This window comes from Erigeron canadensis, chromosome 8, assembly GCF_010389155.1.
Source record: "Erigeron canadensis isolate Cc75 chromosome 8, C_canadensis_v1, whole genome shotgun sequence".
Lineage (NCBI taxonomy): Eukaryota > Viridiplantae > Streptophyta > Magnoliopsida > Asterales > Asteraceae > Erigeron > Erigeron canadensis.
Genome location: NC_057768.1, coordinates 15,942,144 through 16,014,232, shown reverse-complemented (window position 1 = coordinate 16,014,232; position 72,089 = coordinate 15,942,144). Strand labels below are relative to the sequence as shown.

Genomic DNA, 72,089 nt, shown 5'->3' with positions numbered 1-72,089 from the left:
GCTTTCAATAGAGCTCCTAATTATTCTACTAAGAAATCACCATTCGAAATTTGTTATGGAGTCAATCCTTTAACTCCCATTGATCTGATTCCATTTTCGATTGAACGTAAGGCAAGTATTGAAGCTAAGGCCAGAACGAAAGAAATTAAGAAAATTCATGAACAGGTGAAGGCTAAAATTGAAAAGACTAATGAAGAATACAAGGCAAGAGCAAACAAGTCCAGACAACAGCCCAGTTTTGCTCCAGGTGATCTTGTTTGGGTGCATCTGAGAAAAGAAAGATTTCCATCAAGACGGAAAAACAAGTTGATGCCAAGAGTTGAAGGACCTTTCAAAATTTTGGAGAAATTTGGTGGAAACGCTTATAAAGTTGAGTTACCTAGAGATATGGCAGTTTCAAGTACATTTAATGTGGGTGATCTGATGACGTACCTGGAGGATGAGCACCTCGAGGACTTGAGGACAAGTCCTTTTTTAGAGGAGGAGATTGATGCGGAAATGGCAAGGCTCAATGAACTGGTAGGCACCAGTGAACTTGAAAATAGAAATGAACTGAAGGAAAGTGAACTGGTGATGCCATCTGAACAAGCCATGTTGATTCTACCAGCAGTGGCTCATTTTAGACAAGTCTTCACTGAACCAGTCCAGTCGCCAGTGATAACACTTCTCTAGTGGAAGGGAGTTCCAGTGACAATAAGCCGTGACGCGCCAGTAAAGTCCACTGAAGCACTTTAGTGGTACTGAAGCGCTCCAGATTTATATTCCAGTTTCCAAATAATAGAATGGTTCTGAAGTCACGTGTCTGGTGGACCCAATAAGAGAAGGTGGATGACAGCTGTGATAAAGACAAAAAGAGGAACGTGTGACAACGTTATTTCTAACGGTTTGTGGGCCCGACTGCAAAAGGAATATTTCTATAAGCTTTATGTGTGCTCTTTCTATTGGTCCATTTTGTTAGTGGTTGTCCCCACCATGTGCCAGCCTTTTATTTATTTTATTTCCTTATTATTCTTATTATAATTTCGATGATTCCTAGGCAGGTAGTTATCTATCTATAAATAGGGTCTCATTTTCCTTGTAAGAACTCAAGTTATGTTGAATTGAATGAAATTAATAGAGCAACCTCTATTTCTTACAAAATCTTCATTTACCTTTATGGATCTTTGATCTTGGTGATTTTGAGTGGCCCCTTTATCTATATTTGTGGTGACTTGTTCTTTATCAGATATAGTGCTGAGGTCTTAAACCTTTGACTCCTTTATCTGTGTTTGTGGTGGCTAGACCTTTATCAAACATAGTGGTGAGTTGGAGTGTTTCCTTTATCCTTGATTTCGGTGGCTTAGCCTTTACGAGTCTTGGTGGTGGATTCTTTATCTATCATTTTTACTTTTATTGTATTGTTTATTGTTTGTTTTCATATAAAATTAGAAAATACGAAAAATACTCACTTTAAATTCCGTTGTGCTTAGTTTTTCGCGTGATTTACATATCACTTCGATTCCTTTATTTGTGTTTGTGGTGGCTAGACCTTTATCAAACATAGTGGTGGGTTGGAGTGTTTCTTTTATCCTTAGTTCCGGTGGCTTGGCCTTTACGAATCTTGGTGGTGGATTCTTTTATCTATCCTTGTATTTTATTGTCTTGTTTTTGTTGGGTTTGTTTCATAAAGTCAAAAAATACCGAAAATAGTAATTTGAGTTGTTGTAAAATTCCGCTGTGCTTGGTTATTGCGTGCTTTATGCATCAAATTTGGTATCAGAGACAGGTTTGAAAAAGGTTTCTTAATCTTTTTATCCTGTTGGTGTTTGTTTCTTTGTTGAATATCTTTTTAGATAAAGTTGTTTCAAAATTTTATAGATCTGATTGTCCTTTGAATATTAATGTTTAGATTATTTTAAATCTGAATGTATTTGTTCTTGAAAATCTGATTTCCAATCTCAGATCCGATTTTTCTTGTTTAGATCTATTTTTGATTATCTTTTCATTTAGATAATAGAAATAGGTTATAATGGAAATCTTCTTTTAGAGAATATTCGAAGAGATAGGCTGCTTAAATCTCTTGAAAAACAAATGGGTGAAATCTTAGATGTGTTAAAAAATCATGTGAGAGAAACAAAAAAAGAAAAATGCTCATAAGAAAATCACTGATTGCAATCCAACTTTCATGGAGATTAAATCTGTCCTTGGTTCTTTTAAAAGGATAAAAGTTGAAATCGATGTTGAGCAAGAGCCTATTTTTGATGAAGAAGAAATGATTGATGATACTAATGACTTTTTGCTCTTCAAGAGAACTGATCATTCACTTGAAATAAATGAAGTTCAACAAGAAGATGATCTTTTTCAGCCATGTGTTTATGATGACGATGGTGAAGAAGTAATAGAAGCCGACCTTGATGATTTTCTTGATGATTCGGAATGCTAATCGTCCTCATGAAGCTGTTGTTGATGAATCATGGCAAGAAAATATTTTCCAGCTTTGTTTTTGTTATGCTACTGGTGAAGAAAAGTCTATAGAAGCTGCAACTGAAGCTCCAACTGAAGAGCCATCTGACAACTCAATTGAAGAGCCATCTGACGACTCAACTGAAGAGCCATTTGAAGATACAACTGACGATCCAACTGAAGATACAACCAACGAGTCAACTGAAGTTTCATCTGAAGTTCCAACTGAAGTTCCAACTGAAGTGTCAACTGAAGATCCATCAGATGAAGTTCAAAAAGCAATGTCTATATGCCTAATGAAGAACTTTGTGCCTACTAAGTCATTACCAGTTACAACTCAATGGCTTAAGGAAGGGATAGGGGTAACAACTACTAACCGAACACTTGTATTTATTCTCAAATTTGATTATTATGGTCTGGATTTTTGTGTTATTCCTATGCATGCTCCTATTTCGGTACTTGATGATAATTGTCATGATGTTCACTTAAACACTAGTTCATTGCGTGTTCGAAAGAGGCAAGTCACTCTTATCGTTTATGGTCTGATGAAATGATTAAGGCTGAAGTGACTTCATTATTTGTTCCTGTTGATATGTATAAGTATGATAAGGCCATCGGGTGGGCTGAAATGTCGAGTTTGTTTAAAACTTTAAGGGTTGATTTTCTGGGTAATCATCAACAATTCATATTGAAGTCTAGAGTAGAACCGACAAATATCGTTTTGGAAGGTGTGAAGAAAGATGCTTATGTGATAATTCATTTTGAGAATGTTGAAAATTCCTACTTGGAGGCTGATTTGTTTGCTGATTTTAAAACCACTCAGCAACACTTTTCATTCGATCTTGAAGCCAGTGGGAAGGTTAAATGTAAAATAAAGTCTAAGGTCGAAAATGAATTATTTGTTAGTCTAGTTAAGTATAGAAAGGGTTTAGAACATGATACTATTGTTTATTCTCATTTTATGAGAAGGTTTGCTGAAATGTTAGACCCATTAAGGCATCTGGAATATGATTTGTTAGCTGATCCTAAAGTCAATCATCAGCACTTTTTATTTAATCTTAAAGCTAATCGGAAAGTTGAGTACGAGGTGAAAATGAAGTTATATGTGTCTGGTCTTATAAGAACTAATGAGCAGCAAGTCAAGAATGAGTATAGACTTCATTGTAAGATGAAATATAATCTGATCGATATGTGTGTTGAAACACATTTGAGCTCTTGAGTTAAAAGAACGTGATTTGTATGTGTGGTTAGAGAAGTGTAATATCATGATAAACGAGCTCATCGTTACAACAAGTATTGAAGAGAATAATCTGGTCTTTGTTGATTTTTCCAAGTTTGATCGAGCTTCGTATCCGTTAGTTCTTGAGTCCATAATGGATCTCGAACTTTCTCACTCTCTATCAACAATCTTAGAAGTTGATGTGCTGGAATTTCTTTTATTTAAGAAATCTGAAAAATCAAGCTTTGTTACCGGGTTAGGATTATCAGAAATTTATGACCTGAAGATGTTCAGAAATAAAAACTCAAAGCCTTACTTTAAGGACTTGAGGGCAAGTCCCAAAAAAGAGGGAGAGATTGATGCGGAAATGACCTCGGTCCATTTTCACATAAGAGGTTGGTTTGTATATTTGCTAATCGAAGTTCAGCAAGCAACCAATCACCCTTGGTTATCCTTTATTAGCAGTATACTTGATACAAGAATGCCCAAGTCATCTGAACCGAAAAGAATTTCTGAGCTGAAAGAAAATTCTGAACTAAAAGAAATTTCTGAGCTGAAAGAAGTTTCTGAGCTGAAAAGATTGATGCATTCCCATTCTTATGCTCCGAGTTCTATATTTGCATGCATAAAACCAATCCATGAGTCATGAAAATGATTTTAAAACGTTGCCCATTGCCGCTCATTGATTACGGGAGTAATAATGAATAAAGGTGATTGTGAACGATGATTATTATTTGCATTGCGTGAATAATATGTATAAAGGTACAATCATTTCACAAGTATTCAATAGTGAGTTGAATATTGGGTTTAGACCCATTCCTTAAGCAATCATGTGCATCATGTTGACAATGCATGAATCTTGAGAAGTGTCTATTTGTCCTTCGACTTGAGATGCATCGGCGTGTCCCGGAGTACGTACTCTCATGCTTTGATTCAGTAACGAACTTGGAACTTAACCGACAGTAGTATGGGCAGTTTTGGGTGTGAGGTGAAATATGGAAGGGACGTATGTTGTCAAAAGAAGGATTTGTTCGACATAGTGTTGGAAAGATATCACGTGGCACTCGATAAAAGGAATTGATTAAGTGTTTCTAAGTAATTGCTTATGAATGTGTTTGCTTATGAATGTGTTTCTAAGTAATTGTATTTTGGATTGTTTCACTTCTTTTCATTAAGATCGAGCAATATGTCGAGTTATATGACTCGAAGTGATATCGGATACATATAGGGAGGATTAAATATTGTACCAAAGCATTAAAAGAGTTTAATGTACAACATCTAGAAATTGATGTTGGTTCCCGTCACAGAATTATATTTATACATATTTGGGGGCATCGTCGTGTTGCTAGACGAACGTTTGCTGTCAGTATACTTGATATATGTTGGGAAGATCCTCATATTGGAAATATCCTCAAGTGGGAGTGTTGAAATTATGAGAATATTCTAATATATTTATACGGCCTCATATCTATGAAACATTAGGGTCACACGCGAAAAATGGGGAGGACTTAGTTGAACTTCATATTAATATCAAAGATCCATTGTAAAAGCCAATAACTAGAAGTTTCTAAAAATAGTTTTTAGAAAGTTTCAAAAATAGATTTGGAAATATTGAGCGGGTCGAAATCAGATCTGGCACCTAAGCACCATGTGGCCCATTTCACCATGGGCCAAACAAGATTGATCCATGGGGACCCATATGACCGGTCTAGGATGAGGAAACCTATAAGGGTTTTTTCCTCATAAATAGAAGGCTTTTCTAAAGTTTATAAGATGATTTCTTTCTCCCTCATGAAACTAGGTTCGAAAATCCTATCCCTTTAGGCTTTTCATTTTTGGGTATAACATGAATTTATAACAACCCAAAAACATATAAGTACAAGTAATGTGACTGATTGTCACATTAGTTCACATGTATGACATGCCATACATGTGTTATTCAAGCCAAAAAGCACAACCAATACTCAACTATTTACATAAGATGTAAAAGAATCACTACGTAACCAGGAAAAAATAGCATGAGGTCATCCGTTGTTAAGTATTTGGTTTATCACCACCACCGGTGTCTTCCAAGGTTCAACCAGCTTTATCACATGAGCAGCTCCTTTCAATTTCAATCCCATTAATTTTAATCTGATGGTGTCTACAATTACATTCTTGTGTTGTTGGAAAACATGCTGTTATTACGCTCCTTCCATACATAATACGAAGTGGCAGCCACAATTAATCGAGCAATCACACTTTCCGCTGCTTTCTTTGTAGATAATGGGACCAACCACATCATAATGTCATCCCACATCATAATGTCATCCCCTTTAGGCTTTTCGACTAAGCTTTTCTAGTTAACTTTTATATATGGTGGGTTTTGTTATAACGTGGGGTTATAGTTAGCACTTGAGTAAGTGCCGAAGATCCCTTCGTGCGTACGAGTCTTTAGAGGAGTTCATACACTTGGTCTAAAGTACGTGACAGAGCTCTCATCTCTGGGTTTCTACAAAGAGGTTAGGTTTCGTTCCTTGTTTATTTATTTAATTAGTTGGTTATATTGCAAGCATAATAGATCATAATTAGGGAATTAATTAGTTAACTATTTTATTAACTTATTCCACATATATAATTTGTTAGGTTTATTAAATATTGCATAAGTAAATTAAACTAGATTAATTTATTTGCTTAGTTATTTAAATCGTAACTAATCTGTATGTTATGTTTTATTAAAAGATTTTAATTAAAAACTTTTTGGAACAAATTAGGGTTTTGGATTTCGACCTCCCTTTCACAAGGGAAGTCGAATTTGACCTTCTCTATATAATTAGGGTTTCCAATTCTACAACCCTTTACAAGGGAAGTTGAGTTCGATTAGGATTAATTAAATTGAATTTTAATTAAACCTTATGTTTTGAATAAACAAATTTGAAGTCCTTTCAAATTATGAACATCCAATTCTGATACAAAAAGTTGTATAGCTAATAAAATCCTAACAGTGAGAAGATTGAAGAATGGCTTCCTGAGGTATATCCATAGTGGGGTGGACAAGAAAGAAAGAATAAAGGAAAATTTTTAAGGCGAAAGATAGTCCTGAAATTAATGCTTCGGCATTCAATTTAGAAATATCTTTTATTTGAAGTTTTAGTTGAAAACATTATTACCTTTTTGTTGTCGTTCTTGGAATAATATTAGATTATTAAGGATTCGAAATATTTCATTTTGAATTTACCAAGTTTATCTTTCCTTAATTGGTTGTTTGATTAATGTTTTGTTATATATATATATATAATCCCTATAAGTATAGTAATTATAGCTAGATATTGAATTCACAAAAGCATTTGTGAAATAACAACAAAACATTTGACACTTTTTTTTTTCTTAATGGGATTCCCCTGTAAATATTATACCATCACCAAAAAACATTACAAAACAAGTAGCATGACTGAGATACCATACTAGTTTGTATGCATGACATGCCATGCATATGTAGAGTAATAGAATAAAAAACAAGACTAGCTAACTTTAGGAAACCAACACACTAGTATTTACAAACATAAAGACTAATGTGACAAAAAAGAACTATAACAGCACTCGCGCCTATAATCTGATATGGACCACAATATCACGTGGTACTTTCCAAGATTTCAGTAAGCAATACACACTTTTCGCGTCTTTAAACTTCAATGTGACCAACTTAAGTCTAATCGTGAAAACAATAAGCTCCACAACATCTCTCCCTCACCCTATGATGGTGATCGTCCCCGTTCATTCCTTTTCTCCCTTAATCATTTAATTCTATCTGATTATGGTGGGTTTTAGTGATTATCGTATCTCTCTTTGGCGATATAATCACGATTACTTGCTGTTTTTTAGATTAGGGTTAACAATTTTAGGGTTTTTTTTCTCTTTTTTCAGATTGCCATTAAAACCCTAGTTTTCGATTAATTATCATCCTGATTGTTTACCTTGTTCATGATCGCGGCTGCCTTCGTGTAGTTTAGCTGGATCTCCACGAACTTATTAAACTTTTAAGGGTTTGTTAATTTGTTTTCTAGGGTTTCTCGTAGGGTTTTAGGGTTTTTTGCTGCTCGCTGATCGTTATTTATTTATTTTAATTGTTGTTTTGTCTTCTTGATTGTTGTATGGTGTTTTACGTGTATGGAGAGGGATAGTGTATTCAATTTAAAAGCTTTTGACGAACGTTTCAACAAGATACGACAGGATATAATGTCAGGAAAGATAAAGAAGAAGGGTGGAAGTCCTCAAAAGGATGGAAACCCTAAAAAGAGTGCGATGGCTTTTGTTTCTATTAAAGATAATAATGGATTTAGAGGACTTCCAGTCGATGATAAAACTGCTCGTGTAACAGCTAATGAGAATGCAGAAAGTCCATTGTCACCGGAAAAGGCTAGGAATTTATCTAGAGTGGACAAACCAAGTGAAATAAAAGATGAACAAGAGTATGATAAGTTTTGTTTTGTAAAAGTAAATCCAGTCACGACTGATGATGTTGATAAACAGAATTAGTTGAAGAAAGAGGAAGATAAAATGGAAAAGAATAGTGATGCATTTCCTGATCAGAAAGATAGAACTGAGGAGAAAGGTAAGCAGATGCAACATGAGGATGGCATGCATAGGAAAGATGGCTGTAATAAAGGAAATGATAATACAGTCCCATGTGCAAAACCGGTTTCATATGCATCAATGCTATAAGGACAAGCTGCCAAACCAGCTGCGACAAGGGCTATTAATTTGCACAAGCTTCTCCCCACAGCAAGTGTGGCTGAAGGCTCTTATGATCTGTGTATATCACACTCTTCGTCCCGTACAGGTAGTGTCTCCAACATTTTAGCGCGATAATGACAGCCCCTAACTCCAAATCGTGAGTCGTGTAATTCTTTTCATGAATCTTCAGTTGGCGGGAAGCATATGCAATAACCTTACCTCGCTGCATCAGTACACATCCTAAGCCTTTACTCGACGTGCAACATTTGACGATAAAGTCATCGGATCCATCTGGAAGACTTAAGACTGGTGCATTACATAACTTCTCCTTTAGTATTCTGAAAGTTTCTTCTTGTTTCTCACCCCAATCAAAACTCCTATCTTTGTGTGTCAACAATGTAAGAGGTTGTGCCATCTTTGAGAAGTTTTCGATGAAATGTCGATAGTAGCCTGCCAACCCTAGGAATTATCTGATCTCTGTCGGTGTTTCTGGCCTTCCCGATTCTCCACCGCTGCTATCTTGCTGGCATCAACTTTTATTCCATTCTTGTCAACTACATGACCTAAAAACTTCACTTCTTCCAACCAAAATTCACATTTTGAGAATTTTCCGTATAACTTCTTAGTTCTTAGTAGTTCTAATGCTTCTCGTACTTCATGCTCTTTCTTAGTTTTCAAGTAGATGAGGATATCGTCGATGAAGACAATGATGGAGTGATCTAGGTAGGCTTACATACGAGGTTCATGAGGTCCATGAAAACAGCAGGCGTGTTCGTTAGTCCAAATGGCATTACCAAAAATTCAAAGTGTCCATATCTCGTGCTAAATGCTGTTTTTGGTACATCTTCTTCGTGGACTCTTACCTGATGATAGCCTGAGCGGAGATCGATCTTAGAGAAGTACTTTGCGCCATGCAACTGATCAAACAATTCATCAATACGCGGCAAAGGATATCGATTTTTAATGGTTAAATTGTTCAGCTCGCGATAATCGATGCACATGCGAAAGGATCCATCCTTCTTCTTAACAAATAGTATTGGTGCGCCCCAAGGAGAAGAACATGGCCGATTGAATCCCTTGTCTTGTAACTCTTGTAACTGTATCACAAGTTCTTGCATTTCAGAAGGAGCTAAACGGTATGGTGCCTTTGCTATCGGTGTGGCATTAGGATTGAGATCGATTCGAAATTCAACTTTTCGAGACGAAGGCAAACCCTAAATGTCATCAGGAAATACATCGGGAAATTCGCGCACTATCAGAATGTCTACTAGTTTGACCACTTTAGTCGTCGTGCTCATAAGATTTCATTTGTTTGACTCAGATTGTTCACCTTGGATCTCTAGTAAGTATCCCCCACTTAAAGGGATTCTAAGGATTTTTGCGCGACAAACAATAACTGCATCTACGAGGGATAACCAATCCATCCCCACGATTACATCAAAACTACCCATATCAAATGGGACTAAGTCTATATAGAATGAATGAGTATCAAGTGTTAACACACATTTAGGCACAATTTGATTCAATATAGAGATTCCACCACTAGCTACTTCAATTTCATAATATGCACAAGTACAAATAGGTTTCACATTTAGAGAGCACACGAAGTTAGTTGTGATAAAGTTGTAGTCAGCACCCGAATCGAATAACACAGTAGCCATATAGTTGTTTAAGAGAAAAGTACCCGTGACCATGTTCGGATCATTAATGGCTTCCACAACATTCAAAGCAAAGACTCGGCCCCTGGCCTGCTGGGCTTGATTAACTTTTGGTGGATTAGGAGCTGCGATCTGGAGTAGATTCAGATTGACTGCGGCTGGGACGGGTCGTCTAGCAACTCTTGGGCAAACATTGCGGTAGTGTTCAGTACTGCCACACTCATAGCACGCTCCTCGATTGGCTGGAGGATTTCTGATGTTCAATGTTGCAACAATCAGTAGTGCCACTGGGATTCTGGCTACTCTGCAATCCTTAGCCAAGTGCCCAAACTTCTGACAGTTCTTATAAAATCGACATGGCACTGTTGCTGGATGATGATGATAGGTACAAGTAGCACATAGAGGAGATTGGCCGATATACGCCCTCTGTCCTGGCTCGACTGTAGCAAACACCTTGCCAGTCCTGAATCTCTTATCAGCTCTAAAGTCTCTCTTCTTACTTGCTTCCCTAAAGTCTCTCTTCTTCTCTCCAGACTTAGTCAGTGTTCCAGCCCTAACCAAGTCATCAGTCATAGCACTTGTCCTTCGAACAGCTTCTTCAATTGTATAAGGAGGAATGCCAGTCATAGTGTTACGAATCTGAGGAATGAGGCCATAGATGTATCTTTCAATCAGCTACGACTCAGAAGTCAACAAGTGGGGTACCAATCTAGCTAACTCTTAGAACTTACTTGTATACTCTGCATGTCCAGAGACCACCATTGTATTGTGCCAAAACTCTTGTTCAATCTTCTGCATTTCATTCAGTGGGCAAAAGCGGTTCTTCATCATCTTCTTAAACTGATCCCATGGTGTTTCCAAAGTAGCAATTCTCCCACGGGATCCTAGCAAAGTGTTCCACCAAGACAGTGCATCATCTGCTGCCTCGTAGATCTTCTTCAGGCTAGCGGAACAATCCTTTGACGACTTAACCTGGAGTATATGCTTGATATTTTGACAAATGTTCAACCCTAATCTCTCTTAGGGTTCGGTATATGCAGGAAACACCCGACATGGGCTTCAGCGAGTCAGCCTCGTAAATCCATGCCCAGCCCGTCACATTTACAAGGTCGTAATTGTGATTGGCCTCGTATTTGACCCTGCAAATACGGGGTTGTATCTCCACTATGAAATGCGATTTCGCATTTCATACTTGAGCAGATTTATACATTCAATACTTGAACTTAATCTAGTATTCTATGCATAATACAAAGTTCATTAATGACAATCACATTACAAAGACATATTACAATATAAGCCCAAACAATCTAGACTGCTATTGACATAAACGTGCACTTACAGACTCCCCCTTGGCAATAGCTTCTAGACGTTAAAATAAATGTCTTCGTCTTGTCTTTGTCACTAATCTACTTCTTCTGCTTCCTAGCATCAGCCTTCTTCTTCTTCTGAACTTCCTCTAAATCATCTGCAACCTTATAGAAATCACAATCTGAATGTAAACCAATCTTCAAGCACAAACTCACTGCATTCCTATATCGCAATGCTGGACCCTGAAAATTTTGTGGAAACCAAATATTAACATTGTTCAGCTTCAGTAGATCTTTCCTACATAAGTTCACTAGATGTAAAGGCTCATAAATCCTCAAAATCTTATACTGATGATTTTCATACATCACAGCTTCATATGTCTTACTACCAAAGTACCAACCCTCCATATTATCCAACAAGTCCTTTTTAAACTTCTTCAAAGGAACTTCTTTGGCAAACTTGGTCGGCTCATACTTCAAAGTAACAATAGGCTTCTTTGTCTTCGGATCTATCTTAGATTTATCCTTGACCATCTTGCCTTCCTGTGGATGATATTTTCTTTTTGATGCATCCTTGATCTTCAAATCATTTGCAATAGACCTAGCAACATAGTTTGCCACTTAATATCCACTAGGATTTATCATTTCTTGCCTAGCTAAACACCAGAAATCAACATCAGTAAGAGAGTTGATTGCTTTCGCGTTCATCTCCACATACTGCACTCCGTCTGTTCTCCTGATAACAAGTAATCTCAACTCATAATCCCAATGAAAACTCACGATTCTTGAGCATGCAATGGTGTCATAGGCTTCAACCTTTTCTCCTTGGATCTTATCTTTATATTTGATAGATCTATGCAATGCCACATACTAAGCCTTAGTATGCATCCACCAATTTGGTCTATTGTCAACATTTGGCTCTATATGTTGCACATTTCACAGCAACAGGTTCCTGAGTGACTGGAGCTTCTTGATCTTGGACTTGTTCAGACCTGTCCATACTATCTAACTTAGCTCTGAAGTCACCAATACTAAACCTTTTGCACTCAGCATCTTCATCTACAAGCCTTGAAGTTGTAATTGGTACATCAACTTCTGCAATGTCCATCCAACTTTCATCACCATAGATTATCTCACCATCTTCCCTCACAGTGTCGGTTGTCTTAGAAGACCCTACCATACCAGTTACAATCTCAGTCAAAGACTTGCCTTGGTCAGATATTCTCGATGCTTATTACCCTTACACTTTGCTGCATCCGGGTCTTGATTTGAATCATTATCTTTCTTCTTTGAAAGCTCATCACCCATAAAACCTAGATCTAGAAATAACTTCTTCTCAACTAGAAACTTCTCAATCAATCCATTCAAATCTGATTGCGTCACACAATCCAGCATGACATCAGCAATCTTAGTCATTTATTCAGCTACTCTAACTACACCTTTATTAGCTCTAGTAGCCGAACTCTTAGCCTTTGTAGCTTCACGGCGAACCATGTCAAAGTTGAATATGAGAGTATAAACAAAATCTTGATGTCTCTTCTTCTCATCATCAAGAGCTTTCTTTAACATCTCAACTTCCTTTTCCTTTTTCTTCATTTCTTTCTCATGGTTCTTCTCCTCTCTTTCCAACTCATTAAATAAACCGGTAACTCTAGCCTCTAACACTGTCATCTTCCCTTTCATGTCAGCCATACCAAAAACTGGTGGTAAGATAGGAACTTGATGTGTAGCCGCTTCAGCTCTTGGTTCTGGATTGGGCACTGAATCTCTCATTCTATGAGTTCTAGACGGCCTTTCAAGATTAACAGTCGTCTTTTGAGATCTTCTTAGTATCACTGGCTCTACATGTGATTCAATTGATCTCCTAGACCTCTGTTCAAGAATCTTGCTTGGTGCTTTTGAAGCCCTAATCGTCTCATCTACTCCACTAGCAACAGCTTTCTCTTTCACTTTCAACTTAATAAAAGTTTTCTTCTTTGGAGAAGGTACCTCTTCAACGTCTGGTACCTCAGATTCCCTAGAAGACTCTGTTCTCTTCCTTTTCAGACCAGAATCAGATACAACTTTCTTTGAAGCATTCTCAGAAGTACTAGCCGCATGATCAACAACATCTTCATGTGCTTCTGCTTCTTTTTCAAGAACCACATCATCTCTTTCAGTAGTCACCCTTTCTGTGCTCTGAACCTGTGGTTGTTCTATGTCGCGCATTGCCTCATCTGGCATCACCATTTTCAGAGGAACTGGATTAATAACCGGCTGATGTGGAACAATCTCAGTCCTAAATCTGGCAAACTCTTCTGTTGTAGGTGGATTGAAATTAATATATACTAGAGCTCCAAATAAGGGTACATCTTGAGCCCCAGGATCACCATTAAAGCAATTCTTGAGCTCATCATATGCCCTTTTTACGATAGATGTCACTTTCAGGACTGACTTAGTAGCAGACATATCAGGGATATGATGATTAATAATCATCACAACGAATCTAGAATAAACCATAAACCTATGCCCTTGACTGGCAGTCGTTTGCTTCCTTAATTCGTTGAAGAAATACTTAGAGAAGCTATACGGTTTGTTGTATACTAGACCAACCATCTGAGCTTAGGGATGGCAACGGATGAGAAAAAAAACCGTAACCCGCGGATACCCATCCGTCGTGAACGGGTAATTTTTTAAAAAAATACCGTGGATACATAACGGATATGAATATGTACCCGTTTGCGGGTCACGGATGGATAATGGATATATCATATTCGTCATGGATATCTGCGAACCCGTCATACCCATTAGTAAAACCCGCGGATATATTCATATAATAACCCGTCAAACCCGCATATTGTTTATTTATGATATATATTGGTAAACTTTCCAATTTTAAAAGTTTGTTTCGATTATTATGTTAAAGATAGTTTCCGAATTCTAATTCCAATTTATTGTACATAACATTTTTTTTGGGTAATGGGAAATTTTAATATCCCGGTGAGTATATTATATCGCAAAACCCAAACAATAAAGTACAAATGATTTGGCAGATTACCAAATCCAATCACTAGTATGACAGGCCATACGAGTGTTAAACAAGCAAAACGCAAATAAAAACAACTAGAGTTACAATATGACAAGTAACTACAAACTCAGCCAAGCCTAAGTAGCATCGAACAAAAGAAGAGCATTGCTAGGCAGATCCCACGCTTCCAGAATTCTAGTAACATTAGGAGATTTTGTACTTTAGCGAAGCGAGCCTCCATCTTACAGTCGATTTGATAACTTTGTGAATAGCCACCACAGGTCTCTTTGAGCGAGAAAAAAGACGAGCATTCCTTTCCTACCAAACATAATAGGCCGTAGCAGCCACCAGAAGTCTCCCAATTACACTCCTAACCGATCTTGACTTACATCTAACCATTAGCCAATCCATAATATCTTCAAGATTTTCAAAAACATTGGACATTCCGGCTAGGCCTTTTACGCCACTCCAAACCTGTTGAGAAAAATCACACTTAAAAAACAGATGGTTATGTGAATCAGGACCTCTCTGACATAGCGAGCAGGAAAGAAGACCCATATTCATGTTACCACCACCACCCCAGCGCATCATATGATCTTGAGTCTTTAACTTTCTCTGAAGGATAAGCCACATAAGGAACGAGTGGCGTGGTATGCATTGAGAGAACCAAACAATACTGTACCAAGGAACCTCCTGTTCCCGCTTTCGTATAGTATTCCATACTTCCCTAGTTAAAAATGGGATAATGGAAGCATTATTATCCTTCCAAATCAGCTTATCACTAGAGTTATTAAGTTGAAGATGAGAGAGGTCAATCAAAACAGGAAATAAATCGAACCAAGCGACTGGCCAAAGCCAATTACTACCATTCCATATGTTATCAAGTCGAGAGTATAAAGACAAACCAGCATCTCGTATATTTCTCGGCCTTATAAATGCAATGAGAGGACATTGGTCAGCCCATTTATCATACCATGCCAACGTAGATTGCCCATTACCAATATTAGACCAAATAAATGGGCGAACCAATTCTCTTAACCTTAGCAGCTTCCTCCAACCCCATGAACAATCAGGAGGAATCGGTACTTCCCAAATACTCCTATTCTTCAACCTATAAGAGTGAAGCCACCTTACCCAAAAAGACTCCCTATGTGTCAATAAACTCCACAGGTGGCTGGTTAAAAGCGCCTTATTCTGGGTAGATAAACGCTTTATTCTCAACCCACCTTCCTCTTTGGAAAGGCAAACTGTATTCCAAGAAACATTGGCCTTTCCCCTCTTCATAGGACCTTGACACCATAAAAATTCCCGCATTTTTTGCTCTAGCTCCTTAATAATTCTAACTGGTAGGCTAAACACCGACGCCCAGTAGATATGTAAGGACGAAAGAACAGATTTAACCAATTCAAGTCTACCAGCAAATGACAACAACTTGTTCCTCCAATCTGTAATTCTTCTCTCCATTTTCTCAACAAGAATTTTACAATCTCTATAAAGGAGCCTAGAAGAGACTAGAGGAACACCCAAATATCTGATGGGAAGTGAACCTTCCTCAAAAGGCAAGATATTCAGAATACTTTGCTTTACCTGATCGGAAATGTTGCAGAAGAACACAGTGCTCTTTGGCAAACTAGGAACCAAACCCGACATATCCTTAAAATCATTTAAAGCCTGCATAATAGCCTTAACTGAAGTAGAATCACCTCTAGCAAAAAGAAACAAATCATCAGCGAAACATAAATTAACAACTCTTTCCTTTTTGCACTTGTTGTGAAAGCGAAATCTGGAAGGACTCTCCACAGTTTTATGCAAAATAAGCGTTAGTACCTCCATTACCATAGTAAATAAATAAGGTGACATCGGATCCCCCTGCCTCAGGCCACGCATACCTTTAAAGTACCCATATGGGTATCCATTAATGCACAGCGAATATGAAACAGAGGATACACACTTCATAACCTAATTGATCATAATCGGGTGAAAACCAAACCCACATAATGTAGACCTCAGAAACTGCCAATCAACCGTATCATAAGCCTTTTGTATGTCAATTTTGAAGGCACATCTAGGAGGACCAGTGTTCCGATGATAATTCTACATTAACTCCTGAGTAAGACGAATATTATCTGAAATTCTTCTACCCGGGACAAAGGCCGACTGATTAAGGCTTATAATATCATGAAGTCCCTCTTTTATCCTGTTTGTTATTATTTTACTAATACACTTATAGATAGTATTACAACTGGAAATAGGTCGAAATTCATTGATAGCAGAAGGCGTAGGGACCTTAGGAACCATAGGAAGGAAAGTATGATTCATCTCCTGAAGTAACTGCGCCGTACAGAAGAAGTCATGAACAGCTAAACAAACATCCTTGCCAACAATATTCCAAGCATTCTTGAAGAAACCTGAGGAAAACCTGTTAGGACCCGGGGCTTTATTATCATCAATAGAAAACATCACGAGCTTAATTTCTTCATCAGTCACTCTTCTAATCATAGCTTCAGCTTTGGAAGAATCCAATTTTCGGAAGAATAAATCAGGAGATGGGCTAATCGTAGTGTTACCTGCAATACCCAAAAAATTCTGATAATGATGAACAAGAGCAAGAGGCGCATCACCACCTTCATGAGTAACACCAGCACCGTCCTTAATAACTTCAATACGACTTCTATGATTTTTACATTTGACCGAATTATGAAAGAATTTAGAGTTCTTATCACCGACACTCAGCCAATGTACTTTCGACTTTTGTTTAAGAAACTCTTCCTCATCCAGTGAAGCACTTCGAAAATCTTGTAACAATTTAGTTTCCTGTACACGAAGTTCACTATTATTCGGGTCCACATCTTAAACCTTTTAAACATCATCAAGCTGCTTCCTTAGTGAGTCCACCTTTACATGTAAATTCCCTTGCTGTTGCAACAGTTTGCGCATCGGTGACTTCAAAGCTCGGAGTTTTTTAACAACTTGGAACATGGGATGTCCTACCACAACATAGTTCGACCAAACAGCTTCCACATTCTCCTTAAAGCCCTGTTTTTTGGATAAAAAATTAGCAAATTTAAAGGGCTTTGGTCTATCACGAGTAATTGAAGGTAGCTTCAAGACAGATGGCGAATGATCCGAAACCCTATAAGGCTGAAACAAAGCACACGCAGCTGGATAAGCATCAGTAAAACCTATATTTCCCATCACCCTATCTATCTTCTTAAAGATCCCATTTCCATTCTTTGGTTTCTGATTCCATGTGTAATGAAGACCGGAGCTATTAATGTCAAAAACCTCAATAGCATCAACACATTCCTGGAAGTCACGCATACCAGTGTTATTACTGGAGGACCCCGCAAAATTGTCTTCAATATTCAGAGAAGAATTAAAATCTCCCATAATAACCCAAGGTTTACTATTAACAAACAATTTATGCCTACATAAGACATCCCATAAGATCCTTCTATTCTTATAGTAGTTGTCGGCTTAAACAAACGGGCAAAATAGCGATTTATTATCTACCTTAAAAGTAATCTGAACATGCATAAGCTGATCAGTTTGTGAGATAACCATAAGGTCAACCAATTCCTTATTCCAGCCAGTGAGAATACGAGTACCCTTCGAACATAGATTACCATTGGAGGTCCAATCCCACGTCCGACAAACCTTCTTGCACGCAGTAGTTAAACAAGTAACATCTACATGCGACTCCATAATTGCACATACATTTAGATGGTGCTCATTAACTATATATCGAACCTCTTTTTGTTTCAGGGGGCGGTTCAACCCCCTTATATTCCAAGAGGCGATACTACCCATTTGAAACCCCTAAACCGGGAGTGCTTGCCCCCTTAGAATTAATATTAGGATTAGGGATATGAGAAACGGAATGAGCAGCTTCTTCAAATACAGTTTCCACTTCATCCTCATCCAATTCCATGGCATCAAATCGTTCAGCTATTACTTTAGCTTTCTTACTTTTAGCATCCAATTCATTCTGGTTCACAATCGGTTCACTTTCCACCCCATGCTCATTCAGCACATAAAAAGAATTCTGGACATGAACTGATGTTGACGTACTAGCTGCATTCGACTTGTTTATCTCATTTCTAACAGGCCTATATTCAAAATGAGCCTTCTTTGTCACATGGCCATGCTTTGCCTTATTTTTCTTCTTCACCTGATGAAACCCATCTTTATCAATAGGAATTGCCTTGTCATTAGTAACCTTAACAGATATTGGGCAGTGTGTTTCACTATGACCAAAGACACAACAGGTAGGACAACGTGGTGGCTTCCATTCATATTCTACCGTGATCTTCTGCTTTGTATATCCGTCACCTTCCAATTCAGGAATAGCCACAACTAGCTCATCCTTAAAATCATAATCAGCAGAAATCTCAATCAAGGTACGTGCGTAATTAGCTCTCCCCCAAGATTCCAAACATATTGTAGTGGTATATGTATCTAGCATCTTAGGATTACCTAATTTAGAGGCTAAGAGACTAAGTCCATCTGCCGTGTATGCAGCAAGAGGAACATCATGCAGTTTTAACCACACTCCAATAGACTTAATCTCTTCTTTTTTAAGAGATAAGGACAGGTTCGATATATTTAGTAGCAAGGGAATACTTTGAATCATCCACGGCCCTTCCTCAAGCACCTTCTCCATTCCCTTTATTTCATTAAACTTAAAGAAAAAGAAGCCATTTGAATTCATCATTATCTTAGAAATGCCAAATTTATTCCAGTTATTACGAGCAAAGTGCTCAACAACCAGATAGGCTAATCTATTTCCCAAAAAATAACCCACCAGTGTGTTTTGGAAACGTGAATTGACCTCACGTACAGATTCTCTAGGGAGGACAATATCTGCCCCATCTTGTATTTCTTTTGCTTCCATCTTCCTAAAATTAACTTTTTTAACACTCATGGAACCTTGTAATTTAGAAGCATACGTACTAGGTTCTCTTTCACCACTTCCCTCCTCAGCTGCACTAAAAGATTTATTGACATTTTCCACATTATTAATTACCTCATCTACCACAGCAGAAGCATCAATTCCATCCTTTTTGGAATTCCATTCAGACTTCTCATATTTATCAGCAGAACCAGTAAGATAACCATATGCACGATAATCTTTACCCTCACTAACTCCAGTTTTAAGTGGAGCAGTGAATTCCTCAAACTTTGAATTCTGGCTCTCATCTTTTTTTTTATCATCAATAGTATTTTCAGCTACAGAGCTAACAGTAGTTTTTTTATTCACCTGTGAATCACTACGTGGAGAAGCAGAGAAACCCTATACATTAGTATCTTTTCCAACAGGACCATGTTTAATATCGGATGAACTCTTTCTAGGAATAGGGTTACGAACAGCACCCCGCACCGGCGCGGTAGCCTTGCCATCAATTTTCTTTATTTTACTCGCTAAATTACCGGTAGGAACAGTACCCTTAGGTGGATTCGATCCCTCCATAACTAAAAAACCATGCAAACAAATTAACCAGAAACCCTAGAAACCAGCAACCCACAAGAAAAAACGAAAGAACAACAAAACCCTAGCTCTAGAATAAACCCTAAGCTACGTTCGATCCCCTTATATGATTAGATACCCAGGTTAATTCAAAGAAACTAACACGTAGAATCCAAAAGAACCGAGGATGCTAACCAAAAAGAAAGATCAAAACGTAAACCTAGGGCGGCTGCAAAAACAGAAAAATAAAACCCTAACACGAACAAACAGCTAACCTAAATCAAGATTACGATCATATTCCATAGAATAAGATAATAATCACGATTAGATATGGCTGATTATAGACGAATTAGGGTTAGAAGAAGGAAGATGATCGCCATTCTAGGGAGAGAGATTAGGGCTTTCCATTGGCAAGTATTTTTGTACATAACATTATCTTTTTGTTAATGCCATATAAACAATTGTGCAATAATTTTTCTTTTTTTGGTATGAGTTTTTTTTACCATGATGGTTACTATTAGATTATAATGGAAAACCGTGGATCTACCCGCGATCTTGTATAACCACGGATTATGGATATGGATTAAATATCTAATCCGTTTGCGGATACCCGCGAATTGACGGATCAAAAAAAATCTACAAGGATGGTAATGGGAAAAAGAAACCCGCATCAGTTACCCGCGGGTGCCATCCCTATATGAGCTTGAGATTCTTGATTAAGCGTATCCCATCCGGTTCTTCTACTACACAAACTAACCAACAATACATCCCTTCCAAAGAATCCCTACTTCTTTAATGTTCCAACATTCAAATCATCAGCATAACCCATTTTTGTGAATCCTCAAACAATAACCTCTCTACTAAAAGTAGTAGGTCCATTCTCTCCTCCTTCTTGATCCACTGTACTTAACTTCAAGATATCAATAAGATCATGAGCTGAGAACTTAATGGTCTTGCCAGCAAGCACTGTTTCTATCACTTCCTGGGTAGCAGTCTTCTTGTGCCTTGCATTTTCCCAAAACTCTACTAGGTATGATTCATGAACCACAGGTGAATGAGTAAAAATGTGATTAATTCTTTATTGCTTCAAAAATGCAAAAATATCATGATAGTATGTGGTTCCATCTTGATTCTCGTCCAAATTGATCAAAAAGTTATGACCTGATACAAATTCTCTTGCCATTTATGTAATCAATAACAAATAACTAATTACCCAATATGACATAAAAATTCATATGCATAACATAAACAACTAAGATTATCTCTGTAATTTAGTCAAAAGCAAAAATTATCCGAGTAATTTACAATCATTAATTAACTTTAATTATCTCTGTAATTAAGTTAGAATACAATTAACCCATTTTCAAATCTTTATTACGATAAACTTTTGAAAGTCTGTTAAATTAACTTAAATTAATTTAATTTAACAGATTTTCAAAAAAAAAAACAACAACAGTGGATATCCATTAGATGGAAACCCCTAATGTATCACTCTCTGAAAAGGAGGCTAGTTCAGTTAAGGAAGATGAGGCTGCTAAGGAGACATCATCGTCTCCAATAGAGCAACGTAAGGGTAGTAAGGCTGACAACAAGGATGAATATGGATATCCATATTATTTCAATAACTCCTAGGAAATAGTATTATCTATAAATAGGGGTTGTATTTCTCATTGCAAGTTAGATCATGTTGTTGAATGAAATTAATAGAGAAGCCTCTATTTCTTATCCAAAATCTTCATTTACCTTTATAGATCTTTGATCTTGGTGGTTTGGAGTGATCCCTTTATCTATATTTGTGGTGGTTCGTCCTTTATCAAATATAGTGGTGAAATCTGAAATCTCCGATTCCTTTATCTGTGTTTGTGGTGGCTAGACCTTTATCAAACATAGTGGTGGGTTGGAGTGTTTCCTCTATCCTTGATTCCGGTAGCTTGGCCTTTACGAATCTTGGTGGTGGATTCTTTAATCTATCATTTTACTTATCGTCTTGTTGTTTTGTTTATTTCATAAAATCTAGAAAATACCAAAAATATCTAATTCCATTTTGTTTAATATCCGCTATGCTTGAGTTATTGCATGATTTACGCATCAGGATTCTCCCAGAAGCACTTACCTCGAAGCCTATGAGTATGGATCCACTTAACCCGTAAGGACTCTTTTAAAGTCAAGATATTCCAAATATGAGTCGTCATTAAAACAACATTACACAAATCCAATCGTCGAATACCCAGACCACCCTCCTGCTTAGGAAAACCACATCCCAAGTTATCTTTGCCTGCCCTTTCTTTAATACTCCTTGACTCCAAAGAAAACCATGAAGTATTTGTTCAATTTCAGAGGTAACTCTAGTAGGTAGGATGAAAACGGAAGACCAATACACATGCATAGAGGATAAAACTGATTGAACCAATTGCAATCGGCCCACAAAAGAAAGGAACTTGCTTTTCCAATTGTTAACCCTATTTTTAACCCTTTCCAACAGTTCCTTATAATCCCTGAACACCAAACGAGTAGAGACAAGTTGAACCCCCAAGTATTTAACAGGAAGATAACCCTCTTCAAAAGGTAAAATGTTCAAAATCGCAAGCTTGACATGATTAAGAACATTACAAAAATAAGCAGTACTCTTGGGAAGACTGAGAGTTAAACCTGAAACAGCTTTGAACTCCTCCAGAGCACCCCATACCACTTTAGCTGATTCAATATCACCACGCAAGAAAATAAATAAATTATCAGCAAAACAAATATTAGTAATTTTTAGCTCGTTGCAATGATGATGATACTGAAAGACTCTCGTCTCCTGGATCTGTCGCTGCAAAAGCAAAGGCAAAACTTCCATAACAAGAGTAAACAGATAAGGCGATAACGGATCTCCTTGTCTTAAACCTCGTTTTCCTTTGAAAAAACCATGAAGTACATCATTGATACAAACCGAGAAAGAAACCAAAATCACACATTCCATAATCCAAGCGATCATCCTAGAATGGAAACCAAAGTTCTTCAAATTAGTCTTCAAAAAATTCCAATCAACTGTGTCATAAGCTTTCTGAATATCCACCTTAAAAGCACACTGAGGAGCACCCTTATCCAAATGATAGTTGTGCATAAGTTCTTGTGTAAGAAGAATGTTATCAGTAATGTTTCGACCAGGCACAAAAGTTGATTGGTTGATGCTCAACAAAGTACCCAAAGAGTCCTTGATACGGCTAGCAATGATTTTAGTGATACATTTAAAATCAACATTGCACAACGATAATGGTGATCCGACCTTAGGCAGCAAGGAAATAATCGTATGATTAATTTCCTTTAATAGTTTGCCACTCGAAAAGAAAATTTTAACAGCAAGGATAAGATTATTATCGACAATGGACCAAGCACCTTTAAAAAATGCAGCCGAAAAACCATCCGGACCAAGAGCCTTATCATCGCCCATGGAAAATATTGCACTGTTGACTTCCTCATCAATAATGTCTCTAATCATGTGAAGCCGCTGTTCATGAGAGAGTTTCTTTGTAAATAAACCCTCCGTATTCAGTAAACTACAAGAACCTGCTTGTCCCGAAAAATTAATATAGTGATCAACAAAAATTTTGGGAACATCATTTCCATCAAATCTAATACCAGTTGCAAGAATGGAAGCCATTCGGATTTTCTTAGCTTATGCCGCATTCCGAAACTTCACTGTGTTTCAAATGGATGTGAAGACAGCTTTCTTGAATGGTGACCTCAAAGAAGAAGTTTACGTTGAACAACCAAAAGGTTTTGTTGATCCTAAAAGGCCAAACTATGTCTACAGGTTAGACAAGGCTCTCTACGGTCTTAAGCAAGCACCCCGCGCATGGTATGATTCCTTAACTACTTTCTTGATAAGAGGTGGCTTTACCAAAGGCACAATTGACCCTACCCTGTTCATTCGCAAACAAGGTAAGCATGTTCTTCTTGTCCAAATATATGTTGATGACATTATCTTTGGGTCAACCAGTCAAACATTTTGTCGAAACTTTTCATCTCTGATGGTTAATCATTTTGAAATGAGTATGATTGGGGAAATGAACTACTTTTTGAGTCTTCAAATCAAACAATTACCAAATGGTATTTTTATATCACAAGGTAAATACATAAATGATATGTTGAAAAAGTTTGATATGACTTCATGTTCTTCAATCTTTACCCCAATGGCTGCTCGAACAAACATAAATGCTGATAAATACAGGAAACCATTTGACCAAAAGAGATATCGAAGTATGATTGGTTCATTGTTGTATCTCACATCATCTTGCCCAGATATAATGTTTGCAACATGTATGTGTGCTAGGTATCAAGCTGCTCCAACTAATTTACATTTTCAAGGTGTGAAACGAATATTTCGTCATCTGAAGGGTACACCCAATTTAGGTCTCTGGTATCCAAGGGATACTGGATTCAATCTAACTGCCTATTCAGATGCAGATCATGCAGGTTGTAAGCTTGATCGCAAGAGCACTTCCAGTACTTTACAATTTTTAGGTGATAAAATTGTGAGTTGGTCTTCCAAGAAACAGAATTGTGTGTCACTATCAACAGTTGAAGCTGAATATGTGGCTGTGGCTAGTTGTTGTGCTCAAGTGTTATGGATGAAAATGCAACTAACTGATTATGGTCTGACATATGATCATATCCCTATCTATTGTGATTCTCAGAGTGCCATTGCTATTGTTGTCAACTCAGTAAACCACTCTCAATCAAAGCATATTGATGTTAGATATCATTTTCTCAAAGATCGTATTGAGAAAAGTGACATCGATCTCTACTTTGTGGGAACTGACTATTAACTTGCAGACTTGTTCACAAAACCATTGGACGAAAAGAGGTTTAACTTTCTTATCTCCAACCTTGGCATGTTAAATCTTGACCCTTAACTTATTTTGTTCTTAATACATTCTTGAAAAACAAAAATACAAAATTTGAAAAGACAAAATCAAATACAAAAATACAAAATTTTGAAAAATAACAAAAAGATTTTCTTTATTTGAAAAGACAAAATCATATACTATGTATGTAACCCGTGCTTCTTTGATTTATTTATATCACAGTGGATAATACATACTCTGTGTATAACCCGTGCTTCATAGTTTTATTTATTTCCAAAAGAGGCTTTCATGATTTCTTTTTAAGATCATGGGCAAGAATTATTTTTCCCCCCAAAAGAATTTGTTACTCTCTATTGTTAAACAAATTTTTTTTCAAAAAACTCTCAATTGTTGATATGAGAAGCAAAGGATTGAACGCCTTTGTGTACTCCCTAGTTGTCTCATCTTGAACAATTGATTGAGTTAAAAAAAAATTTTGCTTAAAATGTTTATTTGCATCCAACTTGTTGATGTAAGATGCAAAGGATCGAACGCCTTTGTATACTCCCTAGCAGTCTTACTATGAACATTGTTGTTGAAGCAAAACTTTGTGTTTCTTAAAATTTTGTTCACGTTAGACTCTCAAATTTTTTTGTATATATCACAACCAAGATTTTACTCTTTTTGATTTCACAAAAACCAACTTTTGCTTTACCTTTCTATGAAAAACATTTTGATATACCTTTGCATAGATTAAGGGGGAGTTTGTGATTTCAAAACTTTCAAAACTTCAAATGTGTTTTAAATCTTTTCATATACACGTTTGATGATTTTCAAATGACTTTTCATCAATTGAAGTTCGAGGATTAGTTTGCACTTGAGCGATTCGTTCACTCCATGAACTTCATCATCGCCGATAAGTTCTAACCCCGGAGTATTCAATTCTTTCATTAGATAGTAAGGGTATTTTGAGTGATGATGGTTTCGTGCAAATAGGATGGAGGGAGTAAAGTCAAAAGGCGAGAGGTTACGATGATATGTTGTGAGAAAAGGGTTAAAAGAAATGATACCCTTCCCTAAATTCTCAAATCGCCGGGTGAAACAAATTTCTATCGGATGTCATTTGTTGATATCTAGATAAAGACTTCATGAACCCAGTGAAGCGATGCACATCTTTACCTAACCACTCAAGTGTTTCTTAACAAATACTTGTTTCATTTCTCACGGAGATTTTCACATTTCTATTGACTCTTCATTTGGAAGATGTTGATATTGAAAAAGGGCGACATTCTGCTCCAGTCCCCGACTTCATTTGATCACGTTGTGTCTAGAGCTATCTTGATCATTAATTTGATTATTATTCATTTCTTTAAGACACATTCAAGTCATATCTTTGTGATATTATTGCTTATCTATGTGATATAGCCGGAACATTTGTAGTGATATCTTAATTGGTATTCCACGATGATCAAATGGAAATCCTACCAATGCTAACATCTTTTCCAACGTTGAACGTAGGTCTCATAATTACAGTTATGTGATTATTGAGTGAACGAGAAGTCTAACAGTGACCTCAGATTTTACCTAAAAGTCTTTAAGGATAATAGATTGTGGTTATCGAACGCTTTGGCTGTACTAACCATGATTTATATTCTTTGAAGCAATCTCGTGGTTGAAAAGCTGCAGACCGAACTATGTTAGAATATTGCTTTGTGCATGTCTCAATGATACATAGAAAATCCGAAAAATGTAACACATTTATATCGGTCATTTCATTAATCCTTTTGATTTTTGAACATGTTAACGGATCATTCTTATCCGGTTTTCATTTCTCATCTCACAAACACAAAAACCACCAACACCACTCTATAACGTTTGTATCAACAACTTCAACCTTACATTTTAGTTACCCTTAGGATTCTTTGGGTTAAGCTAATGGTTTGGGTTGATACGTTGATGGTTAATATTTCTCCATGTGAATCTCGTTTTAGTTTGTCATATTTCTTTTCTCAATCAATGTTTGCATAATGACATTGGTTCCCAACTTTGTCATTATGAGGGGGAGAAAAAGATTATGATTGATTGAGAAAGAAAATGTTGAGCTTGATTTGTGCAATTATGGAGTTAGTGTGAAAAAGGTTGTATTGATTGGGTGTATTGAAGATGAAGTTGAGAAAGAATAATTAGATTTCAGTCAATTGAGCTCAGATTTTCATAGTTCTTGACTTGAAAAAACTGAGATGATTACAAAGATAAGAATAAGACCAAAGATGAGAGGATATTATCTCAAGATGGAACAAATGTACAAAGATGCTCCAAAATGTTTATACTTATGGATTGAGGGGGAGCATGATTATTTCATAAGAGATTTATTCAAATTTCATTCAAATATTTACTCTCCAAAGTGTTCAAGTTAATGTGACAGAGATCAAAGCTACAAAAATTGAAATATTGATTGGAAGATTCAAGACAAAGATGTAAAGCTTCAAAAGAGTCTTCATCAACATATTTCATTCAAGATTTTCAAAGTCATACAATAACACTTGTTCTAGAAGCTCCAATGCATACATCAAGAGGGAGAGTATAAGTTCATGATACTTCATTCTAAGAAGATTTTTTTCGAATTTCACTCATGAATCGAAGATTGAAGAATCAAAGCCAAGTTTATACCTTCCGCATCTCAAAAGACAACTCTGATTCATGGTTCAACAATCTTCAAAAAATCAAGAAAGAACACACACTTATTCTCTGTTCAAAAAGAACATTGAGGATCTCTTCATGATTTAACTTCAAAAAGTCCAAGACCAAGATTGAATCAAGTTCTCCAAATACTTGTTTCAACAAACCAATTGTTTTCATCAACGGGCTCATCAAATCTATTCCTACAAGACAAGATTAACACGTACTTCATTCATTACAATATATCACTAAGGGGGAGAATGTTAGAAATCCAAAAATAGTGATAATTTGTAATTTAAGTTAGTGGACTTACTTGTTGTTAAGTCATAGTGAAATGATTTATAAGGTTGAGCGTGTAGATGTGATAATTAGGATAATTGTATAGTTAGACTATAAATACCCCTCAACACCTTAGAAATCATAAGCCTTTTACCCCATTCCATTTCATTCCTGTAATTTTTACACACACTTAATCCCAATCTTTCCTCTCTCTCTCTCTCTCTCTAGAAACACACACTAAAACACCAAGAACACACACACAAATCCACCGTTGAATCTGTGAATTCGGAGATGAAATCCTGTTAATTACATAACACATTTCACTTCATCTCAAGACATTACATAGCATTTCATAGCATATCATTACATCGCATGCATTGTTACATAACGTACATCATCATATATCATTTCATATCGTATATCATTACAACATTGCATATCATTTATCATCATAGATCGTACATCATTTCATATCATCTATCATCTCATGTCATATATCGTTGCAAAACACCTATTATCTCATATCATATTCCATTTCATCTATTAAGCATACATAGCATCTCATATCAGTACATATCATTGGGGTAGCATTTCAGGCTTTAATATGCATCTACATATCCCATATCACCTCCCGTATAATCCCAAATACACATAAGCAAACAAGATACCATTTGGGTAAGTTATTATATGAAAACTATGTTTTTGTTGAACCCTCAATGTGTCAAAGTAGTGTATCTTACCTCGTTGAAGAGCACAACAAATAATAACACAAGTTACCGAGCTTTGCAAGTATTCCCAACTACCTATAATCATTAGACAACATAATGAGCTAACAAGTACCCACTTACTTATGGTCATTACTCAAGTCTAAATACCTATAAACATGACTCATGACAATACTTGATGCATTGGAGGTTCGTTTAATACATAAGGGCTTACATAACTCGACGGAACTTGACATTCACTTACTAAATTAACCTTTCTGGAAACTTGACATCATCATCATTTTTTAAAAGTATTACCATTAGAAAGTAGACTCTCTCACGATTCCGTGGATAGCTTATTTGTTAAAATCAGAGTTATGGTTCAAAAGTTATGGCCATTTGAAAATTCTGTCGCTGTTGCGTCGCAACTAAAGGTCACTGTTTTCTAGTTGCGCAGCAGCTTAGTAGCTGCGGCGCAGCTAGCCCCGAATCTGCACAAACCTTATTGTTTAACCTCCAAAACTTAACCAAACACTCCCCAAACGACCCATAACCTTATAACGACTTTTGTACCTCAAAATTCACCATTTTAAGACCATAATGATGCAATGAAATTATTGATTAATCCTTAGTTGATTTGCATCACATAATTAAACGTTTTAGGTCAACGAATCAACGTTTAAGACATCAATTGATCATCTAATGACCTAATTCAGTTATGGATCTGATTATATGATTGAAATAACATAAAATCAATGTTATTATACCTGGGATACCTGGAGATTACAAAGAGAATTCAAAAACTTGATCAAAACACTCTCGAATCAACCAAACGAAGATGAAATCGAACAAGGAATTGATTATGGCAATGGTTAGCGCTCAAAGAGAAAAGGATATTATGAATGATTAGAAGCTAAAGACATGCTCTTTGACCATAATCTCGTTTTTGACTTTCACCCTATGTCAAAACTCGTCCCTAAGCTTCCAAACATCACATTATTAGCCCTAAACACCTATCTATATGAACCATATACAACTCAATAAACGCTTTGAACACCTCTAAAGGCATATAACTACATCTTAAACACATTACTACGTCAAGCAATAAGACATTCAAGTCTCACACGCATAACACATTAAGTACATATAAGCATTAAATCTAACATGGACGTAATGGACATGTTACGTTGACTTAACGACTCAAATTAACCGTTAAATAAAAAGTTTGGGATGTTACAACGTGTACTACAAATAAAGTTCATAACTTTATTGTTAATTGGGATGGGATTGGATAATAAAGAGACATCAAGCCCACGTGAGTTATGGACTAATGAAATAAAGAGGGCCGACCACTTGTGGACTTGTGGTGTTTGTGTCTTGACTTGGCCGAGAGAAAAGGCCCATATTGGGGCAGAAGTCAAAAGTGTCAAATATGTTAATTGTCATGGAAAAGTCGGCTAGAATGGAATATGTGGGACCCAAACAAACCATCCTTATATATAATCCATTGAATGCAAAGACATCGAAATCTATCTAACGTCGAATAAACTTAGTTTTAGGAGAATTTGGAGTAAAAGTGATCAGTTAGTAAGGATATATAATTCATTCAAAAGCTTGCACGTGAGAGGAGAGGTACATAATTAACTAGGTGAAACCCGTACGTTGCACCAGATTCAATGAACTGATTGATACCAGTGAACTGAGCGAGTCAAATGAACTGATGGGAATTTCTGAGATAAAAGAAAATTATAAGCTGATGACCATTTCTGAACTAAAGGGGTCATCTGAACTGAACCAGAATTCTGAGCAAGTGATGCCATCTGAATAAGCCATGCTTATTCTGCCAGCGATAACCCACTTCAGATAAGTGTTCACTGACCAGTCCAGCCACCAGTTGTAACACTTCTCCAATGGCAAGAAGCTCCAGATACAACCATCAGAAATCCATTAGTGAAGTTCTCCACTAAAGCCCACCAGTCCACTGAAGCTCTCCAGTGACCTGTTCCAGTCTCCAGATGGATGCTCAAGATGTACGTCTCTAGTGGAAGTCCAGATTTCAGTTTTTCCAGTTACTTTAATAAAATGTTCTGCCGCATGCTTGTGGGGTCCAATAAAGGAAGGATGACAGCTGTCCAAAGAAGATGACAACAAAGGAATGAGTGCCCACGTTATTTCTAACGGTTTGTGGGCCCTCTTGCAAAAGGAATCATTCTAGAAGCTTTATCTGTCCATTTCCCATTGGCTAATAAATTAGTGGTTGTCCTTTGCACATGACAACTTTTAGATTATTTTGATATTATGTCGATAACTCCTAGGAAATAGTTTATGTGGCTATAAATAGTGGTTGTATTTCTCATTGTAAAATCAGTTTTTTTTTTTGCATATTGAATTGAATGAAATTAATAGAGCAACCTCTATTTCTTAAAAATCTTCATTTACCTTTATGAATCTTTGATCTTGGTGATTTGGAGTGATCTCTTTATCTATATTTGTGGTGGTTCGTCCTTTATCAAATATAGTGGTAAGATCCAAAATCTTCGATTCCTTTATCTGTGTTTATGGTGGCTAGACCTTTATCAAACATAGTGGTGAGTTAGAGTGTTTCCTTTATCCTTGATTCCGGTAGCTTAGCCTTTATGAATCTTGGTGGTGGATTATTTATCTATCCTTTAATTTTTATTGTCTTTATTTTTGTTGTTTATTTCTTATAAATCCAGAAAATATCAAAATTATTTAATTCCGTTTTATTTAATTTCTGATGTGCTTAAAGTTCCTCACTTGATGGTTTAACCCACAAGTGTATAATACTACAAGTCAAGTATGTACTCGAATAGGACTAGTATTGCGTTAAGTATAAATGCAAGAATATAAATAAAGCAATAGAGAACTTAAGCAATATAAATGAATAAACAAGTAAAGTAATTGGTGAGACACAATGTAATTTTCAAGTTATTTTATTTATTGATGTTAAATAAAATACAAGGTTGTTGCGGAACTAAGATATTACAAAGTAAGTATCTAAACAACCTTATGAATTACAAGTGATCTAATACTTGCTAAATAACTCTTATGATCGAAATACTTAAAGTTGTGAAGTATGGCTTTTAAGATCGAGAGTATTTAGGCAAAGGCACCAAATTGCAAAAGCTGATTTGGACGAGGAAATGACTTGGGTATTTATAGGCAAAAAGAATAATATAATATTCTTTTTGCCGTACAAATATGGTTACATGCATTTAATGAAACAACTTTAATTCCTTAAATGCATTGGTTAAAGTACAAGAATAAAGTCACTTGATAGTGACTTATCATCTATTTAACCAACCACCTTTATACGCGTGTAAGACTTTTAACAAAGGACAATTGAGTTGTCCGGATAAAAGCGTGTAAAGGCATAAAGTCAAATCCTCGTAATCGGTGTTCAGACTTGTAAGGACTAGAACACTGAAGTGATCTCCCGTCATGAGATCTTATAAGTCTGCCAGTGAGCTCCGCTGTTTATCAGGCTTCTTTCTTCAGACTTCAGTCTTCGACTTCAGTGAGAATGTTCTTCAGTGGGATGATCTTGACTGGAGTGAAGTCCAGTGAACCAATCTGGTGGAATCCAGATTCCTGTACAAGTAAATGGTACACTAGCCTTCTCATAATTTCTGGACAAATCTTCAGAGGGCTCCAGTAGTCTCGTCTGGAGCGAGTCCAGTAAATCTGGACCTAACAAATTCCCCCTATTTGTTTAGAAATTATGCTTAGATTTTCAAGCTTCTATCTATACAAGTTTGTGCTTGAAAATTTCTTGAAATTTTGACTAAGTCTAAAGTTCATTTACTGGAGAACACTTTATAGATCATCAATGTTCCCAGTTTATACATTTTAATTTGCTAGACTTAATCTGATCATATACCTATGAAAAATAAAGCTTGCAACTTATATATATACAGACATCAACTGGTAGAAAGTTACAACTTTATAATAAAATAAATACAAGTACAGGTAAATGATAAAAGAGTTAGATCATTCTCTTATCAGCATGTCCCTCCGCTTCTTCAGTGGTCTTCCTCTTGGGTGATGGAGATGATGGTATAGCATCTGTCAGTCTAAAGCCTAGACCAACCTCCATCTGGGCTTTCCTAGCCCATTCCTTACTTATCCTCTTCATGAAGTATTTAGTATCTAGTGACACATCTTTACCTCTGAAAGAAAGACCAATTTCTTTAAGTTTAAACCAGCCAAAAGCTTTAACTGATGTATTCTTCCTTTCTTCAGTGAAATTTTCATCTCTGGAGAGTTTGACATGAAACTTGGAATAGTTTTCATGATTTTCTACAAGCATGATCTTAGCACTTCGAATTGTTCGTGAGTCAACTCTGTAAGACATTCAAAGGTCATACCTTTCCATGCTCTTAGCATTTTGAACCAATTCGTCAGTTTCCTTGGAAATTTTCTCTTGTTCAGCAGCTTTTCTTTGAAGTTCAGCTCTGCTAATTCTTTGAGTTGTTTCCAGAGGAATTAAGGTGCTTAAATCTGCATCCCTGGCTGCTTTGGATATTCTAGCAGATAGTTTGGGCAAGCCTTTTGCTTTCTTCCTGTATTCATTCTCCAGGACTGCAACATTCCTTGTTACTTGCATCTGAAGCTCTTGCAAAGCTTCGTTTCGTTTATTGATTAACTCTTCCACAGTCACTCCATAAGTTTCAGAGTCATATTTCTGCTCTTCAACAGAGTACTTGGATCGAACATGTACATCATCTAAAGCTTCAAGGCATTGATGAACTCTGGCATCATTCTTCATCAGTTTGTATATATTAACATTCACTTGCAATCTGCCAGCATTGTATGTGTCCAGAGTTCCCATCCTTGCCATTTGAATATGATGTTCAGCAAGATCACTAATCTGACTTCTTTTGAAGATGTCAATAATGATATTTTCTTGCTCCAGTCTCTTTGACTTTTCCTCATCAGCAGAAAGTGGAAAGTCATCAACAACTTCTTCTTCAACTTCACCTCCAGATACCACATGCCTTTTTCTTTTTATAAGTCTTAAATCTGTGGGCATATCTGGAAATGCTTCAAACTGTGGCTCACTAGCATCAGTACCAGCATCCTCTTCTTCTCCTTGAACAATGACTTCAGTATCAAGTTCCTCTTGAGTTTGTTGTGCACTGGCATTAGTACCAGTCACTTCCTGTTCTGATTGAGCATTGGGCTTTTTCTTCTCAAATATCTTTTTCCACACATCCACCTTTCTGTTCAGATCTTCCCCCTTGGAAGGTTCACCAGTCGAAGATCTGTGGACATTCCAAATCTGCTCAAGCATAAGACGATCATTTGACCCAAAGTTTCTCCCTACAATTGGGATTGTCATATTGACAATCTGGCTGAGCTTGGCCACTTCATCTTTGATCAAACCAACTTTAGTAGGTAAGTTCCTTGGTAGAGCATCTTCAACCAACTTCACCATTTGTGGTAACAAACCATCTTGAATACTTCTTAAAACTGATCCAGAGATTTCATCAGTGATATCTTTCAACATATCTGCCCTAAACTTGCGAACAACAGCATCACTGATGTTGCTTTCAACTGAACTCTGGTCAAGTGTTGGTCTATTTTCCACATTTTCAACCCTTGTGACCAAATTTTGAATTGCGTTTGTCAGATTTGCTAATGGTTGAACAAATTCTTCTTTAACTACAGTCTGAACAGATGTCACCAGATTTTCTTTCAACTCCTGGACTGTTACTTTGATATTTTCGGAATTTTTGTTAGTGGCCAGTACCAGTTCATCTAACTTCTCAAACACCATTATCTCATTCCCAGCAAATACATTCATTTCTAACTTCATATTGTTTGAAATTAAAGATTTAAAGTCAGAAACAACCTGAAAAGATGATTGAAGGGATCTCTCCAGGTCTGCCACCTTATCAAAAAGGCCTTGGACCTTGGTGGAAGAAGAAGTGGAGAGACCACCTGATGGATTAACAATTCTGGTGAGAAGAAACCGGCACCACCTTTGTAATATTTTCAGATGCATTAAGGGTTGCCAGATCTTCATCAGAGGTTTGAAATGGTGAAATGATAGGTTGAATGTATGAAGTGTTTGGTGAAGTAGATGGATGTGGAGGTGGTACAGGTGGTTGTTGTGATTGTGATGGAGTGGTTGTATTTGTTGTTTCTGGTGGAGGTGTAGTGTTCGTTGAATCTGGTGGTGGAGGTGGCATATCAGATAGAATAGAATGGGTGACCAAAGTAACAGTATGATCCACTTCATCTTCACCCAGAAAATTCATGTTTACATCAAAATCATTACCCTCATACATTGGGGAGTCCACCATATCCCAAACTGGGTTGGACCCAACTGTCTGGTCATCCACTTGTACACTTTCCACCATTCTGTTTAAATCAATCTGAGCCTCATGCTCCAGATTTTCTTCCCCATCATCTTCCCTTTCAATATTAACATTCTCTTCAACAATTAAAGACCCATCCTCATTCATAATATCCATTGACGAAGAAGTTGAGACTGGAATTACTAGAGGTAAGGCTCCAGTAACCCCAGTCTGTGCAAGAATTGTGTCAGAAGTATGGCTATCAAAAATTTGTTGTGCTGACACGGACTCTAGTGAGAGTTGGGCTGACTCTCTATTTTCTTCACCACTTCCTCCTACCAGAATTTCGGAAGTGGTTGCTTGTGGTTTTCCCAGATTTACATCTCCAGAATCCTCCTGTTGGGAGGATTCTGGATGGCTAGTTTGGGTACTATTAGATGAAACCAAAACACCATCTCTCCTAAGACGACGTGTTTTATTTCTTGGTCTGGTGGGGTTTGATGGAATATTAACATTGGGCTGAGGGTCAGGTGCCACTTGGGAGATTGGTGAGACCATTTCAACTTGGGAGTCATCAGTGGGTCCCTCATTATTTTGAGGCCCGCCTGCACCCCCTTCCAACCCATCTGGTGATGATGCATTGGTTTCTTGTACTCTAAACTGATAAATCATCACAGATGGAATATCAACTTCATTTGGAGTTGAAGTTAACTGAGTGAGGTCCCTTAAGTACTCACACATGGAAAAATGATTTGTACGTACGTCATATTCATTTCCAAGGGGCCTCTTAAAAATAATAGATAAAAAACAAATAAAAGGAATAAAGGCTTTTCTGCTTTTCACCTTTAATCTATCTACAAGATCATCGAAGAATATCTGTGCAAAATCCACTCTGGCACCATGCCATAAGCAGTAAGCAATCTGAAGCTGCGTTTGGTTTATCTGATCTAAGCCTCCAGAACTGCCACCCACGCATTCAACCAAGTGGGTGAAGAAGTATCTCCATGAGTCAGACAATCTGCTCATATACACAGTTCCTTTACGAAGCAACTGGCCATTCTCATCAACAATCTCAGTATGGGCCATCAATCTACATACTTCCCTTGTATTTATGCCTGAGGGAAATGTGACAGCCATCTCATTTTCATCGAGATAACCCAGTCTAAGAGTATCTCTGAGAGAATCAACAGTGATGGTGAACTTCTTGGTGCCTTGTTTGAGTGTATAGTGGATAGATTCATCTTTTTCCACATTTACGGCAGTGTACCAAAATTCACAGAGATAATCATGGTACATCTTGCCCGGATTTAGGGTTAGGGCACCATAGAGAGGACTACTGAGAAAGAAAGCATTCAGTCGTCCTATAATCCAAGTTGCTTGATGATTGCTTGTGAGTTTTGCCAACCAATTATTCATATTTATTCTGATAGCCTTGGGGTCAAGAGTGATGTGTCTGGGTTTCTTTACGGCGACAACCAGTGAGTACTCGGTGGCTAAGAGATTTTTAGGAGATGGTTTTGGAGCCATTTGTAGATATAAAGATGAAACTGAAAAATTAGAGTTTATGAAGATCTGATGAATTTATGATGAGAGATGATGATGATTGGAAATTGAATGAAGAAAGGAGTAAATGAAGGAATTTGAAGATTTGAGAGTAAATGATTTTCGAGATAAAAATGAAAAGTGAAAGTAAATATGGGTATTTATAGAGGAAAGAGAAAATAGAATTCAAAACGGTAAATTTGAAATATTTCAAAACAATTTTGATCGGTTTTGACATCCGCATTTAATGTTTCCCATCACACATAAATGTATAACGGTTGACAACCCACAAAATTACCAACTTGCACTTTTTGTCTTCCCAAGGTAACAAAACCATCATTTTAAGTTGAAAAAGTCATGCCACGTTAGATGAACAGTAACTCAAGTATTAAAATATTATGACTAACATCATTTCAATGCTTTTAACAAAGGACAATTGAGTTGTCCGGATAAAAACGTGTAAAGGCATAAAGTCAAATCCTTGTAATCAGTGTTCAGACTTGTAAGGTCTAGAACACTGAAGTGATCTCCCGTCATGAGATCTGGTAAGTCTGCCAGTAAGCTTCGCTGTTTGTCAGACTTCTTTCTTCAGACTTCAGTCTTCGACTTCAGTGAGAATGTTCTTCAGTGGGATGATCTTGACTGGAGTGAAGTCCAGTGAACCAATCTGGTGGAATCCAGATTCTTGTACAAGTAAATGGTTCACTGGCCTTTTCATAATTTCTGGACAAATCTTCAAAGGGCTTCAGTAGTCTCGTCTGGAACGAGTCCAGTAAATCTGGACCTAACATTTTGTTAATATTTCCTCATGATAGTTTGTAATTTTATTCTAGGGCTAATTGCACAAAAAGGTCCTGAAGTGGCACGTTTTAGTTATTATGAGGACTATACAATAATTTCGTATAACATAGGGTCTAATGGGTCAAACACCGTTTATTTGGGGGCTTAAAAATACCAGAGAATGGTTTTAGGCCACGTATGGCGGTTTTGTAATATGGACTTGCCATCTAGACTAATTATCATACCCGTTTTTTATTTTACACAGTAAAAAACACACACACTTAACATATCCAACCATTTTCCAGAAACCCACCACTTCTCTCTATACCTCTCTCTTTGATAGATATAATCATGTCATATAATTTTGAATGCTACAAAATACACAGAAATACCCACTGTCGGATATTATGATGGTGGTGATGGGTGACCAAATTTTTGTGGTGGTGGTTGTCATTCGATAGGGTGATGAAGGCAGTGATGGGTTTGACCGGATCGTTGTGACGGTGGTAATGGGGTTGACCGGATTTTGTAGTGGTGGTGGTGTTAGCGTGGCTGGATCTTGATGGAGGTGGTGATGTGTGACCGGATCGTTGTGGCTGTGGTGGTGATGGGGTGTCGGATGTTGGTGGTGGTGGTGGTGACTGGACACACACTTTTGAGTTTTGATTATCGGATCCATTGCCGGATCTCACACACACTTCTTTGTGTTGTTGATTCTTGTATATTTCTTGTAGTATTTTCTTCTTATTGTTTGAATCCATAACAATTGATTATGGGAACATGTGTTTTCTTGTACATTTTTTTTACCTTCTGTTCTTATTTATTTTATATTATTATCATATATATATATAACGAGATGAATGGAGTTTGCTAGATAAAGACAACTTTTGTAATCTGGGAATATGGGTTTGGATTTCAAAATTACATCCAGTCACTCATGTTCTAATATAGTATGTATGTATTTAATTTTTGTGAAAATAGGTTTGGGGATTTTGTGTTGGAGTTGATTTCTGTGTTTGATGGGTTTGGGTGCAATATGGTTTCTAGAGACAAGAAATGGTTTTATGATTGTTTAATTGAATTGAATATAGATCCACTTTTTGGTTAGTCTTTGTTTTTCTTTTTTTTTTTTTGTATGAATGAACATTTCCAATATTAATATCCGTCACATATATATATCTTGTCCATTTTTGTGAAGTGGCAGTCAAATGTCCACATGGTACAAAACGCCTTCAAAACACACACAAAACCACTGCCACGTAGATTGATTAAAACCAGATAGCGGTTTTGTTCCTTATGTTAATATGGTATTGTCACGATATAACCCACTATATGCGGAAAAAAACGTTGGAACCCAGAATAACAAAAACGTGCCACTTCAAGACCTTTTCGTGCAATTAGCCCTTTATTCTAATAAAATATGTAAAATGTAACTAATATTGTTATCCGATATAAGGATAAGTCAAATCTATGTTTACTTCTTAATCATCTTCGTAAAGAAATATGGTTATCTCAAGTTTTAAACCATCACCTAATACAATAATTTTTAAATTTTACTAATTGTTTATAGAAATATAAAATTATAAAACTTTATATTTTTTTTATATAAAAACATTAGTAGTATTAGTTTATATCTTAAAGTGATTGTAAATGCGATAATGCTCAATGAAATTCTTTTATTTATAAAAATAACCCATTTTAGGACGATACATATTAACTTGACATATTTTGCATCACTAATACATTTTCAACATCTTCATTTATCAACATTCGTCAATATATAATATCATGAAATGATAACATGTCAATAATTATATGTCTACTTACATATTATGCGAGTCAATAATCTATTAATAATAATATAAATGTACCCATGGGTTTTGTCAGAGGACTTATTGGGTGCATGTTTTAAAATCCAGGGGCTGGGGTGTAGTTTTATGTTATAAAATTTACAGTGCAGATGACCCCATAATAATAATACTATTTCATCCGCAACTAAGAAACGAGATCTGATCTCTCTCTCGCTCTGCCTGCCTCTTTCATTGAGATCGATTGATCGATCTACTTCCCATCATCATCATTATTCTTATTTATTCAATACTTCATTTTCCCAGCCAACATTAACAGATCTGTCTCTCCCCTTCCGTCTTTACACTGTCAGGTATTCTCATCCCCTCCATATCTATGTGCGTTCATATATCTGATACATAAACAATCACATTTTTTCATATTTCTCATACCTAATTCATTTTCTATATTTACATTATTTCATCAATATTATTATTACTATTAAAGTATATTACATATTTAGGTTTTCAGGTTGCCAGATCTGATATATATTAATGATATATGTACATATTCATTTTGGTTGATTTGAACTCAGATGTTGATCCATACACCTCAACTATGTTCCAATAAATATCAATTAATCCTATATTGATTGAATATATTTGTTTTATACCAATAATAATGCTGATGGATGAGCCAATGACCTCTTGGTTTAGTGTTTGTTGGAGGCTTTGTCACTCTGGGGTTATGGGGTTCAAATAAGATTGGCGTCTATATACTAATTTGGGAAAAACAAACTACTAACGACTAACATTTGCCGTCTAAAAAAATGCCTATGATTAACATGTAAAAGTTTGTTTCTCACTCTAGCATTGCCCTTCGTTTTTAATGGTTTCAGATTTAGACTATGTTACCGTCTAACCCGAGGCCAACATATGTGGTTTTCAGTTATCCTATATCTTCTATACTTTTGGGCCACATTTTAATTTAGTTATGTTCTTTATTGAATCTAATAACATCTGCAACAAACATATCTACATTTTCAAAAGTGGAATATGAGTTGAGATTGTTTGCAAAAAATTTAAATGCAATGTTTCTTATGAACTTGCTACAGATTAAAAGACAACTTGACGACTTGATAGGAAAGCTTTACAAATCTAAAAATGTATTTTAAAGGTTTCCCAACTTTTGTGTTTATTTAGCCATGTCGTGTTTTTGTAGTTAAATAGTTGTGTAGTCAGTAATTAGAAGGTAAAATACTTTTGACTTTGATCTAATCACTAAAGGTTTGGCCCTATGTTTCAGAAGGGATGGAGAAATCATGCTCTTTACTTGTTCACTTTGACAAAGGAACACCTGCACTTGCCAACGAGATTAAGGAGGCGCTCGAAGGGAATGATGATGCTGCAAAGATTGATGCCATGAAAAAAGCGGTTATGCTTTTGTTGAATGGGGAAACGTTGCCACAACTTTTTATCACCATTGTTCGCTATGTTCTTCCATCAGAGGATCATACTGTTCAAAAACTGCTGCTTCTGTACCTAGAAATTATCGACAAAACAGATTCCAAAGGGAAGATCTTACCTGAAATGATCTTAATCTGCCAAAATTTGCGAAACAATCTTCAGCATCCCAATGAGTACATTCGTGGGGTGACTTTAAGGTTTCTTTGCCGTCTTAATGAGACGGAGATTATTGAGCCCTTGATACCATCTATACTGTCAAATCTGGAGCACCGACATCCATACATCAGGAGGAATGCAATACTTGCTGTGATGGCCATCTACAAGCTTCCACAAGGAGAACAACTTCTGATTGATGCTCCAGAGATGATCGAGAAGGTCCTCTCGACAGAGGCAGACCAATCTGCCAAAAGAAATGCATTTCTCATGCTTTTCGCATGTGCACAGGAACGTGCAGTTAATTATCTTTTGACCCATGTTGATAGGGTGGGAGAATGGGGAGAATTGCTGCAGATGGTTGTTTTGGAGTTGATTCGCAAAGTTTGCAGAACAAACACAGGAGAGAAAGGGAAATACATGAAGATCATTATATCCCTATTGAATGTTCCTTCTGCTGCGGTTATTTATGAATGTGCTGGTACCCTCGTGTCATTGTCCTCGGCTCCCACGGCAATTAGAGCTGCAGCCAATACTTATTGCCAGCTCCTCCTCTCCCAGAGTGACAACAATGTGAAGCTTATTGTTCTTGATCGCTTGAATGAACTCAAGGCTTCTCACAGGGAAATCATGGTTGATATGATAATGGATGTGCTCAGGGCACTCTCAAGCCCGAATCATGATATTAGGAGGAAAACACTTGATATTGTTCTTGATTTGATCACTCCTCGAAACATCAATGAAGTTGTTCTTACATTGAAAAAGGAAGTGGTAAAAACTCAAAGTGGGGAACTAGAAAAAGATGGGGAGTACCGCCAAATGCTCATCCAAGCCATTCATTCTTGTGCTATCAAGTTCCCTGAAGTGGCAAGCACAGTCGTGCATCTATTGATGGATTTCTTGGGTGATAGTAATGTTGCATCAGCCATGGATGTAGCAGTTTTTGTGAGAGAAATTATTGAAACAAATCCGAAGTTGAGGGTTTCAATCATAACAAGGCTATTGGACACCTTTTACCAAATACGGTCTGCACGAGTTTGCTCTTGTGCTCTCTGGATCATTAGTGAGTATTGCCTTGCACTCTCGGAAGTTGAGAGTGGAATTGCAACCATAAAACAATGCCTTGGAGACTTGCCATTTTATATGGCTTCAGAAGAGGGGGATGGTATTGAATCTTCAAAGAAGTCTCAGCAAGTAAACTCAATAACTGTTTCATCTAAGAGGCCAGCTATCCTCGCTGATGGCACTTATGCAACTCAAAGTGCAGCTTCTGAAACTGCTTTTTCCCCTCCTACGGTGGTCCAGGGGACATTAACTTCAGGAAATTCAGGAAATTTGAGATCTCTTCTTCTAACCGGTGATTTCTTCCTTGGGGCAGTTGTAGCTTGCACAATGACAAAACTTGTTTTGCGTTTGGTAGAGGTTCAGTCATTGAAAAGTGAAGTTAATAAAGCATCAACTCAAGTGTTACTTATTATTGTCTCGATGTTACAACTTGGGCAGTCTTCATTTCTTCCACACCCGATTGACAATGACTCTTATGATAGAATTGTTCTCTGCATAAGACTGCTATGTAATCCTAGTGAAGAGATTAAGAAAATATGGCTGCAGTCTTGCCGTGAAAGTTTTGTGCAAATGCTTGCTGATAAACAGCTCCGGGAAACAGAAGAACTGAAGGCCAAGGCTCAGGTCTCACATGCACAACCTGACGATCTCATTGACTTCTACCATCTGAAGAGTAGGAGGGTAAGATCATCTGTGCTATTCATGTTTTTCTTTTTGCCATCTGTTGGCTGTGTTTTTTCTTATTGGATACATTCATTATATGTAATCCAAGTGCTTTGATTGATGTAGAATTTGATACTATGTATGGAATAAGTTTTTTTAGTGTCACTTGATCAGTTTGAGTGTCTTCGCTCTGATAATAGGCCATATGAAATTTGATAGATGAGGAGTTTCATATAGTTTCCACGGTTATTAAGATCTACACTGGTGGCTGGAAAGGACGATATGGGGTGTATTACTTTTCTACAGTTAGCATTTTCATTTCAGGAATAGCATCTTTATGGGGTGTACAGTTAACCACCTTTAGCAACGCAACAGCCCCACAGGACCTTAATACTTTTATTCCCAAATATTATAGCCATGCCATCTCGTAGTTTTTCCTTATCTTTCTTTACTTGAGAATGTCATAATAATGCAGACCCTCTACCTGATATCACGTACATTGGTATCTGGTTGTGGTTTGCATATTTCTAGCTGTCACTCATCAACTCTAGGTCAGAAAAGTTAAGAAGATAATAGGTGTTGCATGTTAATAACATTAAGATATGTAGGACTCTAGTAGTGTAAATTTATTTCGTTAATAAAAATGTAAGTTATAAAAATACAGTAAGGCTAATAGGATAAATGTTTCTTTTCTAGTTATTAGGTGATAGTACTTCTATGAATGATCTCGATTTATTGCATGTTAATCAGGTTTACAACATGTTCTCTTTTTACCCGAGATTCTCATATTATTAGTCAAATGGTTGATGTTATCTTTCAGGGCATGAGCCAGCTGGAGTTGGAGGACGAGGTTCAAGATGATCTAAAGCGTGCTACCGGAGAATTTGTTAAAGAGGGAGATGCTGCCAATAAACTGAACCGTATTCTTCAACTGACTGGATTTAGTGACCCAGTGTATGCTGAAGCATATGTTACTGTTAATCACTATGATATTGTGCTTGATGTAACTGTTATCAACCGAACCAAAGAAACACTCCAGAATCTGTGCTTGGAATTGGCAACAATGGGTGACCTTAAACTTGTAGAGCGTCCTCAGAACTACACTCTTGCTCCTGAATCAAGCAAGCAGATTAAAGCAAACATTAAGGTGTCCTCGACTGAGACTGGAGTTATATTTGGAAACATTGTTTATGAAACTTCAAATGTGTTCGAGCGTACTGTTATTGTCCTCAATGACATCCATATTGATATTATGGATTACATATCTCCAGCTGTCTGTAGTGATGCAGCTTTTCGAACCATGTGGGCCGAGTTTGAGTGGGAAAACAAGGTATTACTTTTTATTTTTATGGTTTTTCTGGTAATTTTATTAGAGGCAAAAAATGGCAGTTTGGGTAATGGGTCAAAATAGGATTGACTCAGACACGTCAAAACGGGTTGGGTTGATGCCCGTCATACTACACTAGTGAAGCACTTTTACAGGCATACACTATATTCATGTTTAGGTTTTAGGTAAAATAAAACAAGTATTAAAGTAAAACAAATAAAACAATAGGTTTCTCTTTACTGAAAATCACCATGCATCATGAAAATCATCGTGTATCAATTGTTTCGTGAATCTTCGTGCATCAATCTAACCATGATTTAAGGGTCAAGATCTTGTCCTATTTGTCTGCATGTTTAATTATTGGTTAATCTGGTTTATATTATACAATTTATTATTGTTTTACTATCTATTTATAGGTAAACTAAAGCCTGTGTTAAAATCATTTGCTAAATCTTGTTAGAAAGAGTTTTTTTCTTACTGCTCGTCTTTTATTATATACTCAATACCAGGTTGCTGTAAATACTGTAATTCAAGATGAGAAGGAATTCCTTGATCACATTATCAAATCAACTAACATGAAGTGCCTCACTGCACCGTAAGTCACTCATCTTTACCATTACTTATGGATTTTTTTTTTTAAGTAGCAAGTAGATTGTAAGACATCTGGTTAATGGTATTTTTGTTAATTTGAATTTTATTGTGTGCATTTTCGTATTCATTGGACAATGAAAAACTTGGATTTATAATGAGTATAATATATCATGCCACATGTAGTTGTGGTAAATTTTTTTGAATGTTTTCAAATAAACAACTTGGCTATCATTGATAAGAGAAGCTTCAAGATTATTTTTTTCACATTCTGCTGTTTCTGATGCCATGAGCATAATTACATTACGCCTAAACAATACTTTTGACACATACTTCAATATGTGCACCTTGTGCACACTTATTTTCAAAGTATTAAACGTCTACTTGTTAGTTGCATTACTGTGGTTGAGTATTCGTGTATCAGGTCTGCTCTCGAAGGTGATTGTGGCTTCTTGGCTGCCAACTTATATGCTAAGAGTGTTTTTGGAGAGGATGCTTTGGTAAATTTGAGTATTGAGAAGCAAGGAGATGGTAAGCTGAGTGGGTATATTCGTATAAGGAGCAAAACTCAGGGGATTGCATTAAGCTTGGGGGATAAAATCACTCTTAAGCAGAAGGGAGGAGCCTGATTTTGATTCTCACCAGCCTTACACATCAATTTGGTAAATTCTAAACACCTAATAGTTAAATCAAATTGTCAAGATGCAAATTTGACCGTGTAGCTCTAACGAGTTGTATTAAAAGAAATGAACTGGGTTGAGCAGGTCGAAAATCTTTGAATCTTTTTTCAAATGCAGAAACCCCCTAAGTGGAGTATTTTTTTACAAAAGGTTAGATCAATAAAAATGTTTTTTTTTTTTTTTTTTTTTGGTGGGGGGAGGTTAACCGTGGTTAATGAAGTTCAGTCGACATGGTAAAGCAACAAGTGGACTATATAAATGCGAGCATAAATAGTGCAACAAACATAAATCAAGAGGTGACAAAACACCTCAAGCCTATCTAGACGTTACCTTATGACCAAAACGACTAGAATTTACAATGGTATGCATTTTGTAACCAACATCAACACATTAATACTGCATTATTAGAGTTCAAAAGAAGAGTTTGCATGTTTGCCCAACCTGACCAGTATGACCCTTGCTAAATTATCAATTTTTTTTTATCTTGTTTTGTAGGTTTGTATACTGAGAACAGCATTGTACTTGGATGTCATATAGAAGATTATTACACAAAAATAATGGCATATTTTTGGATTTGGACTTCGTTTAGAAGAGACGATTACTACTTAATGTGCTTCGAATCGTTGCAGTTGTAGTTCTTCCCGCTTAATGGCTACACAGTTTTTTCCCCTTTTTTATTCGGTCATGGTATTAATTACTATTTTTTGTTTGATGCAAGAAGTTTGTATTTTCATATCATTAGATGTTTGTGCACTATTTTACATATGCTCTGCCATTTCTATATCAAACGGGATCACTCATTCACTTGTTTATAACGGGTTGTCCAACTTCACAAAACTTATTGTATTCATTTGGTCACCTGACGCTTTCCCTGTTATATATTAATTAAAAAGAATAAATTATTTATAAAAATATATTAATTTAGCTATTTTTTTTTCACAAAATACTTAAAGTTTTCTTAATAAAAAGCGAGTCATAATGAGATTTACAAAATTAAATGAGATTTTAAAATACCTCAATCAGATAGTAAGATTTGCAGCCATAATTTGAAAAATTGTAATAAAAACATAAATTGAGAATTATAACGAGAATTTGATAATCTCAAGTTCTCAACGAGAAAGTGAGAATCTATGAGGTTAAACTTTTATTATAATTTTGTGAAAATCCAAAATTGTAGAGTTCATTGTAATTTTCCACTTTTATTGTATTTATGGGATGTGTGATGAAGTATCAAAAGTGGAATTTTGAAAGTTACTCATGACAGAAGTCTTTTAACTCTGGTATAATCCTATTCATTTGAAAATAGAAATTTTTGTGACAAGAAACTAATCTAGGTCATTGGATTAGATCTAATTTAGGGTCAGGATCATTTTACAAAAAACAACACGGAGGGGCAAAAATGTCATTTTGAACAGACTATATAAAACGAAAAAAAACACCCGTCTCTTCCTTCACTCCCTTTTTCCTCCGGCGACCAAAACCCTAACTCCGCCAGAAACCACCTCCGGACGTCCTATTTGACAAACTCCACGCTGTAATCGCCGTCGATAATCAACGTCAAACACTCTCCACGCCGTTATCTTCATCTTCCTTCGATCTATTTTGTACGATTCGTGTTGTTGATCGGCGCCCGGAAATTCAACTTCTATTAACCTTGCCGCCGTCAATAAAAATAGTAACTGATTCCGGATTGTTAATCGATGGAAGAAGACGACGTGATAAGCGATGAGGAACTCGAACAAATAGTATATGGTAAGTGAATCTGAAACACAAGCTGTTTGTATCTGTTTATACTGTTTATCGTTGATCAATCCAAATCACTAGGTGTTTATGTCGCTTAATGACAGTTAGATTTCATGGAATTGTGATAACTTTTAGGTTTGATTCAAACTGTTTGATACTAAATATGCTTAGAGTGTGAAACACAAGGTGTTTGTATGTTTTAATGGATTCAATGAAAGACGGATTGTATCAAATCACAAATTAATCGTATTTTTTTGCTTAATGACAGTTAGATTTAGCGGAACTGTGATTATTCGTAGTTTTAAATAAAACTGATTGTTTGTAGAGTGTGAAACACAAGATGCTTGTATAGTTTAATGCTTTCGATGATAGAAGGATTGTACAAAACTGTGATTATTCGTAGTTTTGAATAAAACTGATTGTTTGTAGAGTGTGAAACACAAGATGCTTGTATAGTTTAATGCTTTCAATCATAAAAGAATTGTATGGAATCGCGTTATGGTATTAATGATTGTAGAGTGTGAAACACGAATTGTTTGATCAAAAAATGCCTGATAGGAATTGCGTGTCACATGTTATGAAACAGGTGTTGGCAGTTCAAATGTTACACCAAAACAACTATAACGATAAACCATGCAACACCCGAAGGGTCCTTGTATCGTGAGCCGGATGTTGACTCAAAATATAGACCAGTTTTAGGAACAAATTACAGAATCCTAGAACAGTGCCAAAAAATGTATGAAGTATATAGGGCCGGATTTGATGTTAGAAAGTCTAATAACAAAAAGACCAATAGTGGGAGGATATACCAGAAGTGGTATATATGTAGCAGAGCTGGAAACCCACCAAAAATAAAAGTGGACACTAGAAAAGCCAATGAGAAAAAGCAATGTAGAGCGTACTAGATGCAGGACAATGTTGAGATTTTCTAACATCAAATCCGGCCCTATATGGTTCACTGTTTTCGATGAAATACACAACCATGAAATGGTTCTGCCTGAATACAGACACCTGTCAAGGCATGATAGGCAGCTCAAATATGCCGAACAACTGTTTGTGTACAACGCAACAGTATGCAATCTAGGACCAACTAAGACACACCAACTTTATAGTTGCATGAAAGGTTGTGACGAAAATGTCAATGGAACCATAACTGATTTCAGGAATTGGTCACGGGACTTGAATGTTTATGTCAGTGAAAGCGATGCACAAATGTTGATAAATAAAATGGAAGAAAATAAAGAGTATTTCCCCGGTTTTTCGTTCTACTACAAGGTTGAAGATAGCGTGTTGCACTCGTTGTTTTGGGCAGATGAAGTTGCCAGGTGCAACTACAAGGAGTTCAATGACATTATGTCATTTGATGCCACGTACCAAACGAACAGGTATCTATTTGCTTTTTTTAATTTTTATTAATTGCTGAAAATAGAAGAAAACACTTTGTGTTCATTTCTTACACCGTTCAGTTGTATAACATTCACATGATCTTTTTGTCAATAGATACAATGTGATAACACGATTTCAGCACCGAATTCACAGATTTAATGGCGGATTGGATATGTGTGTGTTCTTGGTGTTTTAGTGTGTGTTTTTGGAGAGAGAGAGAGAGAAAGTGGAATGATTGGAATTAAGTGTGTGTGAAAAATTTTCAGGAATGAATGAAATGTTATTCAAGGCTTAATAATCTCTAAGGTATGAGGGTATTTATAGTCTATCCCTATACATATACAACTTATCACATCTAGTCCCTCAACCTTAGTGATTATTAATCTATGACTTAAAAACAAGTAAGTCCACTAACTTAAATTACAATTTATCACTATTTTGGATTTCTAACATTCTCCCCCTTAGTGATATATTGTAATGAATGAAGTACGTGTTATCTTGTCTTGTAGGAATGTATTTGATGAGCCCGGTGGTGAAGACAATGAGTATGTTGAAACAATTCTTGGTCTTGGACTTCTTGAAGTTAAATCATGAGGCGATTCTCAATGTTCTTTTTGAGTATGTTGTACATGTGGCACATTACACAGATCTGCCAACCAAGGTATGATTCCATTGACTCTGTTTTTAGATTAAAAGAACCGAGCCTTAGATTGCAGTATAAGCAGAAGTCTAAATTTCCCTTCAAAAACATAAATAAAACTCCCTAACACTGGTTAAGGACGCGATTCCAAGTATTGAAGATGAAGCAGAAAGAGATTTTAAACAACGATTTGACAGTATTGTATGGAACATGCACATGGAACCGAAAGAATTGGAGGAAAAATGGGGACAGTTGATGGTCGATTTCTCACTGACAAATGATAGCTGGTTTAAACACATGTTCCAAATCAGGTCCTCTTGGATACCAGCTTATTTTATCGACACCTCAATGTTTGGGCTCATGCGAACGACCTCGAGGTCTAAAAGTGGCCGCTTTGTATTCGTGTTCATTGGCAGGGATGACTAGAGGAATCTGTGCAAGTTTCAGTCATATAAGAGAATCTGCAGAATTTAAAGACTGTGCAATACAAGGTAAATTAAAGTATATTTCTGTTGATAATTAATTATACATATAAAAAACCGTTATTAGTTTCATATAATATGAATTCTGTTGGTGGTGAAGGTACTTCATACCCGTGAGGATGGCTTGGTAACATGTACATGTAGACACTACCTAAGATTTGGTCTTTTGTGTCGCCATTGTTTTTGGGTCTTCAATTTCATCTGAAACATCGATGAGATTCCAGAAGGATACATCAACAGGCGTTGGAGAAGAGACATCATACCACCAGAGCTGAGATCACGAAGGAACAAATACGGTAATGCAAATAATGGTGTTCAAAAGTTTGTTCATGAAATAAATACAGTTGTAGAAGATTGCATCAATAACCTTGTACCGGATGAGAAACTGCTCTAAGAATTTCTTGAAAAGGTTAAAGAATTGAAGATTGATGTTGAGAAGAAAGTCCAAAAGACACCAAAGAAAAGGAAGGAAGATACTATGGAAAACATGACTGGGGCTAGCAGGCCTGACCAAATCTTTATAAACAACCCACCAGTCGGATCATACAAAGGTTGTGTGAAAAAGACAAGAATAATGGGCGGCAAAGAGTTGGGAATAAAACAAAGCCAAAAGAGAAAGACGATTTGTAGCAACTGTGGAGGTACAAAACACAATGCAAGGACTTGCGGTAAAGAAAAGGGTAAAAAGAAACAAAGCACTTCAACCGAGGCTGAGAAACAAAACACTTCAAATGAGGTTGCTGTCAAGACCCCGTGATGGATTTTTCTATTTTCTTACTGTTTTCATTTTTCATTAATTATCTGCTCGATTAGTTGTCGTTGAAGAGATTGTATTTTGAAATTTTTAAGACATTTATATGATCATTTACATTGTTTGTCCTAGTTATTATCAAGGAAAGAAAAAAAATCATGGTGTTTTGGTTTCCGGTAGTTACTACAATGGCCATACACAGGCTGCTTCAAATCAATGTGTTTTGGTTTCGAGAACTCATAAATGGCCATACAGAAGATACTTCAAATCCAAAACACAAATGTTTCAAGAAATTCATAAAATGGCCATACTTCCTACAATGGCCATACACAGGCTGCTTCAAATCTAAAACACATTGTGTTTTGGTTTCGAGAATTCATAAATGGCCATACACAAGATGCTTCTAATCCATAACACTTTGTGTTTTGGTTTCAAGAAATTCATAAAATGGCCATAGTTCCTACAATGGCCATACACAGGCTGCTTCAAATCCAAAACACATTGTGTTTTGGTTTCAAGAATTCATAAAATGCCCATACCTATTTCGATAAAACCAGACACCTTGTGTTTCGGGAATTATAAAAATTCGAACAACTTGTGTTTTGAAAAAAAATCCAATATAAACCTTGTGTTTTGGCCATACTTTTAGTATCATGCAACCCTTCGACACGAACAAACTATCTGTGTATCTATACCAGAATACAGAACAAAGTAACAAGTCTTGCATTTACATTCAAGATATCTAAAGCAAAATCTAGATTAATATAAAAGTTATTCAAACAAGTTTCAAGCATTGCATTTACATTCATCATATCCAAAGTATTGCATTCACCATACACAACTGGAAACCCATAATTACAAAAGTATTTAGAAGTCTAGAATTTTAGGTTATGATCCGAACAAATAAGGTCTAAATCCAAGAGACTGGCTGAATAGTTAGAATTTTAACTTTTCTGGATCCAAGAGGTGGGACTACAATATGACAGGCTTTTCTGGATCCAAGCCTTTCCCATCGTTGGTGACAACATTAGCTGAAATCTTCTTTAAAGTTATCTTCTCAGAACGCCTCCTGGTATGTGCCCCCAAAAAGGAAAAAGTTATGATAACGATATTACACATGATAAAACTAGAAAAATAAATTTGATTATTTTATTATTTAAACCATGAATTTACTTTGGTGGAACTTCAGCAGCAGCAACCTTTTCTTTCTTTTTCTCCAAAGCACCACCGGTAGCCTTTTGTTTTTTGTCCTTCGAATCAACAACAACATCTTCTTTTGCATTGTGAGAACGTTCACGAACCCTTATTTGAATCAAATCAGTCAAGAATATCTCATCACCATCTTTTAGCAACCTTTCAGGAGCCTTTCCTTTGCTTTCCTTCAAATCAGCGGCAACAAGTCCTTTATTCTTTGGAGGACGTCCACGACCCCTTTTGGGAATTACTTGATCAACATCTTCTTCATCCTCATTATGAACCTCACCAGTCACCAACCTTTCACCATCAACATGCTCATCTTCAGCCTGTGTAAGTTTTTGATCACCCTCAACATTTGTTTCCGATGCTTGATTTCGTATTATGATAAATTTTCTTCTTTTGCTCTTCTAAACTATGTTTTGTATTATGTTTTTCCTTGAGAACACCAGAACCTTCAGCCTCATCTTTCTCTAACTATTCCCCTTCATTCATCAACAATTCTTCACCATCAACATTTGCTGCTGATGATGGTTTTCTTTTCACGTCAAGTTTACTGATTCTGTTACTATTATAAGCAATGCCTGACGCATCACCAGATTTCGGAGCAAGCAAATCATCAACAAATTTTCTTGCTTTAGCGGAATCAATGGCAACCACACCAGCCACTTCAGTAACAGCCCTATCCACTAAGGTGAATATACTCGTCATCAGTTACAACCTTTTTCACTCCACTATCACCCGCATCATTAAACTCAACATTAAGATTCAAATCTTTGATTACATCAGAAACAACCACATTAGGATTTAAAACCAAATTGTCAACCTGACTGTGAACCTCATTAAGAAAATTCGGTTGCACAACCAGATTGTCTTTGTTTTGAACATCACCTTCTCCCTCCTTAGCTTCCAGATTGTCTTCATTTTGAACATCATTTGTTCCCTCCTTAGCCTCCTCATTCTGAACATCATTGAAAACTTCATTTGGTTTCTGGCCAGTATAAAACAAATCATCCATTGAACACACCTCTTTGAACTTTTTTTGGTATAAGAGGGTAGGAATACCCCTGGTAAGCTTGTATTACACCAAAAATAATAAAGTTCAGGCAATATGGCTAACATACCATATTGACTATACATCAGTAACAACCTATGCCCATGGCTACCGCCTCAAAGCTAAAAATATCTACAACTAGACCTTGACAAACAATACAAGGTCAAAAACAAGAATAAAAAACAATAGTAATGCTATAGGAGCCTTGACAAACACCTCTTTGAACTTTGAATAATTAAACTGTAAGTTGTTGCTCTCTGGATCTGTTTGTTTTTGTTTGTCAAACGCATCGAACAACCTCTTCTTTACATTTGACATCTCGATCAGATTATATTCAATATCATTTAAAGGCTGCAAAATATGGACATTTTTAGTACATCAAGGCTTACAAAATACTAATAAAAATATAATCAATACATATGTCTACCCATTAATAATACTGACTTTGGGTTGGGAAGAAATTTCTAAAACACATTGTGTCGGGGTTTCGAATATCTACTAAAATCACCAGACACAAAGTGTTTTTGAAAGTAAAACACATTGTGTTGTGATATTTTAAAAACTTTGGTCTTATTGCAATACTCTTCCCTAACTTTGAAATGAAACAGAAATCGCCATGATCCTTGAATGTCTCATTTTCAGCATACTATAAAATTTAAAATAAATATATAATACAATTCAACCTTCCTATTCTAGTTTTTAATTCATCTAGGCTACCAAAACGGAACAAGATAAAAAAATAAATTCACCGTAGCTGATAACGGTTCAGAATTGGATCTTCAGGATACTTTAATAAACCGTCCTTCAAGGTTCTAAGCAGAAACTTCTTAATTTCCAAACACTGTTCAATTTTTTCTTTAACAACCTTGTAATAATCCTAGATATTAATTTGAAAAATCTTAAAAAAATAGGAACTCATAAATTACTAAGATACAAATTATAAAACACGATGTGATCTAATAAAAAAATAAAGACATATGCATATTCAGGGAAAAAACATTTTGTTCAACAGAATGTGATCTAATATATACCATAAAACTTCAAGTAAATACAATACTGCAGAATCTAAAAGAAAACCAGAACAGAATGTACCTCTCTTACATCTTGCCCTTCCTCCTTTACATTGGAAGCGGCATCAAGTCTTTCCTCCTTTACATCGTCAGAAACATCAAGTTCTTCCTTGTGATCCTTTTGAGGTGGCAAAATATCCAACATGCCAAAAGAGCCCATGTAACATTCAACACGTTCTCGAGCTTGAAGGAGGTCGTTCCAATTTTTGAAGACTGGACGATATCGAGAAACAGGGACGTTGTCACATCTCGTCCGATCAACATACATCAGCTATAACATCAAAAAATATATACAATTATTACAAAACAACATTGATTAATTATTAGTAAGTAAAAAACATGGAAAAAGACATAAACTCACACTTAGAAATGTTGCTGGTCCAGCATAAGGATTTTTATCTGGGGAATCTCTATTCCAGTTGTCTTTACTGGAAGCCAAGGCTGTCATCAGGAAACCACACCAATCAAATGATTGTAGATCAGAATTCTGATACAGAAATTACCGGGTTCACTGAACTGGAGAAATCAAGTGAACTGGAGGATACTGGCCAGATAATGCCACCAAAACAAGCAATGTTAATTCTGCCAGTTGTCGCCCATTTTAAACACATATTTACTGAACCAGCTCAGTTACCAGTTATAACATTACTCCAGTGGCAAGGGTCTCCAGATGTTACCAGTAGTGATCCACCAGTAATGTTCTCCATTGAAGTTCGCCAGTGACCACTCTCCAGTCAAGTCTACTGATGAATGCTCCAGATTTAATTCTCCAGTGGAAGTCCAGATGTCACTCTCCAGTTGTCTCAATAAAGTTTGTTCCTGAATAATAAAGATTGTCATGTGTCTGGTGGACCCAATAAGAGAAGGTGGATGACAGCTGTGATAAAGACAAAAAGAGGAGCGTGTGACAACGTTATTCCTAACGGTTTGTGGGCCCGGCTGCAAAAGGAATATTTCTAGAAGCTTTAAGCGTGCTCTTTGTATTGGTCCATTTTGTTAGTGATTGTCCCCACCATGTGTCAGCCTTTTATTTATTTTATTTCATTATTATTTTTATTATAATTTCGATGATTTCTAGACAGGTAGTTATCTATAAATAGGGGCTCATTTCTCATTGTAAAACAGATTATGTTGAGTTGAATGAAATTAATAGAGCAACCTCTATTTCTTAAAAATCTTCATTTACCTTTATAGATCTTTGATCTTGGTGGTTTGGAGTGATCCCTTTATCTATAATTGTGGTAGTTCGTCCTTTATCAATTATAGTGGTGAGATCCAAAATCTTTGATTCCTTTATCTGTGTTTGTGGTGGCTAGACCTTTATCAAACATAGTGGTGGGTTGAAGTGTTTCCTTTATCCTTGATTCCGGTGGCTTGGCCTTTACGAATCTTGGTGGTGGATTCTTTATTCTATCATTTTATTTATAGTCTTGTTTTGTTGTTTATTTCATAAAATCCAGAAAATCCCAAAAATAGTCGTTTTAAATTCCGCTGTGCTTAGTTTTTCGCGTGATTTACGCATCAAATTGGTATCAGAGCCAGGTTTGAAAAAGGTTTCTTAATCTTTTTATCTGTGGGTTTTGTTATCTTGTCTGTTAGGTCAGATTAGATCTGTTGGGATTGTGGTTTGTTTTGTCTAAATCTGTTATTGTTGGTGTTATTTTGTTGAATATCAATGGCTTATAGAAGAAATATGACTCTAGAGGAAGCTCATAATGCTAAGAGGGATAGGCAGATTAAAGATCTACAAGAAACACTTGGTAAAGTTATTAACCTATTAGAAGATGGTGGTTTAAGGTTGAATGGAGAACGTGTTGTAGGGGAAAGAGATGATGAGTCTCAAGGTCCTAGTGAGAGATCTGATGACACCCGCAGATCTTCTAGTGATTCTGATGAGTCTGATCAATCTAGAAGAAGGCATAGGAGGCATAAGGTTGATGATACAAAAGATATCAAGATAGATCCACCAGATTTCATTGGGTCTTCTAACCAAGAAGAGTTCTTTGAATAGGTTCAAGTGATGGATAGAATAATGGAAATAAAAGGGTATGATGATAAGAAAGGTTTTAAGGTTGCCAGTATTAGGTTGAAAAAGTATGCTTTATCCTGGTATGATAATATGAAACATGAAAGAAGTTATAAAGGGAAAAGCAGAATCAAGACCTGGTCCAAACTGAAGGAAGTTATGCAAAAGAGATTTGTTCCTCAGTCGTACAAGCAAGATCAATATCTTCAGATGAACAATCTGAAGCAAGGCTCAAAAGAAGTGGTGGAGTATATCAGAGAATTCGAGCAACTAAAGACTCGAACTGGTGTGAAAGAAGCTGAAGAACATACTATTGCCAGATTCCTTGGTGGGTTGAATGCATCTATTACTGAGAAGATAGAACTGCAGCCCATCTGGACATATGAAGGTGCTTGCAAGTTGGCTCTCCAGATTGATAAGCAACTGAAGAAGAAAGGCCGGTACAAGCCTTTTACTAAGACTTCTTCCAGTTCTAGTCAACCAGTTAGTCAACCAGTTTAGAAGCCCAGTGCAACTGGTCAATAGTCCTTCAGAGGCAAAGAGAAAGAAACTGGAGGATTAAAAGAGCCAGTTGGAAGGAAATGTTTTAAGTGTCATGGTTTTGGTCACTTCCAGGCACAATGCCCCAACCAGAGAGCACTCACTGCTAAAGAAATTGAGAGCTTACCAGATGTTGACACTGAAGAAGGTGAACCAGTGTATGATGATGATGAAAGTGAAGAAACATATGTTGTTGCAGATATTGGAGAAATGTTGGCCGTGAGAAGAGTGATGCATGCTAATGAAGTTGTAACTGATGCTGCCCAGAGAGAGAATATTTTTCATTCTAGATGTACTATTAAAGGCAAGGTGTGTGATCTGATCATCGATGGTGGGAGTTGTGCTAATGCTGCTTCTACTTAAATGGTAGAGAAACTGGAATTGCCAACAGTAAAGCATCCTCGTCCATACAAGTTGCAATGGCTAAGTGAAGGATCTGAGGTAAAAGTCAATCGACAAGTTACTATTCCTTTTTCTATTGGATCTGTTTATCAAGATAAAATTGTCTGTGATGTTGTCCCTATGGATGCTTGTCATATTTTACTGGGTAGACCTTGGTTATTTGATAATTATGTAATTCATAATAGTCGTGCAAATTCTTATTTATTATTTGTAAGTGGGAAGAAAGTCACTTTGACTTCTCTAAAACCCAATGAGTTATTGAAAATTAATGGGAATCAACCCAGCATGTCTTTATTAATATCTCAAACTGAAATTGAAGAAGAGTTAACTGGAGGCTCTCCAGTTATGATGTTACTGGTGAGCGTACTGGAGAAAAAGAGCTCACTGGAGTCCCCAGTCTCCTGAAATCTTTACTGAAGGAATTCACTGATGTTTTCCCAGAAGACCTACCTGAGGGTTTGCCGCCAGTAAGGGGTATTGAACACCAGATTGACCTGGTTCCAGGGTCAGTTCTTCCAAACAAAGCTGCTTACAGAAGTTCACCAACTGAAGCAAAAGAATTGCAAAGACAAGTAGATGAGTTGGTTGCCAAAGGTTATGTGAGAGCCAGTATGAGTCCTTGCTCAGTTCCAGCTCTCCTGGTTCCAAAAAAAGATGGTTCGATGAGAATGTGTGTTGATAGTAGAGCCATAAATAATATAACTTTTACGTATGGATATCCCATTCCCAAGTTGGATGATATGCTTGATTAGTTACATGGCTCCAGTGCGTTTTCCAAAATTGATCTCAGAAGTGGTTATCACCAGATCAGAATGAAAGATGGAGATGAGTGGAAGACTGCTTTCAAAATCAAAGGAGGCCTTTATGAATGGTTAGTAATGCCTTTTGGTTTATCTAATGCTCCCAGTACTTTCATGAGACTGATGAACGAAGTTCTCAGGCCACTCATTGGTTAGTTTGTTGTTGTTTATTTTGATGATATTTTGGTATATTCAAAATTTGAAGCTGAGCATATTAATCATTTGGAAAAAGTATTTGAATTGTTAAAGGAACACCAGTTGTATGGAAAATTGGAAAAATGTGATTTTATGGTGAAGAGTGTAATTTTCCTGGGTTATGTAGTATCAAAAGAAGATATTTCCATTGATCCTTCCAAGGTAGAAGCCATCAAATCATGGCCAGTTCCTACCACAATCACTGAAGTAAGAAGTTTTCATGGTCTGGCATCTTTTTATAGAAGATTTATCAAGAATTTATCAAGAATTGTGGCTTCAATTACTGATTGTCTGAAGAAAGGTGTGTTTGACTGGCCGAGTTCAGCCCAGTTAGCCTTTGAGTCACTAAAGGAAAAACTCAGTTCAGCTCCAGTATTATCATTACCAGATTTTGATCAGTTATTTGAGTTAGAATGTGACGCCAGTGGTGTGGGTATTGGTGCAGTTCTGGTGCAAGCAGGGCGTCCAGTTGCATATTTCAGTGAAAAACTTAATGGCTCAAAACTGAAGTATAACACTTATGACAAAGAGTTTTATGCCATTATTTGTGCTATCACTCACTGGTCACATTATCTGAAGCCAAAACAGTTTGTTTTATTTTCTGACCATGAAGCACTGAAGTTCATTAATGGTCAACACAAGCTTCATGCCAGACATGCAAAATGGGTGGAATTTTTGCAATCTTATTCATTTGTTTCAAAACATAAGGCTGGAGTGGCTAATGTTGTTGCTGATGCACTTTCCAGACGATACTCATTATTGTCCATTCTGGAAGCAAGAGTTCTTGGATTTTCTTTCATTAAGGAGTTGTATGCTACTGATCCAGACTTTTCTGATCGTCTCACTGAAGCTCACCAGAAAGGACCCTTTTTTGTTCAAGATGGTTTCTTATTTAAAAATGGTAAATTGTGTATTCCAAGAGGTTCTATCTGTGATCTATTGATAAGAGAAGCACATGGAGGAGGTTTAGCTGGCCATTTTGGCATCAACAAGACTGGGGAGATCCTCACTGAACACTTCTACTGGCCAAGTTTACTGAAGGATGTTCAGAATATTATCAGTCGTTGTCCAACTTGTCACCAGGCGAAGGCAACTTTTCACAAGGGTTTGTATACTCCTCTTCCAGTTCCAAATCAACCATGGGAAGATCTTAGCATGGATTTTATTGTTGCACTGCCCAGAACCCAAAGGGGAAAAGATTCTATAATGGTGGTTGTTGATCGATTTTCGAAAATGGCCCATTTTGTTCCTTGCAATACTACAAATGATGCTTCAGCAGTGGCAAACTTATTTTTCAAAGAAATTGTTCGTTTACATGGGATTCCAAAAACAATTGTTTCAGATAGAGATGTCAAGTTTTTGAGTTATTTCTGGAAGACACTATGGAGACTGATGGGTACCAGATTGATGTTCAGTACGTCTCATCATCCTCAGACTGATGGACAAACTGAAGTTACTAACAGAACCATTGGTATGCTGTTGAGAACATTGGTGAAGAAAATTTTAAAAGATTGGGATCTGAAACTAGCTCATGCAGAACTCGCTTTCAACAGAGCTCCAAATTATTCTACTAAGAAATCACCATTCGAAATTTGTTATGGAGTCAATCCTTTAACTCCCATTGATCTGATTCCATTTTTGATTGAACCTAAGGCAAGTATTGAAACTGAGGCCAGAGCGAAAAAAATTAAGAAGATTCATGAACAAGTGAAGGCCAGAATTGAGAAAACTAATGCTGAGTACAAGGAAAGAGCAAACAAGCATAAAAAGTAGTCCAGTTTTGCTCTAGGTGATCTTGTCTGGGTACATCTGAGAAAAGAAAGGTTTCCATTAAGAAGAAAGAACAACTTGATGCCCAGAGCTGAAGGACCGTTCAAAATTTTGGAGAAATATGGTGAAAATGCTTACAAGGTTGAGTTACCTGGAGATACCTCCGTTTCAAGTACCTTTAATGTGGGTGATCTGATACCTTATCTGGAGGATGAGTACCTCGAAGCCTTGAGGACAAGTCTTTCTTTAGAGGGGGAGATTGATACAGAAATTACCGGGTTCACTGAACTAGAGAAATTAAGTGAACTGGAGGATACTGGCCAGATAATGCCACCAGAACAAGCAATGTTAATTCTGCCAGTTGTCGCCCATTTTAAACACATATTTACTGAACCAGCCTAGTTACCAGTTATAACATTACTCCAGTGGCAAGGGTCTCCAGATGTTACCAGTAGTGATCCACCAGTAATGTTCTCCACTGAAGTTCGCCAGTGACCACTCTCCAGTCAAGTCTACTGATGAATGCTCCAGATTTAATTCTCCAGTGGAAGTCCAGATGTCACTCTCCAGTTGTCTCAATAAAGTTTGTTCCTGAATAATAAAGATTGTCACGTGTCTGGTGGACCCAATAAGAGAAGGTGGATGACAGCTGTGATAAAGACAAAAAGAGGAGCGTGTGACAACGTTATTCCTAACGGTTTGTGGGCCCGGCTGCAAAAGGAATATTTCTAGAAGCTTTAAGCGTGCTCTTTGTATTGGTCCATTTTGTTAGTGATTGTCCCCACCATGTGCCAGCCTTTTATTTATTTTATTTCATTATTATTTTTATTATAATTTCGATGATTTCTAGACAGGTAGTTATCTATAAATAGGGGCTCATTTCTCATTGTAAAACAGATTATGTTGAGTTGAATGAAATTAATAGAGCAGCCTCTATTTCTTAAAAATCTTCATTTACCTTTATAGATCTTTGATCTTGGTGGTTTGGAGTGATCCCTTTATCTATAATTGTGGTGGTTCGTCCTTTATCTATAATTGTGGCTTGGCCTTTACGAATCTTGGTGGTGGATTCTTTATTCTATCATTTTATTTATCTTCTTGTTTTGTTGTTTATTTCATAAAATCCAGAAAATACCAAAAATAGTCGTTTTAAATTCCGCTGTGCTTAGTTTTTCGCGTGATTTACGCATCAAATTCTTTGGAAGACGTTTCAACAAATCCAATTTGATATATCCATTGCTGTCAGATTCAACCATCGTGCTGACAAACAACATCAAGATGTTGATCGTGAACATTTCTCCAATCTCATAATCATTGTTGAACATTGAGGCAATATTTGAAGGTCGCACCTTCTTTCCTAAACTCCACTGTCCAAGTCACTAATTCTCTAGATCACTATCTGAACTTTCTTCAAGATCATATATGTTGATTGAACCCATGGGAATTCCGTAAACATCATGGACAACTTGCCTATCACATCTTATATCCCCACTACGTGTTCTAATGACCATTTCTTTGCTATCAAAACTGTCAACTACATAGTAAACGAGTTTTCCTGGGAGTGACTCGATACTGAAACCTAAAAGACTACCAAAACCAATATCTTTTACAAATTGACGCTGATTATGATTCAATGAAGTCATAACAGCAGACAATTGAGACAGTGATGTCCTTAATCTGATGTTACAGATGATATCTTCCTTATCATCCTCGGCTTTAACATCGGCTTTATGATTTTCAGATATTGCAAAAGGCTTACAGTCTTGTGATGTCTTTCTTCGGTCTTTTAAGAGGTACTTTATAACTTGTTTGATGTAAACAAAATAATAACAACACAAACTAATTACAATTTTCCAAAGCTTTATTATACAACAAGCAAATTCAACAGGCAACAGAAGACATAAAACATATTGAAAATTCAGCAGGCACCAAACTGTTCAAACTAAAAAAACAAACACAGTGTGTTTGGCTGAAAACACAAATAGATTCAACGAAAACATAGAAACATGGAACAAACTTGATACAAATTATACAAACACATACAATTAACAACAAACATATACAGACTGTAATTCGAGTAAAAAAAATACAAAATCAAGTCAGAATTATAACTAAAAATGCAGAAAAATAACCTAAAAAAAGATCTAAATTAAGAAAATAAAAACTAAAATGGTAAGAAATTATACCAGATTCAACAGAAGAATTTATGGAGATCACCTCCGGTTTAACCGTATTCGATCGTTTTTTATTAGGAATCGAAGTTTAAGACACTATCACCATTTTTAAATGTAAAAAAACGCGGCGGAACGAGATTAAATCGATTAAAATCAATTAATCGTGAGGGCGGATAATTAACGGAGGCGGAAAAAGAAGGACGGCTGGAGAATAAAGTGAGGGCGGAGAAATTGGAGAGCGACAGAGAATTATAGTTACAAAGATGTGAGATCGATATTATAATCGATTAAACTCGAGTAATCGTGACTTCGGAATGAATACAACGGACGGAGAAAAAAGGGCGGCGGGATAAAACTTGAGGGCGGAGAAAAAGGGAGAGCGAGAGAGAAATTAGGGTGAAAGTGTGTGAGATCTGAGAAAGAAGAGAAACACTTGGTGTTTGGGGGGAGGGTTGTTCATGGGGTGAAAGGACGGATATACCCCTCCGTGTTAAATTTGTATGTAGGGACTAAATTTTAATCTCAGCCGTGGATCATGATGGATGGATGGCCATGATCTATTTTCTGGTTTTCACAAAAAAAAAAGAGTTTGCAAATGATTATTTCACATCCATATATACATATATGTTTGTGTAAAGGGGATTTTAAACTCCGATCACTCAAAAAACACACTTATTACAAGTAGTAAGGTAAATGTAGCAACCCTCAAAATCCAAACTATGTCGATTTACTTGGGTTATCTAGGCATTCACTCTTAGAGGGTAGTTACAAGAAATATTCTTTCTAAACATTAAGGCATAGTGAAACTTGCCTTCTAGTTCAATAAAATACTCATAGGTAGCTAGTTATTATAGGAGTGTCATTCACAATAACTATAATTAATCAAACATATGCAAAGAATATGTAAAGCAACAACAACTTTAAAAGTATTAAATCTAGAAAGCAAACGTTTATGTATCCAAATATAATCAACAACTCAAATAATAACAATGTAAATCAACAACATTCACAAGTCAATTACATATATATATAGTGCAACATCCAAATAAGTCATACAAATTATAAACAATGAACTTACAACTTAAACTATTTAAATTTATAAAGACTTATAAAATCAATCAATCAACATACAACTAACCGACTTATTCTTACATTCGCACATCCAATATATATACACTTATTTGTATGTCTTAACACTAGTTAGGAACTAACCCAACACTTCACCACATGAGTTACCTAACCCATGCCTTCCCAACACACCTCTTAACCAATAAACTCACCCCGTACCTTTTATTTTATGCCCTAGCCATGTTTTTTATACCCCAAGATGAAGCTATTCTCTCATTTCACACTCAAACACAACACACACACACATACACACGCACAATGGGTCTCTCTCAACTCTCCCAACTTTCTTTTTTCCTCACCAATTTCAATTAATGCAAGGCAAAAAGAAAGCTCAAATCTAACCAAAATAAATGAAATAACAAGTTCTATTGATCATCCAACTACTCGAATCGTGTGTGGCGCAAGCATAGAGTTGATTTGGAGGCAACAAGCACTCGAAATCATCAATCTAAAGCGGCTGATCGGAAGCAACAATCAAGGGCAGAAACGGCCCCAATCTCTCTACTTTTATTTGACTCTTGATCACCAACCATCATGTTCTTTAGTTTGTTCATCATCTTTCCATCCATGTGGCTTATTTTCTCTTCCTTTCAAGCTTGTTACAACCATGTAACCATCAATGGACAACATATATATATATATATATGAGAAAGATCAAATGAGAAAGTGTGTTAAGGAGAGAAGAAAAAGAAAGTTTTATGAACCAATTAGAACGCGACATGTGTTATTTAAAAAAAACGCGTGTAAGTCTCAACTGTATGGATTACCCGAAGACACCTCAATGTCGATAACAATGACTGGAAAGTTTCAGCAATCTGGTAACTGAACCAGTTCAGTGACACGATTCAGATTTTAGTTGAACAAGTAATATAAATGTAAATTCAGGAAACTAAATGACTGAAACTATATAATACTAAATATATATCAAGTAAATGGCAAAGGAACATGATATATTCCTCAATGTATTTTATTAATTATGTTAAATAAAATACAAAGGTTGTTACGGAACCAAGATAAACTCCCAAGTGTAATATCTAAACAACCTTGAAATACAAGTGATCTATAACCGCTCACAACTAACTTTCAAACTTCACTCAATTTTGACATAACTAGTCCCCCCACTTTCTAACTTGTCTTTTCTTGATCAAACTCCATATTACATGTAACATTTACCCTAACCTTCAAAGGTTTTTTGTCCTCAAAAATGAAACTGAGGAAACCTCAACTTCATGTCATCTAAAAATTCCCAAGGTGCATCAGAAACGTCTAACCCATTTTAATAAATTAACACATGCATAGCACCTTTACCATTTCTTTTTGACCATTTTTCTGTCCAATACTGCTCTAGGCTGCATAGTAAATCTATGACCAGTAGGTAGTGGTTGTGGAGTTAAAATTGGACGATTAGCCTTCTTAACCAATGATACATGGAAAGTATTGTGCTGGGCCTCTGCAGGTAAGTCTAACTGGTAGGCAACACTGCCAATTTTCTTCAAGATCAGAAAGGGACCAAAATATTTGGGACTGAGCTTCCTATTATGATGGCCTTTAAAAGACTATTGTGCAAATGGGTGTAATTTTACATAAACCCAATCCCCCACTGCAGATACTATATCACTTCTGTTATTATTTGCAAATTGCTTCATTCTATTCCTGGCAGTATCCAGATTACTCTTGAGCTTCTGAATCATGGCTTCTCTTTCTTTGTGTAACCCCTCTACTGTTCTTTGGCATACTGTACATTGTTTCACAAAGTGTTGTACATCTTTGTGACACCCTTTCCAGTAAAATAGCTCCTTCAGTCTGGCCAGAGTTGGAGTAATACCAGAATGACCTCCCACATCAGTTGAATGAATTAGTTGCAAAATTTCTTGTCTGCGATTTGGATCTTTAGGTATCAACAGTTTAGACTTTCTTTTCAACAATTCTCCATCCCATGATTTATTAGGAATTATTATGCCCTGCTCCAATTTATGAATCAAATCTTTGGTAGCTGGATTCTGCTGCTAAGAAGCCTTAATTTATGAATCAAATCTTAATTTATGGCTACTTTAAAGGACAACGAGGCTTAAGGCAAGGTGATCCTATGTTGCCCTATTTGTTCGCTCTAGTGATGGAAGTTCTTTCTCTACTGCTACAGAAAAATGCTGCATTCGCCTCCTCTTTCAGGTTCCACAAAGGTTGTGATCAATAGAAGATCATCAATGTTTGTTTTGCTGAGAACTTGTTCCTTTCTTCAAGAGGCGACACAAATTCAGTTAAAATAATAAAGGAATCCTTGAATACTTTTACAAGAACCTTTGGTTTAGTTCCTAGTGTAATGAAGAGCACGACATTCTTTAGCAATGTTCCTGATCATACTAATTAGGCCATTCGTTCTATGCTCCCTTTTGATGAGGGTAATCTTCCTGTCAGGTACCTTGGTGTTCCTCTTATCTCATCAAGATTATTATATAAAGATTGCAAGATACTTATTGAAAAACTTGACAAGCATATTAGTGATTGGCATAATAAGTCATTGTCCTTTGCTGGAACACTCCAGCTGATTAATTCAGTCCTATCTTCTATGCATATATATTGGGCCTCGGTATTTACTCTCCCTGCACGTATTATCAGTGACCTTGAAAATAGTATGCGGGGATTCTTGTGGTCGCAAGGTGAGCCCGAAATGGGGAAATCTAAAACAGTTTGGAAGTCTATTTGTCTCCCTAAATATGAAGGGGGTATTGGGATTAAAAGAATTGGGGAAGTTAATAATGTTTTGTTGGTTAGTCACATTTGGAGCATTTTGAACCATCGTGACTCTATTTGGGTTAATTGGATTCATCTATATAAGCTAAAAGGAAGAAGTTTTTGGGATGTGAAACCTCAAGGAAGCATGACCTGGAGTTGGAGGAAGATTTTGGCAATTCGAGAGTTGGCTCGACCTCATATCAAGAGTTGTATTGGTAATGGAATGAAGACATATGCTTGGCATGATCATTGGAATTTGATTGGCCCTCTCTTTATTGTTCTTAGCCCGAGGACTATCACCAGAGCAGGTTTTTCTCTTAACGCTAAAGTAGCTGATGTCTTGGCTAATGCTGCTTGGAAATGGCCTACCGCATGGCTGGATCTTTTTCCAGTTTTGATTAATGTCCAACCGCCCCTACTACATGATCAGCAGGATACTCTAAGATGGTATGGAACTAATAATCAAGAAGAACATTTTTCCCCTAAAAATGTTTGGGAAGCTTTCAGGTCACGTCAACTTGAGGTTCCATGGGTCAATATTGTTTGGTTCTCCCAGTGTGTTCCACGATATTCCTTTTGTTTATGGCTGGTTTTTTGCTAAAAGCTTAAGACTCAAGATCGATTGAAGCCATGGGAAGCTGGGGGTGCCTACAATCTTAACCTGGCGTGTTGCCCTTTGTGTCAACATGGTCAGGAGTCTCATAACCATTTTTTCTTTGAATGTACTTTTTTGTTCCAGGTTTGGAATGATATAAAAGTTCTGGCTGGACTACACCATGTTTCAGCGAAATGGGATGGTATTGTTGCGTGTCTGACGCCTCTCTGCAAAGTAAATTCTGCTCGAAGTGTCCTAGGAAGGCTTGTTGTTGCTGCATCGCCCTATTTCATATTGCAAGAGCGGAATGCACGTCTATTCACCAATAAAGCAAGAACTATTCAACAAATTAGGGAGCTGATCGTTTATAATGTTCGACTTATGGTCTTAAGCATAAACATACTAGTGAAGTTGGAAGCTTGCTAGAACAATGGAGACTACTAAAGGAGCTACTACTTGTTTAGTGTTTCTATCTTTTCGTAGTACTCGTATGTTATTTGGATTGTATGTTGGCATTGTTGAATCAGAATTATAACTCACACACACTTACACAATGTCATTTTACTAAATGATTCTGATTAATTAAAATGATGTACATTACATGCCTTAAATAGGCAACACAAAAACTGAAAATAACGTGTACTACTACTACTACTTGGGCTACTATCCCACTACCTCCTAAAAACCTGGTCAACATAATGACCACTTCTTGACAATTAACAAAACTACTAAAATAGTTAAACATGCACATGAACTTGTTGACTAAGTAAACTCTCTGACTTAGCAAACCTCACACGTCTTGATGTTGCAATTTTTACACTCCCTCTCAACATCAAGCTTCTTCATTCCAATCTTCAACAAGACATCAAATGCTCACCACTCCCTCTCAAACTTCTCGACTTTCAAAGCTCCCTCTAAATACCTTAATTATCACTCCCATCATTTAGTGCCCTTCATATATGGCTGAATCATACTGGTTTTCGAACAATCTTTCAAGTGACCCTCAAACTGTCCTTCAAGTGATCCTCGAGCTACACGAAAAACTCAACACCCAAATTTTTCAAAAGGTTTACCAAGACCTTGTCAGATCCATTACCACCGCCTTTGAAAGAGTTTTCCTTCCTTCGAACAACCTGCTAGACTATCCCGACACACGGTGATAGTTCCCTGACACAGGGAGATCATAGCCATCCCGACACACACACAAATAAAAATGTGATGCACAATCACACACGGATGAGTGAATAACGATCTTCACAAAACGAAGTACACAACACATATGAACTTTGAACCTGGTTACATTCTCAACTGCAGGCATTCATTTCATCTCCTGTTTTGAACAAAACATCTAGAGGGGCTGAACATAATCGTATAAACTTGAGGGAGTTTCATTTTGTGATGAATCTGTACAAAATAATAAGATTATCACAAAAGAAAATTTAGTAGTACTTGTGGACCTCTCCATAATCTTTGTATGATCACTATGTTAATCCCACATAACTACCAACACCTTTTATCTCTTTCGTAAAGTCTTTTCATTTTCACATACATTGGGAAATGGTTTGTACCCATGTGAAAGAACTCTTTTCTCTTCTTTGCAGACACAATGCTCATGGCCACTTTATCTCTTTCTCTTTCACAGTATGTCATTTTCACATAATGATGTTGCTCAACTGGAATTAACATTCTTTTTCCGGCGAGTAATCTTCTCTTTCGCCGAGTTTTCTTCTGCCAGGTCATCTTCTTCGGCGGTCCAGACCAATTTCGTCTTCCTTGTCAACGATCCTCTGTGCCGGCGGAGACATCAATGTTCACTTCTTCTCCGGGTCTCTGACCATTTTGTCTTCGATTGGGAACTCTAACAACTGCAATCGAATCTGGTCTTTATCTTTTATGTCGATACCCGACATACATCGCCCACCATGTCAACCATCACAATTGGAGGTTGTTCTCTTCATCATTGCCGCTAGGATAGGCGGACCATCCTACTCGGTGGTGCTCACGACAGCCTTCCTTTCACACAACATGTCAACAACTGCAGCGGGATTCTTCGATCAGATTCTTGACCTTTTTCTTTGATCGGAATTCTTCCATACCTGCGATAGGATTCTGGTCCCTCTTCTGCTTTGATCGATGCTTCAACAGCTACGACGAGTTTCTTTTCTTCCTCAGATGTCTTTTCCTTCACTATCTTCTCCACCGGGTATTCTCTGTCGGGTTTTCTTCCTCTGCCTGCAAATATTCTCTGCCGGGTTTTTCTTCTTCACCCAGGTTATCTTCTCACAATAGAACAGATGTTCTTCTTTGCTTCTGATAATAGCTAGCAACCCCTGGCTGCTGCTTTTCTTCCTGTGATCAACTCATCACAGTGCTTATGAACCAAAATCGGGTCCCTGCTACTTCTTGTTGCTGCTATGTTATGCCCCGCAGCCAAGGGCTACACTCGTTCTCTAAAACGACTCTCAAAACGGCTTTGAATCTCACCGGCTTTGATACCAAATATTGAATCAGACTTATAACTCACACACACTTACACAATGTATTTTTACTAAATGATTCGGATTGATTAAAATGATGTACATTATATGCCTTAAATAGGCAACACAAAAACTGAAAATAACGTGTACTACTACTACATGGGCTACTATCCCACTACCTCCTAAAAACCTGGTCAACATAATGACCACTTCTTGACAATTAACAAAACTACTAAAATAGTTAAACATGCACATGAACTTGTTACTCTCTGACTTAGCAAACCTCACACGTCTTGATGTTGCAATTTTAACAGGCATTTCCCTAGTTTGAGAATGATATGAAATGTCAATGTAAGTTGATAGTTGCTTGGCTATTGCCTCATTTACATATACATGGCATGTCATGTATATAAATTAATATGGTTCTCTGCCATATTACTTGTACTAAACCCTTAATGTTGTTATAAAAGTTGATCGGGGTATCCCTTTACCCCCCCCCCCCCACCAAAAAAAAAGCCTTAATGTGTGTTGAAAGGGGACGGATACACAACATATAGCCTAACCGTGAGAAGATAAATTTCCATCACGGAACATGCACTAATACAAAAGACATGGAAAAGACGCATGTGGTCGCCTTCGATAACATGCAGATCATAAGCAAATGTGAGACACGGAACAATCGAATGGTGGTACCCTCGATACAGTGCAGAGAAGACCTTCTCATACCTTGTATAACTTAACAAATGACTTTAGCGAAACCTTGAAAAATAATGTCTGGTCGATAATCGACCAAGTATAATGTTTTTAGAAATAGTTGAAGTTTAGTGAACAATACTTGCACAGAATTCTGAAACTCTTTAGAATAAGTTCACTGAAGCTTCACCTTAGTTCAAATCAGCCCAAACTGAAAGCATTCATTATCAAGTTGGAGACTGAAGATTGAAGAAAGAGAATCAGCTCAGACGCGGAGCTCAGAAGTTGATTCTATCTAATGGAAGACTGAAGCATCTCAGTGTAAAAGTACTTACAAAACTTTTACACTGATTACGAGGAAGCCTTTTTGACTTTATCTTTCTTTACTCGGTTAATAACATTATACCTTGTAAAGTAATAAATTGAGTAAAAGGTTGAGAATAAAGTGTGAAATGTCACATAAATTTACTTTCACACTTAACCTTAAAATACACTTTTTAAGGAATCAATTTGAATTCCTTAAATGTTTCCCAACAGTATTTATGTACAGCCATTGTCCACATCATCATGGACTTTGCCTATAAATACAAGGCTTCTCACAACTTGCAAAATGCTAGAAACTTTGGCATTGCAACTTGTGAGTTATACTCTAAGTAATTCTTACGAGTATTTCCAAGTTATTAGATCACTTGTATTTCAAGGTTGATTAGATACTACACTTGGGTGTTTATCTTTTTTCCGCAACAATCTTTGTACTTTGTTTATATCAATGAATAATATACATTGAAAAGTACATCGTGTCTCAATGCCACATACTTGATTATATATATATATTATTTATATAGTTTCAGCACTTTAGTTTTTTGCAATTTACTTTCGGTTATTTACTTTACTCTTTATATCCATATCTGGATCACATTCTGAACTTGTCCTTCCAGATCAGAATCGCTTGCCAGTCGGGTTTAACCATCTTATTTGGGACTTACATTTAGTATTAGAGCAGATATGTTGAATTAACTTAATTCTATAACCTTTGACTTGTCAAGATGGCTGGCCAAATAAACAGTGAATGATCTAACCCTAATGTGTTATATATATGTTTGATGTGATGATTTTTGGCATCTAACCCTAATGTGTTATATATATGTTTGATGTGACGACTTTTGGCATCTAATCCTAATGTATTATATATATGTTTAATTCTATAACCTTTGATCTGCATACAAGATCATATTCTTACTAATGCTAATGCTAACAACTCACCCCTAATCAACAACAATATACCTCTACATAATGTCCATGTACGTTTTCCATATAAACCTTTACATTGCGGCTAAAATTAGTTACCTTGAGGTTTAAGAACACGGCTCAGGTTGGTCGCTTTGTCAAAGCTTAGAATCTGCCACACAAATTGGTAGTTTTTGATCATATAGGGCGCTTTAATTCGTAATATATAGTGCTTGCTGCATTTTTATTCTTTGATAGCTAGTTAGCGAGTTGTTCCTTTGATTATACATATACATGGCCTGTCATGCATATGGACTAGTATGGTAAGCTAGCCATACTACTTGCTTTGTATTAGTTTTGGTTATGGTATAATATTTAAAGGGGTATACCCATTAACCAAAAAAAAAAAAAAAAAATTTGAAGGGAACAATGAAAGCTTTATTACATGGAAAGCATGTATGCTTAAGTATATTGCTGGTGTGGAAAGACATTTGACAACCATTTTAAAAGAAGGACCACATGTTCCCATGAATGCCTCCACTGTAGTCAAAAATGCCGATGGGACTCCTAGGATGACACCTAAGGAGAAGGATCATTGGTCTGAGGAATATCATAGGTTGGTAGATCATGACACTAAGCTTCAAAATATGATCTTGTATGCACTTCCTGAAACCCTTATGCCCACACTTGTTTTACTTGAAAATTTTAAATTAACATGGGAGGAACTGATGACTCAGTTTGAAGGCACCAATGAGACAATTGTCACTAGAAAAGTTGCTTTAAACAAGAAATATGAAGCTTTCTTTGCATTACCAAATGAAACTTTAACTCAAGCGCACATCAGATTTACAAATTTGGTTAACCAACTAAAAGCTTTAGGTGTTGCCAAAGATAAAGAAACTTGATTTTGGTCTTGAGACAAGGCCAAACCTTGCACAGTCATACTCTTGTATCCTTATATGGAGCCTTTAGGGACACTGAAGAAAATAAAGTAGAAAGAGTTGTGGCTGAGCAAGATGCCAAAAATCCTGCTTCTACTAGTTCTGGCGTGGTTCAGTACTTTGAGCCACATGGAACTGCTCTACTATCTTCTGAGAGTGACAATCCTGACTTAGTGTAGAAGATAGTGGCTGATTTAATGAAAACTGGTATTACTAATTATGCTACACAAGAATGTGACGAGGATGACAATGATGATCTGGTTGCCATGCTGGCTAAAACGTTTAATCGTTTTAAGGCAAAATCTAATCGATCTGGCAAACCATTTGCTTCCAGGACTTCAATTGATAAGTCTAATCTTGAATGCTTCAAGTGTGCAAGAAAAGACATTTCATGAAGGAATGCAGACCTAATCAACCCTCTTCATCACAATCTGGTCCTAACCAATCTATTTTTTAGAAATCTGATGAGAGTTATAAGGCTAAGTACAAAAAGCTTAAGGCTCATGACACAAGAAAATTCAAGCAACAATAGATGTATGATTGCCAAGACTGAAAAGTGGGAAGATTATGATGAATCATTTGATGATGAAGAAGAGCTGAGGGACATGTGTTTCGCTCAAGAAGATCAAGGTCATTTGGTCAAGTCTAATGTTGAATGATGTGACCAATTTATACCCATCGCCCACATCATTATTGGCCATATATGTATGTGTTTTAAGTCGATTTAATGTGCATTTGGCGTGTTTATGGTATTTGTTAGTGGTTTCAGGCTCTAAACAGGTTACGCGTTCATTTGGCACATTTTCGGAAGATTTATTGGCCAAAATTTGATTTGATAATCGAGAGTTGTTTAAAGTGGAAGAGACGACGAGTTAAGCAAGTTCAAGATCGAAAGAAGTTTGTCTTACACAAGCTATGACTGTGCAGCAGTGCAGGATGCCATGCCCACTGCGCCGTAGCTAAATCCCACGAAAATTATTTCATTTAACCCCACTGCGCCGCAGTCACTTGAAGGTCAAAGTCAAAGAACTCCCACTACGCCACAGTGAGGAAGACACATCCCACTGCGCCGCAGTGGGTGCACGGGGGCTAAAGATTTGGAGTGTTTCTGCATCAGATGTTGTGAGGGTATAAATAAAAACCAAAACCCTAATTATGAGGTTATCAAGGTTTCTTTCTAGGAGCTGCTCTACAAGGTTTACTATCAGGTGTCCAAGCAAGATAATTTCTTAGGCGGATCCACTGAAGATTCACGAGCACCCATCTAGATCGCATTAATTTACTGTATTGCAATTTTCTCTTTCACTCAAACAATTGGTACAATATGTTATTCTCTTTATTTGATTATTATTGTTACTTAATCATGAGTGGGTAAACTGTTTATCATCC

At 36.6% G+C, this 72,089-nt stretch overlaps 1 protein-coding gene and 1 pseudogene across 2 annotated transcripts; both read left to right on the top strand.

Annotated features, from left to right (window-relative positions):
- The first annotated feature begins 38,937 nt into the window (after positions 1-38,937).
- On the top strand, positions 38,938-45,491 carry LOC122609715 (coatomer subunit beta-1). 2 transcript variants are annotated; one of them, XM_043782665.1, is made up of 6 exons: positions 38,938-39,110; positions 40,046-42,102; positions 42,905-43,414; positions 43,921-44,006; positions 44,424-44,661; positions 45,175-45,491. In XM_043782665.1, the coding sequence occupies exons 2-5, from the start codon at positions 40,048-40,050 to the stop codon at positions 44,626-44,628; spliced, it is 2,856 nt and encodes a 951-aa protein (XP_043638600.1). In that variant the 5' UTR covers positions 38,938-39,110; positions 40,046-40,047; the 3' UTR covers positions 44,629-44,661; positions 45,175-45,491. The 2 variants fall into 2 exon arrangements, with proteins under 2 accessions (XP_043638600.1, XP_043638599.1); XM_043782664.1 differs by having other exon boundaries at positions 40,043-42,102.
- A 9,540-nt stretch (positions 45,492-55,031) lies between these two features.
- Positions 55,032-59,134, top strand: LOC122610321 (annotated as a pseudogene).
- Positions 59,135-72,089: the final 12,955 nt, after the last annotated feature.

Coding starts and splice junctions, on each gene's coding strand:
- LOC122609715 (XM_043782665.1), top strand. CDS start 40,048: ATGGAGAAATCATGCTCTTTACTTGTTCACTTTGACAAAGGAACACCT. Junction 43,415..43,920: donor AGTTTGAGTGGGAAAACAAG/GTATTACTTTTT, acceptor ACTCAATACCAG/GTTGCTGTAAATACTGTAAT. Junction 44,007..44,423: donor ATGAAGTGCCTCACTGCACC/GTAAGTCACTCA, acceptor TTCGTGTATCAG/GTCTGCTCTCGAAGGTGATT.